Source organism: Lathyrus oleraceus, chromosome 7 (genome assembly GCF_024323335.1).
Source record: "Lathyrus oleraceus cultivar Zhongwan6 chromosome 7, CAAS_Psat_ZW6_1.0, whole genome shotgun sequence".
In the NCBI taxonomy this organism is placed as follows: domain Eukaryota; kingdom Viridiplantae; phylum Streptophyta; class Magnoliopsida; order Fabales; family Fabaceae; genus Lathyrus; species Lathyrus oleraceus.
This window is the reverse complement of record NC_066585.1, coordinates 472,148,675-472,220,763: the sequence shown is the minus strand read 5'-3', so window position 1 is coordinate 472,220,763 and position 72,089 is coordinate 472,148,675. Positions and strand designations below refer to the sequence as shown.

At 35.3% G+C, this 72,089-nt stretch overlaps 2 protein-coding genes across 3 annotated transcripts; one reads left to right on the top strand and one right to left on the bottom strand.

Moving 5' to 3' along the window:
- Nucleotides 1-28,924: 28,924 nt before the first annotated feature.
- LOC127106858 (uncharacterized) lies at nucleotides 28,925-39,593 on the top strand. 2 transcript variants are annotated; one of them, XM_051044155.1, is made up of 11 exons: nucleotides 28,925-29,055; nucleotides 29,195-29,306; nucleotides 29,695-29,750; nucleotides 31,656-31,718; nucleotides 36,287-36,817; nucleotides 36,912-37,156; nucleotides 37,258-37,452; nucleotides 37,540-37,632; nucleotides 38,295-38,396; nucleotides 38,501-38,845; nucleotides 39,453-39,593. In XM_051044155.1, exons 6-11 carry the CDS (start codon nucleotides 36,968-36,970, stop codon nucleotides 39,558-39,560), a joined length of 1,032 nt encoding a protein of 343 aa, XP_050900112.1. In that variant the 5' UTR covers nucleotides 28,925-29,055; nucleotides 29,195-29,306; nucleotides 29,695-29,750; nucleotides 31,656-31,718; nucleotides 36,287-36,817; nucleotides 36,912-36,967; the 3' UTR covers nucleotides 39,561-39,593. The 2 variants fall into 2 exon arrangements, 1 of the variants encoding a protein (XP_050900112.1); XR_007795517.1 differs by lacking the exons at nucleotides 28,925-29,055; nucleotides 29,195-29,306; nucleotides 29,695-29,750; ... (5 more) ...; nucleotides 38,501-38,845; nucleotides 39,453-39,593 and adding an exon at nucleotides 32,058-35,753 and having other exon boundaries at nucleotides 36,287-36,814.
- Nucleotides 39,594-44,385: 4,792 nt separating this feature from the next.
- LOC127104401 (ATP-dependent DNA helicase PIF1) lies at nucleotides 44,386-45,192 on the bottom strand. The gene has a single exon (XM_051041585.1). It carries the CDS (start codon nucleotides 45,190-45,192, stop codon nucleotides 44,386-44,388), a length of 807 nt encoding a protein of 268 aa, XP_050897542.1.
- Between the last annotated feature and the right edge of the window lie 26,897 nt (nucleotides 45,193-72,089).

The window sequence follows — 72,089 nt, the reverse complement described above, 5'->3', positions numbered from 1 at the left end:
TTTTCCGATGTTCAGATCGAAGAAGTTTCCGACGTTCAGGTCGATGCAACTTGTGGCATTCAGGCCAGTTTTCCGGTATCCAGACCGAAGTGGCATTCAGGCCAGTTTTCCGGTATCCAGACCGAAGTGGCATTCATGCCAGTTTTCCGGTATCCAGACCGAAGTGGCATTCAGGCCAGTTTTCCGGTATCCAGACCGAAGTGGCATTCAGGCCAGTTTTCCGGTATCCAGACCGAAGTGGCATTCGGGCCAATTTTCCGATATTCAGATCGAAGTGGCATTCAGGCCAATTTTCCGATATTCAGATCGAAGTGACATTCAGGCCAAGTCTTTCCGATGTTCAGATCGAAGAAGTTTCCGACGTTCAGGTCGATGCGACTTGTGGCATTCAGGCCAAGTCTTTCCGATGTTCAGATCGAAGAAGTTTCCGACGTTCAGGTCGATGCGACTTGTGGTATTCAGGCCAATTTTCCGATGTTCAGATCGAAGAAGTTTCCGACGTTCAGGTCGATGCGACTTGTGGCATTCAGGCCAATTTTCCGATGTTCAGATCGAAGAAGTTTCCGACGTTCAGGTCGATGCGACTTGTGGCATTCAGGCCATTTTCCGATGTTCAGATCGAAATCCTTTCCAGTATTCAGACTGATGAGCGGCATTCAGGCCATGGTTATTTCTGTGTTACCATTTATTTTGGTATCCAGTTTAACATTCTTTTTCGATATTCAGACTGACTTTCACGGTACCAGACGTATTCTTCTTTCAAGACCACCTCTTTGCCGATTCTGACAGACATTGTTACTTCACTTCACTTCAGTGCAAATTTTTGGGCTTTTATTGTATTCAATCCCTTGATACCTCGAAAGCACGAAAGCAGCTGCCATCTTCTTTCCGGGTCTCCAGTTGATTGAATAGGGGCAGCTGTAATACCCCAAAATTTACCCTTCATTTTTCCTGAAAAAAAAAACAAAACAAAAAAAAAAAAAAAAAAAAAAAAAACGAAAAAAAAAATAAAATTTAATTAATTAAATAAATAAATAAAATAAATAAATAAAATATAACAAATTATTTTGGACTTGGGTCTCCCTCATTTGAGCCCATTACCCACGAAATTCAGTCTATAAATACCAAGGCTTCACTTAAGAGAACACAGAACAAAAGGGGGATTTTGAGGAGAAGCAAAATACTCTGAGGTTTCCTTGGAACAAAACCCTGAGGAAAAAGATAGTGAGAGAAGACCTGACAGAGAATTCAGAGCAGCCTCCAAACCCTGAAGGGAACTCAACTTGTAAACCTCACGGGTGCAACTCAATTTCAATCAAGCTCTCCAATCAGGTTTGCCCTATATCCATCATCTTTATGCCTTTTATTTGAATGCCCTAAATGTATGAGGTATTATGGGTGAATTTGATACCTTTTTTGTGAGACTTTTGTGAATTTTGATGGAATTATTCATGTGGTTACATTTTGATTTAGGGGCAACTCTGGGTTACCCTATTTTGTTTCTCTAACCTGTCTTTGCGTTGCCATGGCATTGTTTTCTCTTGATTTCATCCTGTTGCTCTAACCCTTTGTCGAGTTTTGTGAGGGCTCACATGGCTTTTGCAGAGACACTCGCGTGGTTTCCCACTTATTTGTGGGATACCCCCCTGGAGTTTTATTTTGATCACTCGTATTGACTGATTTTCTTTGATGGTCTAGCTGGAGAGATCTCAAGGTTGCTAATCCTTTAATTGCTGTAACTTCGGATCTTTATCCATGTGGTAATTTTTTCCTTTTCTCGTACTTTATCGCTTTCTTAGCTGGAATACCTCGATAGGAGGCAATGTTTGAGCCCCTTGGTGGCATTTTACTTTGAGATACATGTTTTGTGTTTTGTATTCATATCCCCGCATGTAGCGCGGTTCCTTCGTCAAGGACTGCCTGTTTGCCCTCGAGCATCCCAAACCCTAAAACCCAAAGCAACACGTTTACTCCTTCTACTACAGGCGAGTAAGTCTCCAAAGGTCGAGCATCCGGTAGATTGCGTAGTGACGTCGTTCGTCCAAAACCCAATCCATAACCCCGTAGTTAGCCGAACTACGGCTTGCTCTGATTCTCATTCCAGATGAGATACGTAGACATAAGACGCGATGTCTTAGCGAGCACACATCCCCCCAACCCATAGGTCAGCCGAGCTACGAAGACTTTGATTCTCATATTCAGATGAGATACGTATGCAGTGGATGCGACATCCGCGCGAGTCATTTTCATTTAACCCTTTTTTTGGTAAACAGCACAAGATAAACTCACACCCTTTAGACAAAAACTACAAAAGTGGATCCCGTAGAGTACTACGGATGCGTAGGGGTGCTAATACCTTTCCTTCGCATAACCGACTCCCGAACCCAAGATTTGGTTGCGAGACCCCCGTCTTGTCCTTTCCTTTTTTCAGGTTTACTTCGAGCGTTTCCTTTCCCTCCTTTGGGATGAATAACGCATGGTGGCGACTCTTCTGTCTTTTTCTTTCGCCGGTTGTTTTTTTCGCGCACTGTATTTTTCAGGTTGCGACAATGGGCATCGCTTCATCCTTGTTGCCATCGACTATTTCACCAAGTGGGTCGAAGCAGCGTCATTTGCGAAGGTCACCAGACATGTGGTTGCCCGATTCATCAAGAAAGAAATCATTTGTCGCTATGGGATTCCCGAAAGAATCATTACTGATAATGGTTCTAATCTCAACAACAAAATGATGAAGGAGTTGTGCCAGAACTTCAACATTCAGCATCACAATTCTTCCCCTTACCGCCCTAAGATGAACGGCGCTGTTGAGGCGGCAAATAAGAACATAAAGAAGATTGTGCAGAAGATGGTCGTCACGTACAGAGATTAGCATGAGATGCTACCCTTCGCCTTGCATGGGTACCGTACTTCAGTACGTACATCGACCGGGGCAACCCCTTACTCCCTGGTGTATGGTATGGAAGCAGTCCTACCTGTTGAAGTGGAGATTCCTTCTCTAAGAGTCCTGTTGGATGTCAAGTTAGATGAAGCTGAATGGATTCGGACAAGGTTCAATGAGTTGAGTCTTATCGAAGAGAAGCGAATGGCAGCCATTTGTCATGGGCAGTTGTATCAGAGTCGGATGAAGAGAGCCTTTGATCAGAAAGTGCGTCCTCGTTGTTTCCAAGTCGGAGATTTAGTGTTGAAAAGGATCCTTCCTCCTCAGACAGATCACAGGGGCAAGTGGACTCCTAACTATGATGGACCGTATATTGTCACCAAGGTTTTTGATGGTGGGGCCTTAATGCTTGCAACTATGGATGGTGAAAACTTCACTTCCCCTGTGAACTCAGACGCAGTTAAAAAATACTTCGCATAAAATAGACCCGCTGGACAGTAAAAAAGAGTAGTCCAGGCAAAAATGGGCGTCCCGACGAACCAAGAAAATGAAAGGGTTCGGGCAAAAATTAGGGACAAAAATAAAAAAAGATTGTACACCCGGTAAGTTGAAAACCTGAAAAGGCAACTTAGGCAAAAATGGGTATCCCGGTGGATCGAAAACCCGAAAAGGGCGATCCAGGCAAAAGTTAGGGATTAAGCGAATGACTGCGTTCTGAGTAGTTCTGAATCTCATCTCGTGCCAATGACTGGAAATTTTTGAAGGATAGGAAACAGTCCAATCACTCTTTCAGAAAGCTGATCATCTGGAGGATCTTGAAGACGGGCAAGTCATAGCAGAATTGGAACCCAATAGAAATCCATTTCACATTGCCATTAGATTAATTTATGTTTTTATCTATTGTGCGATTACCTCTTTCCAGGGATTGCTTCTTAATGTAAATGCCTATTCAGAGGCCATTCAATCAATAAAATCATGTTATTCAGTATATCTCTGTTTTCATTTTCATTTTACTGTTTTGTTTGCAAAAATGACGTCCGAATTTTTGATAAACATTGCATCATGACACATAAGGGCTTTACAGGTACATGCTTAATAAACATTTAAAATTACTGTAAATTTTAAGTGCTTTGGATCGTCTATTCAGAACAGATACCCTCGGGGCATTTCCTTAAAATCCCCTGCAGACGATCGTGATTACCTTCCCCAGTGAAGTCGCCAACAGATGAATCCGATGTCTTATCCCTGCAGAGCTGATCAGAGTGTTGGATTCTTCAACCCCAACAGTTTCTCACCACCGCACTTCCCCAAGCGGTTGTTTCAGGACATACACTCCCCAACGGAGTTGACAGTGCCAGACTGTATCTTCCCAGCAGAAGTGGCTGCTCCTTAGAGTTCGATGCCAGATCGATAATCCCAATGCCATATCCATGGTTTCTTTTCTTGAAGCAGAACCTCGGTACCGTATCAGTGTTTGCTCCCCCTGCTGAGTCATCTCTCGCAAATCGTGGTTGCCAGAACCATTGTAGCTTTCCTCAGCAGCAGGCTTCCAATGCTATTCTTTCCCCGATCAGAGTCTCGGTATGGCCAGAACACCGTGTGACGGGTCATTTCCCCACATAATTCTTTGCGCTGTGCATCTCCAGCAGCCTTGCCAGGGTCCAGAAGATGGTGATCATTTCCCCAGCAGATCCCCTTGCCTCAGCTTGGCATTCTACCCAGCATTTCGCATCCCTGCATGTAGAATCATATTGCATTGCATCCTTCCAAATCGCGTAGCATTTCCATTTTCATGGAGCATTACGCCATTGAAAAATTCAAACATACGCATATAAGCATAAAACATTCTCGGTATCCCAAGTGATAAGCTAGAAGTTGTTTCCAGTACTCAGACTGAAGATTGTTCATGACTTACCTTTGTTATCCCCAGCAAGTGTCATTGGCCCATGCGCCGCCTCTATTATCATTCCCTATTTCTGCCAATGCTGACAGGCATGAAGTTTTCCGATGTTCAGATCGAAGAAGTTTCCGACGTTCAGGTCGATGCAACTTGTGGCATTCAGGCCAGTTTTCCGGTATCCAGACCGAAGTGGCATTCAGGCCAGTTTTCCGGTATCCAGACCGAAGTGGCATTCATGCCAGTTTTCCGGTATCCAGACCGAAGTGGCATTCAGGCCAGTTTTCCGGTATCCAGACCGAAGTGGCATTCAGGCCAGTTTTCCGGTATCCAGACCGAAGTGGCATTCGGGCCAATTTTCCGATATTCAGATCGAAGTGGCATTCAGGCCAATTTTCCGATATTCAGATCGAAGTGACATTCAGGCCAAGTCTTTCCGATGTTCAGATCGAAGAAGTTTCCGACGTTCAGGTCGATGCGACTTGTGGCATTCAGGCCAAGTCTTTCCGATGTTCAGATCGAAGAAGTTTCCGACGTTCAGGTCGATGCGACTTGTGGTATTCAGGCCAATTTTCCGATGTTCAGATCGAAGAAGTTTCCGACGTTCAGGTCGATGCGACTTGTGGCATTCAGGCCAATTTTCCGATGTTCAGATCGAAGAAGTTTCCGACGTTCAGGTCGATGCGACTTGTGGCATTCAGGCCAATTTTCCGATGTTCAGATCGAAATCCTTTCCAGTATTCAGACTGATGAGCGGCATTCAGGCCATGGTTATTTCTGTGTTACCATTTATTTTGGTATCCAGTTTAACATTCTTTTTCGATATTCAGACTGACTTTCACGGTACCAGACGTATTCTTCTTTCAAGACCACCTCTTTGCCGATTCTGACAGACATTGTTACTTCACTTCACTTCAGTGCAAATTTTTGGGCTTTTATTGTATTCAATCCCTTGATACCTCGAAAGCACGAAAGCAGCTGCCATCTTCTTTCCGGGTCTCCAGTTGATTGAATAGGGGCAGCTGTAATACCCCAAAATTTACCCTTCATTTTTCCTGAAAAAAAAAACAAACAAACAAAAAACGAAAAAAAAAAAAAAAAAAAAACGAAAAAAAAACGAAAAAAAAAAAAATTTAATTAATTAAATAAATAAATAAAATAAATAAATAAATTATAACAAATTATTTTGGACTTGGGTCTCCCTCATTTGAGCCCATTACCCACGAAATTCAGTCTATAAATACCAAGGCTTCACTTAAGAGAACACAGAACAAAAGGGGGATTTTGAGGAGAAGCAAAATACTCTGAGGTTTCCTTGGAACAAAACCCTGAGGAAAAAGATAGTGAGAGAAGACCTGACAGAGAATTCAGAGCAGCCTCCAAACCCTGAAGGGAACTCAACTTGTAAACCTCACGGGTGCAACTCAATTTCAATCAAGCTCTCCAATCAGGTTTGCCCTATATCCATCATCTTTATGCCTTTTATTTGAATGCCCTAAATGTATGAGGTATTATGGGTGAATTTGATACCTTTTTTGTGAGACTTTTGTGAATTTTGATGGAATTATTCATGTGGTTACATTTTGATTTAGGGGCAACTCTGGGTTACCCTATTTTGTTTCTCTAACCTGTCTTTGCGTTGCCATGGCATTGTTTTCTCTTGATTTCATCCTGTTGCTCTAACCCTTTGTCGAGTTTTGTGAGGGCTCACATGGCTTTTGCAGAGACACTCGCGTGGTTTCCCACTTTATTTGTGGGATACCCCCCTGGAGTTTTATTTTGATCACTCGTATTGACTGATTTTCTTTGATGGTCTAGCTGGAGAGATCTCAAGGTTGCTAATCCTTTAATTGCTGTAACTTCGGATCTTTATCCATGTGGTAATTTTTTCCTTTTCTCGTACTTTATCGCTTTCTTAGCTGGAATACCTCGATAGGAGGCAATGTTTGAGCCCCTTGGTGGCATTTTACTTTGAGATACATGTTTTGTGTTTTGTATTCATATCCCCGCATGTAGCGCGGTTCCTTCGTCAAGGACTGCCTGTTTGCCCTCGAGCATCCCAAACCCTAAAACCCAAAGCAACACGTTTACTCCTTCTACTACAGGCGAGTAAGTCTCCAAAGGTCGAGCATCCGGTAGATTGCGTAGTGACGTCGTTCGTCCAAAACCCAATCCATAACCCCGTAGTTAGCCGAACTACGGCTTGCTCTGATTCTCATTCCAGATGAGATACGTAGACATAAGACGCGATGTATTAGCGAGCACACATCCCCCCAACCCATAGGTCAGCCGAGCTACGAAGACTTTGATTCTCATATTCAGATGAGATACGTATGCAGTGGATGCGACATCCGCGCGAGTCATTTTCATTTAACCCTTTTTTTTGGTAAACAGCACAAGATAAACTCACACCCTTTAGACAAAAACTACAAAAGTGGATCCCGTAGAGTACTACGGATGCGTAGGGGTGCTAATACCTTCCCTTCGCATAACCGACTCCCGAACCCAAGATTTGGTTGCGAGACCCCCGTCTTGTCCTTTCCTTTTTTCAGGTTTACTTCGAGCGTTTCCTTTCCCTCCTTTGGGATGAATAACGCATGGTGGCGACTCTTCTGTCTTTTTCTTTCGCCGGTTGTTTTTTTCGCGCACTGTATTTTTCAGGTTGCGACAATGGGCATCGCTTCATCCTTGTTGCCATCGACTATTTCACCAAGTGGGTCGAAGCAGCGTCATTTGCGAAGGTCACCAGACATGTGGTTGCCCGATTCATCAAGAAAGAAATCATTTGTCGCTATGGGATTCCCGAAAGAATCATTACTGATAATGGTTCTAATCTCAACAACAAAATGATGAAGGAGTTGTGCCAGAACTTCAACATTCAGCATCACAATTCTTCCCCTTACCGCCCTAAGATGAACGGTGCTGTTGAAGCGGCAAATAAGAACATAAAGAAGATTGTGCAGAAGATGGTCGTTACGTACAGAGATTGGCATGAGATGCTACCCTTCGCCTTGCATGGGTACCGTACTTCAGTACGTACATCGACCGGGGCAACCCCTTACTCCCTTGTGTATGGTATAGAAGCAGTCCTACCTGTTGAAGTGGAGATTCCTTCTCTAAGAGTCCTGTTGGATGTCAAGTTAGACGAAGCTGAATGGATTCGGACAAGGTTCAATAGTTGAATGAAGAGAGCCTTTGATCAGAAAGTGCGTCCTCGATGCTTCCAGGTCGGAGATTTGGTATTGAAAAGGATCCTTCCTCCTCAGATAGATCACAGAGGCAGGTGGACTCCTAACTATGATGGACCGTATATTGTCACCAAGGTTTTTGATGGTGGGGCCTTAATGCTAGCAACTATGGATGGTAAAAACTTCACTTCCCCTGTGAACTCAGACGCAGTTAAAAAATACTTCGCATAAAATAGACCCATTGGACAGTAAAAAGAATAGTCCAGGCAAAAAATGGGCATCCCGGCGAACCAAGAAAATGAAAAAGGTTCGGGCAAAAATTAGGGATTAAAAGTGAAAAGATTGTACACCCGGTAAGTTGAAAACCTGAAAAGGCAACTTAGGCAAAAATGGGTGTCCCGGTGGATTGAAAACCCGAAAAGGGTGATCCAGGCAAAAGTTAGGGATTAAGCGAAGGACTGCGTTCTGAGTAGTTCTGAATCTCATCTCGTGTCAATGACTGGAAACTTTTGAAGGATAGGAAACAGTACAATCACTCTTTCAGAAAGTCGATCATCTGGAGGATCTTGAAGACGAGCAAGTCATAGCAGAATTGGAACCCAATAGAAATCCATTTCACATTGCCATTAGGTTAATGTCTGTTTTTATCTATTGCGCGATTACCTCTTTCCAGGGATTGCTTCCTGATGTAAATGCCTATTCAGAGGTCGTTCAATCAATAAAATCATGTTATTCAGTATATCTCTGTTTTCATTTTCATTTTTCTGTTTTGTTTGCAAAAATGACGTCCGAATTTTTTGATAAACATTGCATCATGACACATAAGAGCTTTACAGGTACATGCTTAATAAACATTTAAAATTGCTGTAAATTTTAAGTGTTTTGGATCGTCTATTCAGAACAGGTACCCTCGGGGCATTTCCTTAAAATCCCCTGCAGATGATCGTGAATGTTTTCCCCAGTGAAGTTGTCAACAGACGAATTCGATATCTTATCCCTGCAGAGCTGATCAGAGCGTTGGATTCTTCAATCCCCAGCAGGTTCTCACCACTGTACCTCCCCCCAAGCGGTGGTTTCAGATTATACACTCCCCAGCGGAGTTGACAGTGCCAGACTGTATCTTCCCAGCAGAAGCGGCTGCTCCTCAGAGTTCGAGGCCAGATCGATAATCCCAATGCCAGATCCATGGTTTCTTTCCTTGAAGCAGAACCTCGGTACCGTATTGGTGTTTGCTTCCCCTGCTAAGTCGTCTCTCTCGCAGATCGTGGTTTCCAGAACCACTATCGCTTTCCCCAACAGCAGGTTTTCAGTTCCGTTCTCTCCCCAGTCAGAATCTCGCTATTTCGTCATTGCTAGAACACCGTGTGGCGGGTCATTTCCCCACAGAATTCTTTGCGCTGTGCATCTCCAGCAGCCTTGCCAGGGTCCAGAAGATGGTGATCATTTCCCCAGCAGATCCCTTTGCCTCAGCTTGGCATTCTACCCATCATTTCGCATCCCTGCATGTAGAATCATATTGCATTACAAATCTCGTAGCATTTCCATTTTCATGGAGCATTACGCCATTGAAAAATTCAAACATACGCATGTAAGCATAAAACATTCTCGGTATCCCACGTGATAAGCCAGAAGTTGTTTCCAGTACTCAGACTGAAGATTGTTCATGACTTACCTTTATTATCCCCATCAAGTGTCATTGGCCCATGCGCCGCCTCTATTATCTTTCCCTATTTCTGCCGATGCTGACAGGCATGAAGTTTTTCCGATATTCAGACCAAAGTGGTGTTCAGGCCAGTTTTCCGATGTTCAGATCGAAGAAGTTTCCGACATTCAGGTCGATGCAACTTGTGGCATTCAGGCCAATTTTCCGATGTTCAGATCGAAGAAGTTTCCGACATTCAGGTCGATGCAACTTGTGGCATTCAGGCCAATTTTCCGATGTTCAGATCGAAGAAGTTTCCGACATTCAGGTCGATGCAACTTGTGGCGTTCATGCCAGTTTTCTGATGTTCAAATCGAAGAAGTTTCCGACGTTCAGGTCGAGGCAACTTGTGGCATTCAGGCCAATTTTCCGATGTTCAGATCGAAGAAGTTTTCGATGTTCAGGTCAATGCAACTTGTGGCATTCAGGCCAGCCTCTCGGTGTTTAGACCGATATTAATAATCTCATATCTCTTGATGTTCAGATCGAAGTCATTTCCAGTATTCAGACTGATGAGCGGCATTCAGGCCATGGTTATTTCTGTGTTACCATTTATTTTGGTATCCAGGTTAACATTCTTTTTCGGTATTCAGACTGACTCTCACCGTACCAGACGGATTCTTCTTTCAAGACCACCTCTTTGCCGATTCTGACAGACATTGTTACTTCACTTCACTTCAGTGCAAATTTTCGGGCTTTTATTGTATTCAATCCCTTGATACCTCGAAAGCACGAAAGCCGTTGCTATCTTCTTTCCAGGTCTCCAGTTGATTGAATAGGGGCAGCTGTAATACCCCAAAATTTACCCTTCAGTTTTCCTGGAAGCATACGCTTTACACCTCATGCATGCATTCATTTTTACGTCATTTAGCATTTGCATTTCATCATGGCAATCGGAATATTTTTTCAACAAAAAAAATAAAAAATAATAACAAATAAATAAATAAAAGAAAAAATCTTGGACTTGGACCTCTCTCATTTGAGCCCACAGGTACACAAAAATCAAGTTATAAATTCAGAGTTTCAGTGAAACAAAAGGCCATTCTATTCCTATTACCCTGGCTGGAGGAAAAAGATAGTGAGAGAAGAGCTAACAGAGTTCAGAGCAACCTCCAGAGACTGAAGGGAACTCAACTGCACATAATCACCTCTGCCTCACATAAACCCTAAAGATTGTTTTGTAAACCTCACGGGTGCAACTCAATTTCAATCAAGCTCTCCAATCATGTTTGCCCTATATCCATCATCTTTATGCCTTTAATTTGAATGCTCTAAATGTATGAGGTATTATGGGTGAATTTGATACCCTTTTGATGCATGTGTTTGACAAGAGGTTTAGGCCTCCTACCCTTGGTTGCTTTTTGTGAGCTTTTTGTGAATTTTAATGGCATGATTCATGTGGTTACATTTTGATTTGGGGGCAACTCTTGGTTACCCTATTTTGTTTCTCTAACATGTTTGTTGAGTTTTGTTTTGTGAGGGCTCATATGACTCTTGCAAAGATGGTTTGCCTGGTGTTCCACTTTATTTGTGGGATACCACCTGGAGGTTTCATTCCGATTACCTGTACTGACTCACTTTCTTTGATGGTGTTAGCTTGGCAGGATCTCAGGGTTTCCTTGTTCCGTTAATTACTGTTACTTCGGATCTTTACCCGTGTGGTACTTTTACATTTTCCCGTATTTTTACCGCTTTCTTAGCTGGAAGACCTCGATAGAAGGTAATGTTTTGTGTGTTTACTTTATGCAGGTTCCTTCGTCAAGGACTGCCTTTTTGCATGAGCATCCCAAACCCTAACCCTTCATTGATTTTTCTTCTCCTAAACACACGTTTACTCCTTCTACTACAGGCGAGTAAGTCTCCAAAGGTCGAGCATCCGGTAGATTGCGTAGTAACGTCGTTCGTCCAAAACCCAATCCATAACCCCGTAGTTAGCCGAACTATGGCTTGCTCTGATTCTCATTCCAGATGAGATACCTAGGCATAAGACGCGATGTCTTAGCGAGCACACATCCCTCAAACCCATAGGTCAGTCGAGCTACGAAGACTCTGATTCTCATATTCAGATGAGATACGTATGCAGTGGATGCGACATCCGCATGAGTCATTTTCATTTAACCCCTTTTTTAGTAAACAGCACAAGATAAACTCACACCCTTTAGACAAGAACTACAAAAGTGGATCCCGTAGAGTACTACGGATGCGTAGGGGTGCTAATACCTTTCCTTCGCATAATCGACTCCCGAACCCAAGATTTGGTTGCGAGACCTTGTCTTTTCCTCTCCTCTTTTCAGGTTTACTTCGAGCGTTTCCTTTCCCTCCTTTGGGATAAATAACGCACGGTGGCGACTCTTCTGTCATCTTCTTTTGCCGGTTGTTTTTTCGCACACTGTATTTTTCAGGTTGCGACACTGGGGAATAGGCTTCCAGGCGAGGTTCCCTAAGGAGCGTGAGTGTCGAGGAAAGTCCTAAGAAATACTTGCAAGGATATGGTGAAGGAATTGTATACCATTAGGGCATACCGAGGACAATACTGCTAAGTATTTTATGCTTGGAGAATGAGTTCCAAGGATACTTGCAGCGGAATTATCCTTAAGACCGACTCACTAGGGGGTACAACGAAAAAAGAGCTAGGGATAAGCTTGGACTGAGATCTATTGTAGACTTAGTTGGAGATGGATCCAAACTCTCATGATGAGTCATGAGTCTCAGCCTGTGTTATGTATTTGTGTTATGTATGCATGTTATGCTATGTCATGTATGCATGTTATGCTATGTTATGTATGCATGTTTAGAGTTTGTATGACATAATACTCCATACTCATGGATATACTATGCTATGATGCATGAATGTGATGTTCTAGATCATTTGACCATGGATGATATAATCATTTGGAGAATAAGGCTTATTTACTTTTAGTGAAGAGTTAAGAGGAACCTTCGAAAAGTGGATGAAGGATGGATTATGTAATTATTAATGAGGATGGTTTTTTTGTAGGGTTCCAGGTAGGATTGAGCTTTTGTGAGGTATTGAATGTCGAGAGTGGTCGAGCTTTTGGACGTAGGTACCAAGTAGGATTGGGCTTTTGAAGATGTTAGATTCATGTTATGGGAATGTGCTAGATGAATGAGATGATATGCATGGTTTGACACTAGAGCGTACAGACGTGTTTAATGCATGAGAATGATTTTAAGGGGAAGAAGCTTTATGCTAAGTTGTCGAAGTGTGAATTTTAGTTGAAAGAGCTTAGCTTTCTTGGTCATGTTATTTCAGGTGGTGGTATTGATGTGGATCCATCCAAGATAGATGCAATTCTACAAGGGGAGGCTCCGAAGTCGGTGACAGAGATTTAAGCTTTTTGGGATTGGCTGGCTATTACCGCAGGTTTATTAAAGGATTTTCCAAGTTGGCACTTCCGTTAACTCAGTTGACCTGCAAAGGTAAATCGTTTGTGTGGAACGTTCATTGTGAGAACAGTTTCTAAGAGTTGAAGAAAAGGTTGACTACAACTCCGATTTTGATTTTACCTGAACTGAATGAACCGTTTGTGGTGTATTATGATGCGTCGTTGATGGGTTTAGGTGGTGTCTTAATGCAAGACGGCATGGTTGTGGGTTATACTTCACGACAATTGAGGATTCATGAGAGAAAATATCCTACTCATTATCGCGGCTGGAAAAATGACAGAGTCGCCACCATCCTTTATTCGTTCCCAAGGAACAGGGAAATAATGAGAAAACCTAATTATTAAGAGTGAGGTTCTAGGTTCGGGAGTCAGTTAAGTAAGGGGAAGATACTAGGCACCCCTTACCTTCATTGTACTCAATGGGATCCTCCTCTAATTCTAGGGCTAGTGTGTATTCCTAAGGTATTTGCTTGATTGTTGATTAACTATTAATTATTTATTTATTTATATAAGGTATTCTATTTAAATAGATGAGAGATCCAAAAATATTTTTTATAATCGTACTCGCTAGAGTTTACAACTCGATGCCTACATACCTTCGCATTAGGCGAGGGATCAAAGTATCGTAGTTCTTCTTAAAAATGGTGATTGATTGATTGTTTTTATCCTTTGAAAATTCTCACGCATCAGGGGCGGAGAAGTGATTTTAGAAAATGCCTCAATACACTAAGGTGGAGGTCTTATGGTTTGAAGTAATTTGAATTGATTTTATCCCTTGCAAAAATATTATTTTAATTTATTTAAGAAAATAGATTAGGAATCATAATCATGTGTTAGACATAACCCCTTTATCTCGATTTTAATCTCGATTTAACCTTTGATAATCCCTTAGTTTATTCCCAATTGTATCCCATGTCTTTATCCCCTTTTTATCATTTAATTTAATTAATATAATATATATTAATTATGATATAATAATATAATACATAAATAAATTGAACTAAATAAATTATATTAGATGTCACCAGGTATATTGCTTATCCCTATTTTATCTCATTTTAACATCCCTTAAAACCTTAATAATTATCCTCGATTCTATTCCCTAATTCCTGATTTAATTAAGCCTAATATACATAATATAAATCCCTAAGTAATTAATATATTACTATCATAATTAATTAATTAGATAAACATGTCATAAATAAATAAAATAACAAAAAATTATTTTTTTATTTTAATTGAATTAATCCTAAATATTGAATGGACCTAATTAATAGTTAATTAAGTAATTAATTAACTAAATATTAATAAAAATGAGGGGGAGATAAAATGTTTGATTTGAAAAAGAGTCCCAATGCACAAGGGCAGAGAAAATTGTATTTGATGTGTGAGAATTGATTTTAAGTTCTTTGAATTAATCTATTGATTGACAAGGCGTGACGCCGGCAACCAGTTTAATTTGCAAAAAATATAGTTTTAAATTTAATTAAGAAAATCATATATACCTAATTATTATTATTATTATTTTAATATTGAATTTATAGAGATATAAAATTTGTTATCATTTTATGATTTTAGAAATAAAATTACATTTTAGAGAAGGAAATATTTTTTATTCTTATGACATTTATATAAAAAAGAAATATTCCAGTGTAAAGTAAAATAAAATAAGAGTTTAATATTTTGAATTTAAAAGAGATAAGATATATATATTTTTGATTCTTGTATTTTTGAAAGAATAAAGAGATAACTTTGATATTTCTATCAATCCTTTATAAATACATTAACTATTTAAAATTAAATAGAGCCTAAGAATAATTAAATTTGTTGAATTAAATTACCTAGCTAAAATGAATAATAAAAAATATAAAATTAGTTAACACTAACTAAATTGATTAAAAGGCAAAATGAGATGTATTGATTTGATTATCGGTCCTAACGAAACCTAAGGGGTTTTAAGGCCCTTGAATAACCTTAATCTAAAAATAAATAAGGAGCACAAAATATGTAAAAAAAAAAAGAAAAAAGAAAAAAATAAATAAACCATGCTGAAAAGAAAAGGTAGGAAGGCGCCATCCGTTACCGTACGTAATTAATGGATCTAGTGCTTTTAGGATTTGATAAGTCAATAAATTGAAATTTTTGTCTATTACATTTATAATTTTCTTTCTTATAATGGATTAGACTATTTCAAGAATTATTTGTTAATAAATTTTGTTTATAAGAAAATATTACAAATTATCTATTTTTATACTTTTTCTGCATTTAATTGTAAAATTGTTATTTTTTATTATTCCTAATATGGTATTTTTGTCGATCTTTAAATGCATAAATGATTTATCTAAAATAATTTCTTATTACATTTATTAATACTAACATTGATAATTTTTAAAATAAAAAAAAAAACATACAAATATAGAGCAGGGGCGGCGCTCCTCTCTCCTTATTCAGGAATCTTTTTTTGCATTTTAATAGACCATTCATTTAGCGATAAGTGGCGAGGAAGAAAAAATAAAGATAAAAGGTCACAATAGCAGGAACTAAAACCTAGTGAGTCATTCTTCCTCTATCCGTACTCACCATTTCCCCATTTTCCTCACAGAACAACAAAACACATAGCATACTAAAAAATGAAATCAAATATACACAATTCATGAAAAAATAAAGCACAAAAATAAAACCTGAAAACATGGCCAATGGTGATGATGATCGCATCGTAGAGGTGGTGTCGATGCGGCTGTGTGGACGGTCGGTTCGCGACGGGTGTACGATGTTATCTTGTCACTACTAACATAACAATTGCGAAGAATACATATTTTAAACTTATATGATATATTCAATTAGCTATCAAAAGAAATGTGAAATAAATAAAGGAATCTTGTGAATAAATACAACACTATAAACCAACTTTCATGTTGTTTGATCCCACAATGTTTTTTACCATGGATTCATTCTTAAGAAACCAAACCTAAATAATTAGCTGCCAGATTCTGTTGCACAAAATTTCTCAAAATCTCATACGTATCTCATCCTACATGTAGAAGAATGTCACTTCTTGTTAGGTATTTTTGTTTTAAAAAAAAGAATTAAGATTATAGAGAGAGTTTGAATTGAAATAATGGGTAACATTAACAACAAAATCACTTTTGTAAACATAAATCAGAGAAGTGCTTAAATCACCATACACAACATGTTTTGAAGATTCCTTCTTAATTGCAATCTCGTGGATCACATAATTAGAGTGTTTTAGAACTAAAAAGAAATTATTTTTATATGACCCTTATGAAACAACAAACTCAATTGATAACATAATTCCAAGAAAAAGCGAAATTTAAGAAGAAAGAAGAGAATAAAAACTTTTGTAAGTTTCCATGTATGCATACTTTGTATAGAGAAGTAGCTATTACTTTCTCTACTACTTTTCTTAAAATAATGTTAATTTTTATAATATATAAAAATGATGTATATTAGAGAAAAGGTGGATAAATAAAGGAGTAAAAATGCAGTTAAAATATAACAATAGAGTTTAGAGAATCATGGTGGATGGATTTAGGTGGTTGTATTATGTACATAATGTGTTAGAAATATTAAAAGTTAGAACAAAATATGATAATAAATTTTGAAGAGAAAAAAAAAATATAAGGTACCATTATATGGTTTGGGTAAAATAAAAGAATAAATGAGATAAAAAAATTTACTTAAAAGAAAAAGACTCTAAAAAAGGTTTAGGACTCTGATTAGTGTCTAATGGTCGTCCCCCAAGTAATGAGAAAATGAGTCATATTTATGGGACACATTAGGTCACTATAAATAGAAAAGAATTAATTGTGACAAAGTACAATCAATCAAAAATTAGATCTGAAAAAATTGACAAAATACATTGAATCTTAACACTTTTGATATTTTTTTATTTTTAATAATTTTTAAATATTTTAATGAATAAAATGCAAAAAAGTGAAAAAATCAATTTTTAAAAAATATATAAATTAAAAATACGAAAATTAATTCATAAAAGATAAAAAATGCAAATTTTAAATTTGTTGTGATTTTTATAATTAAAACACATAAAAAAGGAAAGATGAGAGTTAAACACATGACATCTCCATTCTTACTTCTTAGACATCCTCTTTTACCAATTGGACCAATGTATTTAGTTAAAATAAAATGGAACCATAGAACTAATATCTTAATGAGAGTTAATTATCTATACCTATATATAAAGGGGATACAATGTTTTGGAGTGATTTTTATTTTTTCCAAAATTACCCTTATTTAATTTTTTAATTTTTTAATAAATAGTAAAATAAAATTGTGTGATAATAACTTCTTGGTAGTTACCACTTGAATTTACAACAATATAACCTCCATGTTCTTCCATTTAGAAGTTACAAATAATGCATCAATATAACTTCTTGATAGTTACCACTTGAATCTACAAAATTACTATTTATTTGTAAAATTTGTTCAGTTTATTTTTTTGTATTGTATTCAGATTTTAACTGATTATGTAAAATCTAAAATGGTTTGCCTATATTCCAATTCACTCTCCTTTTGATTTTTATCTCCCTTTGAGTTCTTCAGATTACTTAAACCATCATACTTGCTTTAAAGTTGATTTTAAGGAGGAAAACTGAGAAATTTGGGAAATGATTTATCTATAATTGATATGTGATTTAGCACTGAACTTTTATTTTCACCATTTAAGTTTTTTTTTCTGTCTTTCTAAATATTATATTTCATTTTACTTGACCGTAATTGTTATTAAAATATATGAAATTATTAGTTAATTTTTATGTTTTATACTAAAGTTGTGTTTTTATATGAGAAACTAATTTTTCCCTTTATGTGTTGTTTTATTGCACATGAACATATAAATAACTTTTTGAGATAAAAAGAGAAGGAGATGTAAAAAAGGGAAGGAAAAGAGGGAAAATTTTGGATTTTGAGTGACATCAACATGGAAGCTATTATCAAAAGAAATGTAGAATATGGCTGCCAACCCCCAACACATTGATATTAACCGGAGAGATCTTTCATGTTGGTGGCATTAATAACCATACGACATATATTTTTCTCAATTTCTCACAATGTTAACACAAACATGTCAATGTTTTCACATTGATCAAATTTAACATTAGTATGATGATCAAGAAGAAACAAACTCATTATAATGATAGCGACAGATATGCCCATGTTTTCTTTTTTGTTTTCATTTGAGATTCAGTGTAATGATCAACTATTGCATATTCTCATTGATGATTTATTTGTTTGTATTATATGATATTTTTAAATCTATGTCCACAATTTTCTTATTTAAGTTTTACCATTAATTGTTTTAAAGAACAAATATAACATGCCTATAACTACCAAATTTGCTAAAACATATTGTCTGTTATTTCATTAAGTTTGTTGATTCAATTTATTTTACATTATTATATTTCTGATTTTTACGGCATATAGTATTACATAATAGATGATTAATGATTACTATTTGTCATTTTAATGACATTTATCTTGAGATAGTTTTTCCACTACAAATCCTTCTATCTATATTTGACTCTGATTCATATAATTTCCCGTCTTTCTTTTCTATTTAGTTAAAAATCGAAATAGATTTATAGACAGAAAATTGTTTTACGTGTGTGGATACTAAAAAGGCGGAGAGAGATTATAAATTAAGATAAATAATAGGAGAGATATGATGCTAAGAAAAAGAATAGGAAACAATTGAAAACAATTTAGAATTTAACAACTTAGAAGTATAATATGATTTTTAATTATTATAATATGCCATTTGCATTATTAAATTGGTTCCTAGAATTTAACACTGAAGTATTTCAGAAAACCTATGACATCTTACTTTAAATTCTAATTAGTGTATCTATAACTATCTATAATGGGGATATGATATTTTGAAGTGACCTATTTTCATTCCAATTATATTTTATTCCAACCAACCCATTATTCATGGATTACTGTTACTAATCAAAATATTCAACTTCCTCATTTAATTTAATTAAAACAAATGGTATTATCATGAGTAACATACACAACACACTCATCAAAAATAAAATAAAAATTAAAAATTTAGAGATAGAATGAAAGGGAAAAAGAAGAAAAAAATGCATGTTCTTAGTATTGAATTTAGTGATTCAGAAGTTTATTACCGTCTTTCAAAAATTTAATGCAGGCTTCCCAATTGAGACAAGTAGGATCGAGCAAGACGTGGGGCGTAGAAGTTTATTTGATCATTTCTTATTTTGACATGCTTTTCGAGATATGGTGGTGCATAAGATGAGATTTTCAAGATATGGTGGTGCAGAAGATGATAGATTATGGATTTGTTGACTATCAAATGCTTTTCTTATAGCTCGATTATGTACTACTTATTATTTTCATGATTATCAAAATATTATATGCAAATACTTTCTTTTTTTATCATGTTTCATAGATTTATTGGCCACCGTAGCATCCGACACTCTATTGCAAGTGAATTAAATACCGATTATATTTGCAACATTTTTGCTGATGTTCTTTATAATGTTGGTCAATAGTGTGAAATGAAAGGAAAATAATAGATTTAGAAAAAAAAATTAGAAAATAAAAATAGATATTCAAATGAAAATAGGGAGAAATTTAATAATACAAAAGATAAAATTGGTTGGAAAAGATAGGAATATTTATTTGTTTATTTATATATAATTAAGATGATAAATATTTACTTTCAATATGTTACAGTAAAATTATTACTTAAATATGAGAGAGAGAGAGAGAGAGAGAGAGAGAGAGAGAGAGAGAGAGAGAGAGAGAGAGAGAGAGAGAGAGAGAGAGAGAGGTGTTCCACCTTTTTTTAAGTTGATTTCTCAAATTTAAGTCATAATTTACTAAAACATGTTGAAAGTGAATATATATCATCTTAATTTTATTTTTATGAAATGTGTCAAAGTAATATTCTTTTTATCATGATATATGTGAACAATATCATAAAAGATAAACAAACGTAAGCGCACTAAAAAAAACGGACAAACGGACACGGGAGTAAAAACAAAAACTCGGTGTAGCGCAATAAGGAGACTTGAAAATGGCCACGAGCTCAAATTAGATTTTCTTGATCCCACATGCTTAGCTGAGATATATTTTGAATGTATTGTTTGATGATATGACATTTCTTCATGTATTGGTAGTTTTTTAAATCTCAAGAGCGTATTTATAAAATGGTGTATGAAGAATTGATTTGAATCTTTATAAGGTAAAAAAAGCTATATTACACTATTTACTATTAATTTTACTATCTTTTTCTCTCTAAATTTTTTTAATTTGAGAGTCTTACATTTTTGGTTTACTATGGAAAATAATTGCCGTGAAAAAGAAAATACTTCGAATAAAAATTTCATGTTCGGCATTCCTTTTAAAGAAGGTCATTGATTACACAATATCAATAGTATTTTGCATGATTCAATATAATTTTGAATATCTTTGTTTACCATTTTCAAAGTGTAATAATATTATTTTTAATATGACGTACAATACAAACCTTATAAAAAGAAAAACAAATATTTATTTTTCTCTGCTGTGCGCATTAAAAAAACGGACAAAATTAGGCCATTGCAAGTAAATAAAATACCGATTAAAGAAAGGGAATACATTTATTTTGGATCATGTGATTTATTGTTAACCAAATTAAGGGAATACATGTATGTTATTATAAACCTATGTTATTTTGGAGCTTTTAGCGTTTATAACATATAGGTAACTGCACATATAGGTAATAAAAGTATGTCTTGATTAATAAAAGTATGTCTATGCAGTTGGTAATAAATATTTGTTCAACTGCATATATAGATTTATATAAATATATGTTACCAATTGGAGTTACTAAAATCCAATGTATGTCTAATGAGCATATAAATCCAATGTATGTTTATTAGGACATACTTTTATTAATCAAGACATACTTTTATATATTACCAAAACGGGCACGGAAGTATATTTATTACCAACTCCATAGACATACACTTACCAACTGCACATATAGGTAACATACATTTATTGAACAAATATTATTGGAATACATGTAGGTTACTATCCAATAATAACATACATTTACAAAATACATTTTGGAGTGACTTAATTTGGTTAAAAAAAATCTATATATAAAGGGAAGGGAATAAATCTATAAATCTGAATAAATACCAATATAATTTATCATATAAATAGTTTATATTAAAATCAAACATATAAAAAAAAGACGCTATTAATATTTTCACGCATTAGCGCAGTAAAAAAAGCGGACACCGTTTGGACGCTAGTATTAATAATATTAAAACCTCTATAACAATTTATACTTTTATTAAGTAAATACTACCCCTAATTAATTGATTTTTTTAACAAATAAGACATGTTATCCTGATTACTAACCCTACTAACTTTCCCAAAAATTAATAGTAATACCCTTTTTAGCATGCTCCTACAAATTATGCTTTTTTAAATAATAAAAAAATCTAAATAATACCCCTAAACTAAAATCAACTCCTAAGAGGGACTAAAAAATCAAAATGGTCTCCCTTTGACTTAGATGACTTGTATACTCTGGATGTGTTAGTGTCAACTGGAAATGAAAATTAAAAGGTGGTCAAATTTTGGGGTACGACTGCTGCCTCTATTTAATCAGCTTCAAGTTGAGAGGATGATGACGGTGAGCCTTCATCTTCTCATGGTGAAAGATGATTAAATATAGAGAGGGACCCTAGTTTTGACCACATAGTCAGTGGATTCTGGGAATACGCAAGGATTGAATAATTCTTGATGCTTTATTGGCATCCATACCAACCTTTGATGGAACTCCAATAATACCCTGGCGATTAATTTCAGCCCATCTGGGTGAAATTTGTATATAATTCGTATGATCATCCGATCATGTTACCAAAATTGGGTAGGACTCTGACGACCCTCCGGTCGTTGTTTGATAAACCTTGGTAGAACCCCTGATAAAACTCCTAATAAAATCCTTGGCAAAATTCTTGATGAAACCCCTGATACAACTTCTGATGGAATCCCTGATGATAAAACCCTGATGAAACCCTTTGACAAATTCCTGATGGAACCCCTTGATTAATCCCTGATGATCAGTTTCATCCTATCTGGGTGACACTTTCCTATGATTCCTATGATCATTTGATCATGTCCCTGAAGTCGGGTAGGACTTTTAGTGATACCACAATCACTCTGGTGGAGACCCCTCTGTTGATACTCTGGTGAAGCCCCTTGATAAAGTTCTGGTAGAACCCCTTGATGGAACCATTTGATAAAACTTTGGATATAATCCCTAGATGAAACCCTTGATAAAATCCTTTTGATGATATCCCTTTATGAAACCCCTTGATAGAAATCTGGTGAAACCCATCGATGGAACCCTTTGATGAAACTTCTGATATAACCCATTTTGATAGAATCCTTTGATGAAACCCTTGATAAAATCCTTGGTGAAACCCTGGTGGAACCCTTTGATAAAACTTTGATGAAACCCTTCTGATAAAAATATGATGAAATCCCTAATGAAACCCTTAATGGAACATTTGATGAAAACTCTTAATGAAACCCTTTTTGATAAATTTGAACCCTTCTGAGTGAAACTTGCATACGATTTCCATGAGCATCCGATAATTTTACGAGAATCAGATAGTACCCTACTAATACCCTGATCACTCTATATGAAACCTCTTGGTAAAATTCTGGTAGAATCCCTGATGGAATCTTTTGATGACATTTCTGATAAACCCTTTTGATAAAACCCCTTGACAAAACCCTTTTGATAAAATCCCTTGATAAAATTCTGGTGGAACCCTTTGATAGAAAATTCGGGTGAAACCCTTTGATAAATCCATGATGAAACCCCTTGATAATAACACTTTGTTGAAACTTCTTGGTAAAACCATGGTTAACCCTTGGTGGATAATGCTCTGATGAAAACCCCTTGATTGAACCCCTTTGACAAAACTCCTTTGATAATATCCCTTGGTAAAATCCCTTGATATAACCCCTTGATGAAAATCATTTATACTTCTGATGAAACCCCTAATAGAACTCCTGGTAAAAGCTCTTTAATGAAACCCTTGGTGGAACCCCTTGAAAACCCCCGGTGTAACCCTTTGATAAAACCCTGATGTATTTGATGGAACGCATCCCTTGTATGGGATAGGTTAATAAGCTGGAGATGTGAGAGGTGAAGACCCGCTCAATAGTTGATAATGATCATTCAGGATGACAGACTAATTGATATATTCCTTTGAAGACTCATGGTGAGTGAGTTTACGGGGAAAGTCATTTATTGAAAAGGTTCTATGGAGATGGTTACTGATTGGGGAGGCCGAATAAGCATTCCTGATAGGGGTACTGGGATAGTTAGGGATTGTGAATTCAATCGTCCTCGGTATAAGAACCAATGCTAAATAAATTATCATTGATGTAAAACCCCGAGAGTAGTGATAGTGGTATAAGAACTGAAAGAAATAACAGCGGTAGAAGAACCTAAACTGAAATAACAAATGGTATAAGAGACCGTACAAATGAGTTGATAAACGGTGTAAGAACCGAAGTGACTAGATGACAACGGTGTAAGAACCACAGTGACTGAATAACAATGGTGTAAGAACAAAAGTGAACAATGGTGTAAGAACCATAAATAGGGTATTATCATGGATAATAATATTGAAAGAACTTTTGTTGGGGAGTTCTCTGAGAACAACAGAGTAAAAAGGAGATTGATAGAAGAACTCGATGTCTTTATTAGGGAAGACTGGTGTCACATAAGATGATTGTCTACTAGGGAATAGGCTTCCAGGCGAGGTTCCCTAAGGAGCGTGAGTGTCGAGGAAAGTCCTAAGAAATACTTGCAAGGATATGGTGAAGGAATTGTATACCATTAGGGCATACCGAGGACAATACTGCTAAGTATTTTATGCTTGGAGAATGAGTCCCAAGGATACTTGCAGAGGAATTATCCTTAAGACCGACTCACTGGGAGGTACAGCGAAAAAAGAGCTAGGGATAAGCTTGGACTGAGATCTATTGTAGACTTAGTTGGGGATGGATCCAAACTCTCATGATGAGTCATGAGTCTCAGCCTGTGTTATGTATTTGTGTTATGTATGCATGTTATGCTATGTCATGTACGCATGTTATGCTATGTTATGTATGCATGTTTAGAGTTTGTATGACATAATACTCCATACTCATGGATATGCTATGCTGTGATGCATGAATGTGATGTTCTAGATCATTTGTCCATGGATGATATAATCATTTGGAGAATAAGGCTTATTTACTTTTAGTGAAGAGTTAAGAGGAACCTTCGAAAAGTGGATGAAGGATGGATTATGTAATTATTAATGAGGATGGTTTTTTTGTAGGGTTCCAGGTAGGATTGAGCTTTTGTGAGGTATTGAATGTCGAGAGTGGTCGAGCTTTTGGATGTAGGTGCCAAGTAGGATTGGGCTTTTGAAGATGTTAGATTCATGTTATGGGAATGTGCTAGATGAATGAGATGATATGCATGGTTTGACACTAGTGCGTAGAGACGTGTTTAATGCATGAGAATGATTTGAATGTTTCCACGAGTGCCCATGTGGTGGGTCATGGACTATTAGGGCTTAGAGAGGTTGTACGCGTAACCACGATATTTTTTCAAAAGGTGGTAGGATGTTGAGCTAGCATGACTTCCCGATATTCGTTGCAAACCAGATGACTGTTGATGTATGGCGGAGCTTGTATGTGCATCTTGAAAGTATTGAGAGGGAATGTCCCTGAAGTATCCCATAGTTGCCCCAGTCTATTGGGGTATTTGAAGAGATTCTCCTCAATATGGGTTTTGAAGAAGCTTGTATTTACTACGTGCTTAAGAAGGCTTTCCATTGTATTAGCCTTGGAGAGATTCATCCTTAAATAATCGACCCTTAGAAAGATACTCCCCCGATGAATTTTTTTTTGGAGTGGTTCCTTTTGATCAAGCCTTACGACGGTCTTCCCCATAATTATTGAGCCTTGAAGGGTATTTCCCTTATTTGTAGGCCTTTTTGGAAGAGTTTCCTGAAAAGAAACTTGGATCCCCACCATGCTATGGTAGGACTTTGATATTAATTGCTCAATATTTAAATCTTGAAAAGTTTGCCCCTGATTATTAGGGTCTGGAGGAGTGTCCTGAGAAGGAACTTGGATCCCACAATGATGAGATATGACCTTTATATGAATTGCCCCGGTATTTGAATCTTTGAAAAGTATGCCCCAGATTAGATGACTTTTTGGAGTGATTGGACTCACTATGCCCTTGAGTTGGTATGCCCTAGTATGAGAGTCCTGAAAGATATGCCTCTGATCATGAGGGTCATTGATGTTATTTGACATAAGTGTGCCAAATATTGAAATGTTTCTCCTCTAACCAGTAGGATCTTCAGATGATATGTCCATGATTATAAGGATTTTCCCCTAACTGGAAGGATCCTTAGGTGACTTTCCCTTAGTCAGCAATGTCTCAAAGTGGTACGTCCTTAGGATCCTTAGGTGATTATAAGGTTTTTCCCCTAACTGGAAGGATCCTTAGGTGACTTTCCCTTAGTCAGCAATGTATCAAACCATTGTTGATATTTCCTTGGTGCTAAGTATTGATTTGTGATAAAAATGTTCTTTTTGAAAAGTAATTCTAACATCATGCTCATGTAAGTTTTTGAAATCTAAAATTGTTATGGAAAACGGATATGGTGTATACATATGATATATAGCCATGAGGTTGACACAAATGAAGATATGATAGAACAAGATGGTTAGTAACAAACATCCAGAGTCAACTTAACAACGATTTTGCCAAGTATGCTTTCCTAGTGAACCTAGCTTCAATTAGGACTTTTAAATGTTATAACTGTTGGTGTAAGCCCTAGAGGCCAATACTTTTGGTACTTGTACCGAATTATTTATTAATAATAAAAAGGCTTTTTCTTTATTACGTTTATTTAATTAAGTCCCTAGAATAGCTAGTCCGTTTAATGTATCAAGTGTGACTTGATCATGAGATCACATTAAACATAAGGACACTATTCTTAAAGTATTCGTAGTCGAGCTTTATTGTGAAGTGGGATAACATTAAAGCATTAAGACTATTATGTATATAGACTGATGATCACATCTCATGGATCATGGATAAGGAGTTATCAAGTCTTAAACATAGGTATGAATATTAAGAGTAATATTTATACTGGATTGATCCGTTATGAGAATACTATATAGAATGTTATGCAAAGTGTCATAAGTTATTCTCATGGTGATAATGGTGTATACCACCCTTCGGCCTGAAACCACTATGGACCCTAGATGTAGAGTCGAGCGCTTTATTGCTGATCAAACATTGTCCGTAACTGGATAACCATAAAGACAGTTGATGGGTACTCCACGAAGCATGCTGAGGGACATGAGTGACCTAGATGGAATTTGCCCATCCTGCATAACAGGATAAATGTCTAAGGGCCCAATATTGAACTGGACAAGGATGACACAGTCTATGCCTTGTGTTCAATATAGACATAAGGGCAAAAGGGTAATTATGCACATAAGTATTATCACAAAAGGTTTTGTCAGATCACATGACATTTTCGTGTCTTGGGTAGCAGTGATGTGTTGCTAGATTTCGCTCACTGTTTATTATGTTAAATACGTGATTTAATGTAATTGCCATTGTCGCGAAAACCTACAGGGTCACACACAAAGGACAGATTGATGAAAGATAGAGTAACTAAGGAACACCGTAAGGTACGGTGCACTTAAGTGAATTATAGAACATCGTAAGGTACGGGGTACTTAAGTAGAATACAAAATATGGTAAGGTACCACACGCTTAAGTGATTTTGGGCATATTATAAGATATGGGCCAAAATCCACTTAAGTGGGCTTTTTTAGCTTGAAGCCCACACAAGTGGTTCTATAAATAGAACCCTTGTGCAGAAGCATTCATTGCGGTTGCATTTTTTGTTTTCTCTCTCTCTCTCTCTCTCTCTCACTCAAAGCCTTCATTCATAACAGCTAGCACTGAGATGGAAGGAATCCGTTCGTGTGGACTGAGTAGAGGCGTTGTCATCGTTCAACGTTCGTGGTCGCTCCGTAGATCTGCATCAAAGGTGTCAATTGTCACAAGAGATTTGCACCAAAGGTTTCAATCGTCATAAGAGGTAACTATTCTATCACTGATCATGACCATTTGTAAGGATCTCTAAAGGAGAAATTTTAATTTCCGTTGCGTTTTGGATCGTAATTCTCCTTTAATAACGTGGCCTGGTTCACGATTTATGAAACAAAAGATATAAGGCTCAAATTTTGATTAAGACCCATCCCTTCTCCTTGATAATCTTCATTCCTAAATCCAATTAATTCAAAGAATGCATTTAGTCTGCAAGAGAATTTTGATAATGATGATGGATGTAATGATTCAAGCACTGATGAGATTTTTGAGGTGGCAGACACTTACTTTCACTCACAAGCTTGTTTCCGTTTTTGCTTTCTTTGCTTTTTAATCCTTATTTTTGCATGGACCAATTCTTTTGAATTGTGGTCCATTGGGATGCCCTAACTTTTGCCTAAGTCAACTACTTTTTAATTTTTGACTTATCATGCTTTTTTTTTGAAATATGATGCCGTAACTTTTTCCTAAGTCAAATTTTTAGGTTTTCCTTTCGACTTAGCGGGCTTCTTTTTTTAAACAACTCTTATGATATTTGATTTTGATTTCGAAGGTTGTGACTGCCATGTTAGCTATTGTGAGCTTTATTCTTTCATTGCTTCCTTGATATTGGATGATGTGTGCAAAGGAAGAAGTTGTGCTTGAACCTCTTACTCATGTGATAATTCTCTTGAGATTAGAATGCACCATTGACTTAATTGAAGAACTACCCTGCCCTTGGTTAAGATTAAGGGTTTTTATGAATAGAAAAAGAAACACCAACTTCTAGCTCGAGGGGGTTGACTACGAATTATCTCCTTATTTCTCAGTGTTTAGGAAAATGAAACAATGCCTTATATCGTCAGCCTGGTCTTACTATTAAAGCATACATCAACAAATTCAGTTGTTTATTACATCATTCTCCTCATATGTTTGTTAATAGGTGAGAAGTGAGAATAAAAGGTTTGATTGATTTTTATTTTAATTTTCATGATGGCGTAAGAAAGAGAGTGTAAACGAGTGGATTGATTTCAAAAACATGCATGCTCATTTAATTAAAATTATTTCCCAAAGAGTACAACTTTTAATACAAAACACACTTGGCAAAAAAGAAATTACAACTGGAACTGATAAACCCTATTGATCCCAGGGATGAGCTTCATTGTTGATCCACTGTCTTTATGGGATGCTTTTTGATATTATTCCACTTATAAAGATAAGCGGTGATCGTTCACCATGGGACTCCTTTTTCAAGAGTCAATGGTTTTTCGTCGATCCGATCTTGGACTTTGTACTCACACCAGGCATTCTCACTACAAAAATCTGTGTAAATTATGTCGGTTTAATTATGGCGTTTAGTTCAAAACGCAGTAATCTGCGGTTGATTACGACGGTTTTTCTAAACGACGTAATATTAGAAACGAAATGACGGTTTTAACGACCACTATTTACTTAATTGTTTCTAAATTCTCGCACTACTGTGAAACGCGTTTTTCTCACGCTTCATTCCCTTTTTAAAATTAATAAATAATAATAATAATAATAATAATAATAATAATAATAAATAATAATAATAATAATAATAATAATAATAATAATGTTATTTGATAAATAAAAAAGAAAACAATTATTCAGATGCCCTTCTTCTTCAAACGCACAAAATAACCCTAATCATCTCAACTCTCTCCGATATTTTCATCTTTCTTCTCCGATTTTCAATTTTCGTCTTTGAATTTCCACTCCGGTTTCAAATTTCTCACATTCCTTTCCTTTCGTCCAGTTTCCGGTAAACCCTTTTGATCTCGATTTATTCCTTTCATTCAAATTCAAACCCTAACAATTATTTGAAATTAGAATCTTACATATTCAATATCATTATCAATATGGAACCCTAACAATCAGGTTTTCTACTGTTCCACAATCAGGTTTTTACTGCTCTGTTATGCTGCTCCGCAATCTACAGTTCTGCAATTGGTCGTTCTATTTCTCAGGTTTTCTACTCAACGATCCACAATTCCACAAACCGCCAATTTTAAGGTAATAATATGCTTTCGTTTTTCAGAACATGATTTATGATTTTGACATTGTTATGGTTTATGGGACTCATGTGATAATTTTCTTTCCCTTTTCACAAGATTAGCATTATTTGATAAGTTCTTGATATATTCTTGTGTAAGAGTGCCTTTAGGGGATTTTGAATGATAATATTTTCTTAGTCCTTTGGTTTATCTTATAACTTCGGCCACCGAATTCGATTATATTCAATGGCTTTTAACAGCTATATCTAAATTCTGAACAATATTGTGGATGAATCTTACTTTGTTAGTTTTTTTTGCTTGCTGTTGTATTTCACTGTGTCATTTCCTTTTGACTTACTTGTATGAATCTTATCCTAATATTTGATGTTGTGGTTATTTATTGACAGATACACAATGGTTTCTCCAACTAAACTGTTGGATTCATAACTCTATTTGTTAGCTGGTGAGTTTTTCCTTATCCTTGTAGTTGTTTGATACATAAATATATAACGTGGTTTACTTACAACAATTAGAAAACGAGGCTTCTTTGTTGTTAGGATGGGGATGTTTCAAGTATTTTCGTTTTTCTTTCTCTTAGTGTTTGGATTGCATTAGATACTTACAATGTCTAATGTATGTATTCTTAAGTTTCTGGATGTTTACTAGTTGGTATTAGTACAGGTTTGTTTCCTGTGTGTGGACTGAGGTATTCCAATTTGGGAAAAATGCTTAATTTTCATTTTGATTGCTACTGGACGGAATAATTTAAGATAATATAATAATAATTTATTTCGGTTGCTACTGCATAATTATACTGCATAATTATACTATAATAATAATTTAGTAATAATTATAATAACAATTTATTTTGGTTGCTACTGCATAATTATACTGCATAATTATTTTGGTTGCTACTGCATAATTATACTACATAATTATACTATAATAATAATTTAGTAATAATTATAATAATAATTTATTTTGGTTTCTACTGCATAATTATTTTGCTTGATGTTGTATTTCACTATGTCATTTCCTTTTGACTTGTATGAATCTTATCCTAATATTTGATGTTGTGGTTATTTATTGACAGATACACAATGGTTTCTCCAACTAAATTGTTGGATTCATAACTCTATTTGTTAGCTGTTGAGTTTTTCCTTATCCTTGTAGTTGTTTGATACATAAATATATATCGTGGTTTACTTATAACAATTAGAAAACAAGGCTTCTTTGTTGTTAGGATGGGGATGTTTCAAGTATTTTCATTTTTCTTTCTCTTAGTGTTTGGATTGCATTAGATACTTACAATGTCTAATGTATGTATTCTTAAGTTTCTGGATGTTTACTAGTTGGTGTTAGTACAGGTCTGTTTCCTGTGTGTGGACTGAGGTATTCCAATTTGGGAAAGATGCTTAATTTTCATTTTGATTGCTACTGGACGGAATAATTTAAGATAATATAATAATAATTTATTTCAGTTGCTACTGCATAATTATACTACATGATTATACTGCATAATTATACTATAATAATAATTTAGTAATAATTATAATAATAATTTATTTTGGTTGCTACTGCATAATTATTTTGGTTGCTACTGCATGAGCTTGATCCTAATAAGATAATATAATTAGTTATTTTGGTTGCTACTGCATGAGCTTGGTCCTAATAAGATAATATAATAATAATAATTTATTTTGGTTGCTACTGCATAATTATACTGCATTATTATACTATATGTTGCATGACAAAACAAGGAAAAAGCTTGATAAATTTGACGAAAATTCAAAAATGGAATACAAAAGCTCTTGAATTTTTGTTTGATATCATAACCAGGTCATGCAATAATATAGTTTGAAATATTCAGCTCATTTATAAATGTAGCTAGATGAGATGAGACAATGTCATTGTTTGTAATAGCTATGTGTGTCTAAATTTCAAAAGGCCAATTAAGTGCAATGTGTTTTGTTATAGAAATATTTTGTCATTATCTCATTGTTTGTATTACCTATTGCAATAACAGGCTTTGTTTTTTTTACATAGTATGGATATTCCATTGATCCTTTAGGTGCTCATTCCTAGCATAGCATTTATATTCATAATGTGTAAGGAAAATATCAGTGAGTTACTTGAATAGTGAAACATTCACACAAAAACTGGTGGTTCAAGTGTAATTGTTGTTCTAAGATATAATTTATGCCTTTTCACATGATGTGTATTCCATTTAAGTGTGCTATAAGATATATTGCTTTTGGAATGGTTGAAATTTCACCACCGCATTAACTCCACCATTTTTATTTAAATTCTTTATACTTCTTTCGTAAATTTTCTAATCATACTTACAAAAGTTATTCACTTTTTGCAGAAATTGAAAGAAGGGTCATATAAATTTTATTGGACTTCTTTTTGTAGTCGAAGAAATATTGAAGTAAGTACTTGTTATATAGTCATCTTGTCGTATTTGAACATTTAAATTATGTTACACACACGCGCACACACACACACACACACACACACACACACACACACACACACACACACACACACACACACACACACACACACACACATATATATATATATATATATATATATATATATATATCTATATATATAGTTCTTATTTTATATTTTCATAAATGGATATTTAAAATTTAGTACTCATTATTATTGTTATTGACTATTATACTACATTTAGAATTGCTCATGATTTGATAGTCATTAATTTTAAGATGCAATGGTTTGGTTTCTTTTGTAGTCATGCAAATTGATAAATCATGGATTGACAAACCACAAGACACACTTGAATATGAAAATGGATTGATTAATTTTTTGAATTTTTCATTTCACCATAAATCTATTGACGGTCTTAAGATAAAGTGCCCATGTTCAAAATGTGGTTTCAAGAAGTGGGGAACATGGGATGAGGTTTATGTACACCTCAAAAATAGACCTTTTCCAAAAAATTACAAAGTTTGGAACTGGCATGGTGAAGGGTCAAGTATAAATGAGCCTCAAGTATTTGAAAGAACACATGTCGCAGAAGATACCTTCCAACCACAGAATACAATGGAAAACATGGTCCATGATGCATTTGGATTTACCCAAAGTAGTCCGAATAATCTTGGTCCATCTTCTGAGAACAACAACGAAGGGTGTAATTCAATGTGGGGGAAGACAAAGCCGAGTTTTTTGATTTGTTAAAAGATGTTAATCAACCATTATATGAAGGGTGCAAAAACTTCTCAAAGTTGTCATTTCTAATCAAATTGTATCATATAAAATGCTTGTGTGGAATAAGTGACAAAGCAATGACTATGATTATAAAGTTATTAAAAGATGTGTTTGTTGATGCCAAGATTCCTGTTTCATTCTATGAGGCTAAGAAAATCATCAACAAACTTCGTCTTGATTATACCAAGATAGATGCTTTCCCAAATGATTGTATGTTATACTGGGGTGAAGAAAATAAAGACTTAGAAGAATGTAAGCGATGCAAGACATCTAGGTGGAAGGATGACAAGAAGAAGCAATCTGCAGAGATACTACGCTACTTTCCACTAAAGCCAAGATTGCAAAGACTTTTTATGTGTTCTAAAACCGCAAAGTCAATGAAATGGCATGCATTGGAGGCTAATAAAGATGGTATGATGAGACATCCTAGAGATTCTGAGGCATGGAAAACATTTGACTTACGTCATCCAGAATTTGCTACGGATTCTCGAAATATACGACTTGGCCTAGCCACCGATGGCTTTAACCCTTTTGGTGTGATGAGTACAAACTACAGCATTTGGCTAGTGGTCCTTATCCCATATAATCTCCCTCCTTGGGAATGCATGAAGCAAACATCAACAATCCTTTCCATGATCATTCCTGGAAAACAAGCGTCGGGAAATAATATAGATGTGTATCTACAACCTCTCATCAAAGAGTTAAAAGAAATGTGGTATGATGGAGTGAAAACATTAGATTCATCAAAAAATGAAATGTTTATGATGAAGGCAGTTTTGATGTGGACTATTAGTGACTTTCCAGGACTTGGCACTTTATCAGGATGGAATACACACACTAAGCTTGCTTGCCCCACTTGTAACAATGACACTGATAGTTTTAGATTAAAGAATGGTGGAAAATGGTGTTTTATGGGTCACCGCCGGTTTTTAGAAAAAGGTCATAAACTTAGATTGAGTCGGTCTCGTTTTAATGGAAAAGTTGAGCAAAGAGATGCCCCTGCTACTTTGTTAGGACAAGACATCTTGAACCAACTAAAGGGAGCAAATGTTACTTTTGGGAAAGTGTTAGAATCTAAAGAAAAAGATGGAGGAAAAAGAAAACGCAAGAAAAAAATTGTTGAAGGACCGAGACAATGGAGGAAGAAAAGTATATTTTTTGATCTTCCTTATTGGGAGTCCAATTTGTTGCGCCATAATTTAGATGTTATGCACATTGAAAAAAATGTATGTGATAATGTTGTATACACTTTGCTCAATGAAACTGGGAAATCAAAAGATAATCTTAAAGCTCGTGAGGATCTTAAATTAATGGGTATAAGGAAGGATCTTTGGCCAGATAGTAATAAAAGATTTTGCCCATCTTTGTTTACAATGTCAAATTCAAAGAAAGATGTATTCCTACAAACTTTGAGGAATACTAGTTTTCCTGATGGATACTCAAGTAACATTTCTAGGTGCGTTGACATAAACAATCGAAAACTTTTTAGGATGAAAAGCCACGATTGTCATATTCTTATGGAGCAAATACTACCTATTGCTATACGAAATGTCCTACCAGACAATGTGACTGCAGTGTTAGTAGAGTTTTGTTCATTCTTTCGCCAATTATGTGCCAAGAGTTTAAGTCACTTGGATCTCGATAGACTCCAGTCTCGAATCATTCTCACTCTTTGTCACTTAGAAATGTTATTTCCTCCTTCATTTTTTACAATCATGGTGCATTTGACTTGTCACCTTATTGGTGAAGCAAAACTTGGAGGTCCAGTACACTATCGTTGGATGTATCCTATTGAAAGGTGATTAACTTACTTCATTTTGAGGTTATTCTTGTATCTCCCCTTTAAGTTGTTCACATTTTCTAATTTTCAACCCCTTTTCTAGGTACTTAGGACACTTGAAATCCTATGTTAGGAATAAGGCACAACCCGAAGGTTCTATTGCTGAAGGATACCTTGCAGAAGAGGTTCTCACATTTTGCTCTCAATATATAGATGGGATTGAGACTCGAATCAATAGACCTGCACGTATTGATGATTATCCTAATGAAAGAGATTCATCCCACAGATCTACAATTTTTCCACCTATAGGTAGGGCAGTAGGAGCATTCTCAACCTTTGATCTATCAACCATGGAGAAAACTCAAGCACATCGATATGTGTTGTTAAATTGTCCCCAAGTCAAACCTTATATTGAGTGAGTACCTCAAAGATTTTCAAATTATGTCTAGTCAAGTAAGATATATGATATTAATCATCCTAGATTAATATCAATTGTTTATGTAGTGAATTTAAGGAGTACTTACGGATACGGTCTAAAAGGCGAAGGCAGTCAACAACAGAGATAGAGAAAATGATTAGTAAAGATTTCATTGTTTGGTTTCCTCAAAGGGTTGGTTAAGTTTTCCATAACCTTTGTTTATTTTTATGGATGTTTATATACTTATGTAAATTACTAAATCATATTTTCGATTTCAATTTAGATTATGAACCCCGACATATCAAAGATAGTGTCAGATGATCTCATGTATCTTGCGAAAGGTCCAACAACACAAGCTAGAAGATATTCTGCATTTAACATTAATGGATTCAAATTTTGAACCATAGCACGAGAGCATGGTTTGAAAACCCAAAATAGTGGTGTTTATTTAACATCTTCAACATCATGTGTTGCTAGTAGTGTCGATACAAACTTTAGAGAAGCAAACTTGTTATATTATGGGAAATTAGAAGATATCATTGAGCTTAACTACTATGGTCGATTTAAAGTTACTTTATTCAGATGTAAATGGGCTGACACCACTAAAGATAGAGGGTACAAAAAAGATTCGTGGGGTTTTACTTCCGTTAATTTTTCAAGAAGTATTCACATGGGTGATCGTGAAGAACATGATCCGTACATTGAGGCCTCACAAGCCCAAATGGTCTATTATGTGAATGATGAGATAGATAAAGACTGGAGTGTTATTGTCCATTTGAAGCCAAGAGACTTATATGATATGGGAGATCAAATAGATATTGAAGTTTGTCCTGAGCAAAACCTAGATCAGTTTTTTGGAGACTCTGATCATTTGTCTTTAATAAGGGAGGATGTAGATGATGAACTAATAAGTGAGGGGCATGTTAATGATGACATTGATGGAGATGAACTTATGGCAGAATAAGAGCAATGAGTATATGTAGGTGATGAACTAATTGTCATGGACATCAAATATAACTCACAAGAATAAGGTAAAGACCAAGTTAATTTTTCTAAAAGTATTAGTTTTGTTTACATGCCTTAACCAAGAATGTTAAGTTTTAGTTTTAGTTATGTTTTTTTCATTTTATTCTAGATAAAATTTAATGGTTGCTAATTTTTTTTGTAGTCTATTATTTTATGATAGTATGCTATCTCTAATTTTTAATATGTGTGCGTGAATCCATTATGTTGTACAACTCCTTACTTCTATTTATTTTTTAAGGCATTGTCTTTAGAACTCAACCTTTTTACATTATGATGAACAACATATATAATGTGTCAAATATATATACGGTGGGTTAGATTTCTGAATATGTAATGTATATTACAATATATTAATTGACATATCATTTTTTTCATACTGTAATGACCATACACAAAAAATTTCAAATCTCAAAGACATATTTTAGGCTTGAAGTAAAATGGCTTCGGATGTTTTTGTAATATGCTTATTTATAATATGTTGTTTTTGTAATATGCTTATTTATGTTCTTTTTAATTGACTATTTTATTTTATATGCAGTAATGCCAAAGCCAAGGAGAATTACAAATTTTCTTAAATTAGCTAATCAAGCATCCTCACAACCTTCACAACAAAGTGTTGAAAGTTCTCATCTTAGAGCTAATGTATCATCTCAATTACCTAACCAAACATCCTCACAACCTTCACAACAAAGTGATAAAAGTTCCCATCTTAGATATAATGTATCATCTCAATTCCCTAACCAAACATCCTCACAACCTTCAGAAGAAAGTCCTGAAAGTTCTCATCTTAGAGATAATGTATCATCTAAATTACCTAACCAAACATCCTCACAACCTTCACAAGAAAGTGCTGAAAGTTCTCATCTTAGAGATAATGTATCATCTCAATTACCTAACCAAACATCCTCACAACCTTCACAACAAAGTTGTGAACATTCTCATCTTAGAGTTATTGTATCATCTCAATTACCTAACCAAATATCCTCACAACCTTCACAACAAAGAGCTAAAAGTTCTCAACATAGAGGCGGTCGAGCATCTACCCATTATTGGCTTGTAGATGCACAAGGTATAATATGTTGAAATTTTATAATCTAGTCGTGTGTTGTATTTTTTGTTATATTTTTGTTTGGCTTTACTCATATAACCTTTATATCTTTCAGATAAAGAGCATGGTACAATTTAAAAATTGCGTTTGAATTGTAAGGATGTCAATGACATGCCAAATAATTTACGTATTATTGTGGAGTTTGATGAATTTCATTCACCTATTGAAGAGGTTGCCGGTTTGCTTGCTGGAGTATGTGGATTAGTAGCAACGAATAGTCTCTTTTTTCCTATAGGTTTTGATAAGTGGTCAGACATGCCTGAGGATTATTTTGATGAACAATGGAAAACCCTTTTTGAGGTAAATTAATTTTAATGTTACATATTTATTGAGAGTTTGCATGTGTAATATTGTATGTGACTAGCATTATTTTTATTCGGAAGCCTCGATATTATTTTAAGGTACATGAAGATTTAGCTAAAAGGTATATTGAGGCTTCGATTGGCAAAAAGTGGAAGGAATATAGGGGTAATATTTGGAAAGATAAATATAACCCACTTTTGAGCAAAAGTGAGATCATCAAAAATAGACCTGTTGACGTTCCTCTGGACCATTGGGCATTATTTGTTGAGTATCGATCAAAACCAGAAACGATGGTACACTATTTTCATTTGGATATGTATATTGAATAGTTTTTTATATATAATATTTTTGTTATATAAAGTAATAAGTTTCACTTTTAGGATCTTTGTAAGAGAAACCAACAAATAAGGAAGAAACAATTGTTTTCTCATACGTGTGGTGCTAAGTCTTTGGCAAGGAGAAGACATGAGCTAGTAAGTTTAACACTATCTTTATATAAATATTTTTTTATGTTAAGGAATATTTTTTTGTAAATTATCTTTATATGTTAAGTATTATAAATGAATCTCCTAACTTCTCTTGTTATCTTTTATCTTATTGAGAACAAAACACATTAAATAGAAACATTTAATATCTTATACAATGAACATTGAGTGACTTCAATTATAGAAGTCAGTGAGGTTTAACAATTGGTGGACTTATAGGTACTAGTGTTCATGGCAGTACACCGTGGGATAAATGAAGTGTTGTTCATGAACATGTTATACATATTGGAATTGGTTAAGCATTTCCATTTTTTATTATAATTTATTTACATCTTTAATATCCATTGCATATGATTTATGTTGTTTCTATATGTTGTGGTTTGTTTTCAAGATGAGATGGATGTTAATGGACAAAAATATATGTTATTAGATTAAGTTACAGTAGGACAAATGTTGTGTGTGAGGTTGTGCAAATTTATTACTTTTAACTATAATAGTTTTGAACCCTTGATCTAATCTCATGGAATATTCTTTGAGTTTCACCAGTGGGGTACTTAATTAAACTCTCACCTTATATGCCACCATCTTTATATAATCAATTTTTAAAGCATTAGTTTGATTCATAATAACATTGCATTTTAATTTTTTAGACTATTGAGACTGGTAAGACTATTGGTCGAGGTCTAATGTGGAATATGACTCACAAAAAGAAAGATGGAAGCTATGTGAATGAAAAAGCTAAGGAGATAGGGGTAAATTAATAATATATATTTCCAAATATATTTTAAGTTTATGTTCATTATTTTATAATATATGTAAATGAGTTATACTCGTTGGTTATTTGTATTTTATGTAGGAAAAGATTGACACTCATTTAAATAAAAACCCTGAGGCTTCTTATGAAATTTCTTCAAATGATGTTGTTGGAAAGGTATTAGGAAGAGAGCATCCTGGCCGTGTTCGAGCAATGGGCATGGGAGTGGTTCCTACCACTGCTTTTAAACATACCACTACAAGACTTAGTGGTATGGATTTTGGTTCTTCAAGTGGTATTAATTCAAGTGGTAGTTCTTCATTAGTGGAACAAAGACTTGCATCTGTGACTGCTCTATTGGAAGCAGTTGTTGGCTACATTAGTGCGAAAGAAGGTGGTACACTCCCTGCAGAGTTAGCTGCCGTACTTGCAAATCAAACACAACAGGTATATTAATTAGTTAATTGTTTTTTTTACTGAATGTTATGTTTTATATTTCTAGTTTAAAATCATTATAGTTAATTTTGTAGATTTTTCCTCCTTATGTGTTGTTATTTTTGTGATTTCGTGTAGTTTTAATTTAGTCACATGAGCAAATAACATTTAAGCTATCAAAGGAATAATTTCAACTCACCAACTTATCGTAAACTTCATATAGAATCATGTTTAGTGTCTTTTATTTTCTCAGATGCAATGCAAATGAGAGTTTCATTGAGTATATATAATACGGAAATTCACATAGATATATGTCAGACTATTCAATTGTTCTATTTGTTTAACGTTATTGTGATACGGTCAATGGTCCCATTAGTTGAAAAAGTGAAGGAAGAATCCACAATTGTCTTCTTCATTCATAATGAAAGTGATTTTTGTCACTTGGCTAGTTGTTGCTGCTTATCCTCTTTATTTTTGAAACAACAAAGGAAATATATTAAACTAGGCATAAGACATGCCCATGACCCAAACAAATACACTACCAAGAAAATAGTGATGATACGTCCCATTTAATAATTCTAGTGATGTTCTAATATAATAATTATTTTGTTTTTCATAGGCTTCTGAAGCAGGAAGTGAACCTTCATCACCTTGTGACATAAGAAGATCATTAGATGCAAGCAATATACATGAAGAAAATCATCAAAGTCCTTCAAAGGACATATGATTATTATGGTACTTTTATGAGAATAGCTTAATATACTGGATACAAAAATTGTTGATCATTTTTATGTTTTAATATTTTAGGAATAAAGTGAAAAATATATCAAACATTTAAAATTTCTATGTAATTTTGATAAAGTTAAACAATTGCATCGACTATATATATATATATATATATATATATATATATATATATATATATATATATATATATATATATATGTATATATATATATATATATATATATATATATATATATATATATATGTGTGTGTGTGTGTGTGTGTGTGTGTGTGTTTCTTTTACAAAAATGCATAAATATAAATTTATTATAGATATTTTAATTTACTTTTAGTGTTTGTGTTAAATTGTGGGAAAAAAATTAAATATGTTTTAGCATATTTCAAAGAGATTTTTTTTCAAATTAATTTGAAAATAGTGGTGGTTTATACAATGTTGTTAAACTAGGACGGTTTAAAATGGTGTACCTTTAAGTATATTAAGACGGTTTAAAATGCCGTACCTTTTAGTATACTAGGACGGTTTTAACAGACTTAGAATACGAAGATATTTGTTTAGTTAGAAAACTAAGGCATTTGAAACCGCCACTAATTTCAAACAAAAACCGACACTTTCCACTGCGTAAAATACGGCGGTTTGCACGGCATTTAATTTTAAACCGTCGCTATTTTCTTTGCGGCAGCCAAATTGACGGCGTTTCTAAGAACGTCGTAATTGTAAATTCTGGCGGTTCAAATCGCCACAATGGTCTTGAATTAACCGCCGTAATTTACACGTTTTTTTGTAGTGTCTCTTCATAATTGGGAGGATATGGGCGAGGAGAAGGACCAAAGGATTATAGCTTTACTATGGCACTTATGAGTAAGTCATGAGATATTGGTGTAGGGTACAGTTTCCTTCCAAGCGTCATTTGTTGTGGTTGACGAAGCACATGAGGTTGCTGCTGAAGTAGATACTGTTGCAGACCTTGTTACGAAGGTCATCATCCAGGGTCGTTGTATTTAAATCATTGGATAGGTCATGGTTGGCATGACAAAGGGTTACCTTATCTCTTCAAGGGTTATTGCCCTTCTTTAGTCCCTTTGTAGCTTCTTGAGATGTCCTTCGAGTTTGTTCGTGAGTATCGGGAAGTCTACTAGCTGGATGATAGTTGGAAAAGGGCAAAAGTGGAAAGGATATGCAAATGTATGTGTATGTATGCAAAAAATATTTTTTAAATTTTTAATTTTGAAGATATGCTGAAAGTTTTCTTTTAGATGCAATGCAAGTGTCACATTAGGATAATGACTGATAGGAGAACCCACACGGGTTTAGGGATTGTGACCGATGAAAGGAAACCCCTACGAGTTTAGGATAGTAATGGAGGTATCCACATATGGTTTTAAGGATAATGTCAACTATAAGGACACCTTGTTTAAGAAGGTTCCTAATAGATAGGGATAATAATTGGCATGGGAAACCCAAACGGGTTTTGGGATATGTAAGGTAATATGCAAGCATGACCCAGTTAAGGGTAGGTTCCTTATGATATGTCAGATCTAGGTTTAGACTACCCAATCTCTCACTTGTAGGATATAATGTTTTTGTAGGATGATAGCCCTAGAGTCATGGATTATACCCTTGTTTTACCATGAGAAGGAGCAAGCATTCCTACGGTAATCCTTTGGGATAAGTCTCATCTATGAGGGACCTTAGTAACGACCTTTGCAGGTTGATAACATAAGGTCACCCTAAGTTAAGAGGGTTCTATAAGAGGTCCCCAGAGTCATGGACCGAAATCAAAGTTCTATCATGAAGAAGTACTGACCTTCTCATGACAAACCTTTTGAATTGATCTATTCTGGGCGGAATCGTCATCAAAGACCCTACGGGATGAAAACCCCGGTGGCCGAGATAGGACGACCCCTTACTTAATCTTATATTTTTTTCTCAAACCTGGGTTTTGGCTTCACACCTTTGAAAATCTCAACCACTAAGATATGAAATGCATAATAATATAATAAAGAATAAAGTAAATAAATAAATAAATAAACAAAAATAAAGGAAACCAAATAAATAGAGAAACAAGAACAACCCTAAAACCCAAGGTTATGATGGACTCTCTTTAGGGAAAGTATAAGAATTCCCCAGCAGAGTTGCCAGTTGTCGTGGCCGGAAAAATGACAGAGTCGCCACCATCATTTATTCGTTCTTAAGGAATATGGAAATAATGAGAAAACCTAATTATTAAGAGTGAGGTTCTAGGTTCGGGAGTCAGTTAAGTAAGGGGAAGGTACTAGGCACCCCTTACCTCCATTGTACTCAATGAGATCCTCCTCTAATTCTAGGGCTAGTGTGTATTCCTAAGGTATTTGCTTGATTATTGATTAACTATTAATTATTTATTTATTTACAGAAGGTATTCTATTTAAATAGATGAGAGATCCAAAAAGATTTTTTATAATCGTACTCGCTAGAGTTTACAACTCTATGTCTACGTACCTTTGCATTAGGCGAGGGATCAGAGTACCGTAGTTCTTCTTAAAAATGATGATTGATTGATTATTTTTATCCCTTGAGGTCTTACGTTTTGAAGTGAATTTGAATTGATTTTATCCCTTGCAAAAATATTGTTTTAATTTATTTAAGAAAATAGATTAGGAATCATAATCATGTGTTAGACATAACCCCTTTATCCCGATTTTAATCCAGATGTAACCTTTGATAATCCCTTAGTTTATTCCCAATTGTATCCCATGTCTTTATCCCCTTTTTATCATTTTATTTAATTAATATAATATATATTAATTATGATATAGTAATATAGTACAAAAATAAATTGAGTTAAATAAGTTATATTAGGTGTCACCAGGTATATTTCTTATCCCTATTTTATCCCATTTTTACATCCTTAAAACCTTAATAATTATCCTCGATTATATTCCTTAAATTCTGATTTAATTAAGCCTAATATACATAATATAAATCCGTAATTAATTAAAATATTACTATCAAAATTAATTAATTAGATAAACATGTCATAAATAAGTAAAATAACAAAAAAATATTTTTTTTTATTTTAATTGAATTAATCCTAAATATTAGATGGACTAGTGTCCAAACGGGCACTTCGTGCTCGTTTGTCCGTTTTTTTTACTGCGCTAATGCGTGAAAATATTAATAGCGTCTTTTTTTTTATATGTTTGATTTTAATATAAACTATTTATATGATGAATTATATTGGTATTTATTCAGATTTATAGATTTATTCCCTTCCCTTTATATATAGGTATTTTGTAACCAAATTAAGGTTTGTATTGTATGTCATATTAAAAATAATATTATTACACTTTGAAAATGGTAAACAAAGATATTCAAAATTATATTGAATCATGCAAAATACTATTGGTATTGTGTAATCAATAACCTTCTTTAAAAGGAATGCCGAACATGAAATTTTTATTCGAAGTATTTTCTTTTTCATTGCAATTATTTTCCATTGTAAACAAAAAATGTAAGACTCTAAAATTAAAAAAATTTAGAGAGAAAAAGATAGTAAAATTAATAGTAAGTAGTGTAATGTAGTTTTTTTTACCTTATAAAGATTCAAATCAATTCTTCATACACCCTTTTATTAATGCGCTCTTGAGATTTAAAAAACTACAAATACATGAAGAAATGTCATATCATCAAAGAATACATTCAAAATATATCTCAGCTAAGCATGTGGGATCAAGAAAATCTAATTTGAGCCCGTGACCATTTTCAAGTCTCCTTATTGCGCTACATCGAGTTTTTGTTTTTACTCCCGTGTCCGTCTGTCCGTTTTTTTTTGTGCGCTTACGTGTGTATATCTTTTATGATATTGTTCACATATGTCATGATAAAAAGAATATTACTTTGGCAAATTTCATAAAAATAAAATTAAGATGATATATACTCACTTTCAACATGTTTTAGTAAATTATGACTTAAATTTGAGAAATCAACTTTAAAAAAGGTGGAACACCTCTCTCTCTCTCTCTCTATCTCATATTTAAGTAATAATTTTACTGTAACATATTGAAAGTAAATATTTATCATCTTAATTATATATAAATAAATAAATAAATATTCCTATCTTTTCCATAAATAAATATTCCTATCATTATGAGTCAAGTGTTCTGAATGTATTTCTTTTATAATATGACATTATCATCGTGTATTTGTAGTTTTTTAAATCTCAAGAGCGCATTGATAAAAGGATGTACGAAGAATTGATTCAAATCTTTATAAGGTAAGCAAAAGCTATATTACACTACTTACTATTAATTGTACTATCTTTTTCTCTAAAATAATTCTAATTTAAGAGTCTTACATTTTTTCTTTACTACGAAAAACAATTGCAGGGAAAAAGAAAATACTTCGAATAGAGATTTCATGTTCGGCATTCCTCTTAAAGAACGTCATTGATTACACAGTATCAATATTACTTTGCATGCTTCAATATAATTTTGAATATCTTTATTTACCATTTTCAAAATGTAATAATATTATTTTTAATGCAACCTACAGTAGAAACCTCATAAAAAGAAAAACAAATATTTATTTTTCTCTGCTGTGCACATTAAAAAAAGCGGGCAGATGGGCACGGGAGTGCCCGTCTGAACGCTAGTGAATAGAATATGGGAACCAATATTCATTTTTATTTGTGTGGCATGTTTTATTTTTTTATATAAATATTTATTTTAACTGCTTTACGATCTTGTGGTGTTTGAAAAGGCAAAAGTTCTGATGTTTAAGTTATAAACAAGGTCTTTCAAGGCACATCATTATGATTCAATATAATTTAACTTTCAATATTTAAGTTAAATTCATGCAAAATCTTGGTATGATTCCATAAATGAGACTGAACAATACATGCTGAAATCATTTGTGCCTTAGTACCTTTTCTTACAACAGGAAGAACTTGACGAAAATCCCCCCCCCCCCCCCCCCCCCCCGCCATGATCAGAACTTTTCCACCAAATGGAGCATTGTTGCTACAAATGTCTTGTAATGATCGAGTTAAGGCTTTCAAACAATTTTTGTTTGTCATTGGTGCTTCATCCCAAATTATTGTGGCAGCAACTCTAATGAGATTTTTAAGATCCTTTTGCTTTTGAATACCACAAATGGAACTCGGTTGAATATCAATAGGTATCTTAAATCGAGAGTGTGCAATCCTACCATCGGGTAACAATGTTGCAGCTATACCAGATGATGCAGTTGCTAAGACAATTTCTCCTCTACTTCTTAATCTTGCCATTAATGTTCTATAAAGGAATGTTTTACCTGTTCCTCCTGGACCATCAACAAAAAATACCCCACTGTGTTTTTGAACAATTACATTCATAATGTTGTTGAATGCAATCATTTGATCATTATTTAACTTAGCAATAGATTCAATATCTTCATTGGGGATATCGATCGCTAACTCCTCTTGTATGATACTTGGAACTGCACCTCTGTCTATTGTATTAGGGGGTAAAGATGGGAGATCATAATCTTCAATCTTTTTACCGTGCAAATTTAAGAGTTCATTCAAGTCCTTCAACAACATATTAGTTAAGTCTGATTCCACATCATTGTTAGTTGTTTGATAATCCTCTACCATATGTGTAAAAAAACTCATTCCAAATGCCTCTAACATCAGTAGGTGCGCAAAATATTAAAATCGTCACGAATAACCTTCGTAAAGCATATGGCATTCGGAGACTCGTAGCCTGAACCAAACAATCACGAATACTATGATCAGTCTCTAGAAATCCCCTATCCTCGGCTGATTTTTTGAATGTACTAAAAGTCATTCCATTATTTGTAAGAAGATATTCCCAACTAGTTGGACCTGTGACATGAGATAACAACAGTCGCAAGTAAAAATTATCTCCCTCCGAAGGTGATACCATATACATTCTCCCGGTAACTTTTCTTGTTGATCGCCTATGATGCCATTCCATATCCCGCTTGTTCCAACAATAATGCTCTGGAATCTCTCTATACATATAATTTCTTGCTTGTGGATCTCGTAGATTCAATGCAAAGAATTGTGTAAGCATTGTTTTGGAGTTGCGTTCATTATTTAACACGTCTTTGCTGATGATCATAAAAGCGCACTTGATGGCGGTTCAACAAGTGGATATGCAATCTTTCAACCGAAGGATATAATCGGTAAAGAGTGAATCGAAATATTTTCCATAATGCCTCGGGAGCACAAATCCAGCTTGCATTAACATATTGTTGAACTTCATCCATGTATGATCCTTTATGAACCTCCATAGCCACACGATCAGGGCCATTGTACACATATTTGTATAGATACTTGATACTTTTAATGCTACTACAAATCTCTACATTGATGTGACAGTCATACTTTAACAGTAACCAAGGGTTATAAGGAACCACCCACCTATTATCGACAGACCTATCTTTACCTAACGATATAGACTCATCAAACCTTCTCCTATACTCGGGATATGAGTCAGTGCCTTGACGTGTTTCATCCAAGAATTGTTTGGGATACCTTTTTTTTACAATGTCCGTCTTTCATACATGGAGACTTTCGGTTGATTATGCCGCAAGGTCCGTGGATCATATGTCTTACAATAGCTTCATGCAACTGTGGTTCACATTCTAATTTAGGTATTTCTGCTCTTACCATACTATCATAATCTTTTGGATCACACAACTTATCGTTACTTTCTAAGACCAACAACATATGCACATGCGGCAATCCTCGCTTTTGAAATTCAGTGACATACATGTAGCTTTTAACTTTACCCAAGACTCCTTTATTAATAACATCGTCCTTCAATTTCTCAAATTTCGAATGAAATATTCTTGTTAGCAAATTTGGACGATCTTGTGGTGTTTGAAAAGGCAAAAGTTCTGATGTTATCTCAGTCCAAGAAGGATTGCATGTCATTGTTAGAAAAATATTTGGTTTACCGCCATTAAGAACAATAGCCATGCCATCTTCATAACGTTGTGTCATGTCTCGACGACCGCCAATAAATGATGATGGCAATATTGTTCTTTTTCCAATGTTCTCTACGATGATTCATGAAATGCATTAGTATTAGAATATATGAATTATTAGCATTAGAAGTACAACTAATTATTAATCTAAAACTGTATATTTGTGCTATATGAATTTGTACCTACATTAGTTTCACCAACATGCAAAGCATCATGTAAACCTTGGTACAATTCAGAACGTATATCACTTTGGTGCTCTTTAATCCACCTTAATCTCCCTTATTCAATTTTGACATAATTGTCTACAACATATTGTTGCAACAGTCGACCCGCATTTAACAACATTGATTGATCATTTGGGCGAATCTACAGTTGATTGAAAAAAATGTCGGTGTTAAATGTAAAGTTTTTTAAACAACACTTAGCTAAGTAGATTATCTACTAAAATTAATCCAAATTTACCTGAAGCATGTAACTGTAATATGCTCGACATGACACTCTTCATCCATTGCAATTTGTTGTGTTGATGTCCCAACCATGCGTCCCAAATGGAAACAATACAGGGTATTGCGAAGGATCATAATATCCCTTTGTCTCTTGAACTTTCTTGAGATTTCCATCACAACGAATGACATTAATATCCCTTCCATAATCCATAGAATCTGCATCACATCCAACAATAATTGCCGCAACTTGTTCAGCAGTTGGAAGATTATATTGATGGTGTCACGCATTAGGTTATTTTCTTGTGACCACTCTTCTTGTATTCCCTTTATTTAATGTTTTTTAATCTTTTGACCGGGTAAAAGGAAGGGAAAAAATGACACAATTTTATGGTGGTGATGGTAACTAAGATGTAACAATAAAAAATTGATTTTTTTGAATACACATAAATATTTAATTTTAAATATTTATATTCAAATTATAAATTACAAAAGTTATTTTCTAGAGTTGTTACACTGTTTTTTTCTTCATTCATGTTTCTATTCAAATTTATAAAAAAAACTGCATTTGCATTTCACTTTTCTATTCATAATTCATAATTTTTTCTTTTTCTATTCAGTTTCTCTCTTTATCATTTTCAATGATAATCTTTTATCATTTTCAATGATAATCTTTTATTATTTTTTATATAAGCTAATATATTTTTATAAATACATTAATATGATAGTAGAACTCATGATTTTACTAAATATATGATAGTAGCCAAAATATAAAAAATTCATATTTACTCGCTAAATTTATTATAGATTTTACTCAAAACAAGCACTCAAATTCATTATATGATAGTAGCCATCTTGAATATTAAAATTAAAACTCCACAATATTATCGAACCTGAGTTCTTCAAAAACAATGTAACAACTCTAGAAAGGGAATACATGATTTTGGTATGCGGTTTTCCATATGGTTATTGCAATTATGACTTTTTCTCTCAAAAAATTAAAGGGAATATGCGGTTTTCTCAAAAAATTTATTATAAATTTATAAATACATGATGATTTTACTCGCTAAATTCATTATAGATTTTACTAAATATATGATAGTAGCCATATATTTTCGTGTTGTTTAATTATTTTTATTCAATCTCTTTTCATTATCAAAATATCTCACAAAACCAAATATATTTTCATTGTTTTTGAAGAACTCATGTTCGATAATATTGTGGAGTTTTAATTTTAATATTCAAGATGGCTACTATCATATAATGAATTTGAGTGCTTCTTTTGAGTAAAATCTATAATAAATTTAGCGAGTAAATATATGGCCTATTTTTATAAAAGTATGATAAAATCTATAATATATTTTTAAAATCTTACCATATATTACATATTGCAAACAAAACATGATATCTATCTGAATAAATACCAATATAATTCATCATATAAATAGTTTATATTAAAATCAAACATATAAAAAAAGACGCTATTAATATTTTCACGCATTAGTGCAGTAAAAAAAAGCAGACAAATGGGCACGGAGTGCCCGTTTGGACGCTAGTATCATTAAAAATAGTGATTTTTAGTTCCGATTCATCGAGAAAAAGACTAGCAGTCTCAAGAATATCAGTTTCATCAAATAGATCACATTCATCTCCATCAATATCCTACATTTTTATTGCTCTTTCTTTATAAACCTTACTCTTTCTCGAGGGAAGACAAAAATTTGTATGAATATAAACTAAATTTTCAACCCTCTTTTGATTGATATTATTCATTTTCAATGAGTGAATAAATTCATATTTGCTCCAATTTGTCTCGCCAAAATATTAAGAACTTGGTTGTAAAAGAAGTTTCAATGCAATGGATTGGAGTTTGGAATTCAAGATCCATAAGTTATCCATCATTCTTTTGGTTTCAAGTTCCACCTTTCTTGCAATGAATCAAATTGGTCAAACTCTCCGACACTTGAGAATTTAACAAATCCATTTGCATTCATAAAGTAACTTTGTATGTATTTGTTTCTTTCAATACAAATATCATTGTCCCTATATGGGACAACGGGTTTCATTGATATATCAAGACATTGTTTACAATAATATCTACCAAAACGGGCACGAAAGTATATTTATTACCAACTGCATAGAGATACACTTACCAACTGCACATATAAGTAACATACATTTATTGAACAAATATTATTGGAATACATGTATCTTACATCCAATAATAACATACATTTACAAAATACATTTTGGAGTGACTTAATTTGGTTACAAAATCCCTATATATAAAGGGAAGGGAATAAATCTATAAATCTGAATAAATACCAATATAATTGATCATATAAATAGTTTATATTAAAATCAAACATATAAAAAAAAGACGTTATTAATATTTTCATGCATTAGCGCAGTAAAAAAAGCGGACAAACGGGCACGGAGTGCCCGTTTGGACGCTAGTGTATAATTAAGTTCCTACATGAAATTTTATTTTATTTTTATTTATTGAAAATATGGATAATAATTTAACTTTATCATAATATTTGTAGGTATAAATGAGTATGACGATCCAACGTTATCACTTGAGGAATCTCTTCTCGATATTTATAGAATTGATTATCATTATCGTCATCTTTTTTATCTTAAAGAATCGATTAAGTAAGTAATTTTTTATTTATAAATTTAAGTCAATAATTTCAATTCTTATATGAAATAACTATACTATTTTCTTATATGAATGGCATAAGGGTTATACCATGAGATTTGGAATGATATTTGTGGATTATAAAAATGATTTAAAAAGATATCAAAAGCTTTCAGCATCGTGGTTCAAGAATTTTCTCACAACAAATACCAAACTTTACGTAGATTCCATTTAATAGTGCTACAAATTTCTTTATAAACATTATAGATTGATTTCATTGTTTGAATAAGACAAGTATACATTTGTAATTATATGTAATATATGAAACATATATCATTAATCATTGATTCTATGTTAATACTGTAATTACATTTTTTATTTTCCAAACAATAGATGGAAATAGTTAACTATATTTTATTGTCACGGTTGGATATAAAATCAACTCATTTTCTTGGCAAAAAAGTGTATGTTAAGTTATTTCACACAAATTAAAAAGAATTTATTAGTAAATAAAATTGGATAATAATTTTATGGATGAATATTATTTTTGTCTACTGACATAGAATCTTTTTTTTAAATGAGAGAAACCATCACAAAATCAAAGTTTGATTGAACGATCACAAAAGTAAAAGAAACCACCAAACTCAAGTTAGAAAGGACGACACAACCCTCCATGCTTTAACCGCGAATGAAGATTCTGTTTGATAAAAATTATGGTCGATTAATAAACTACCTTATAGTTTATGATTGATGACTGATAACTGATGGTTTGTAGCTTATTGTGGATGATTGATGACTGATAATTGATAAGATAATTGAAGAATTGGGTAAAATTAATGATTCAACTAACTTATAAATGTAAAATGACATAAAACATATTTATTACATATTTATTTTATTTTAAATTAAAATAAGTTATAAAGGATAAAAGATGACTTTTGTGAAATGATAATGATAAAAATGGAAGAAAAAATGATAAGCTATAAGTTAATAAAACAGACTATAAGCTCATGATGAAAAGATCATTATCAAATCGATCTAAATTGTCATATTAACTTATAAACTATAAACTATAAATAAACTAGAAGCTCGCCAATATGACTTACCAAACAGAGCCAAAGAGCATCCCTCATTTCAAAATCCTCAATCTAACATGTCTCAGATTCGTAATTATCGAAACCTCAGAACCAAAAAAGGAAAAGGTATTAGAAGAAGTTCATTTGAACACGATCAGAGAGAGACTCATTAAGCTTTGAACTCACCTGAGAAGGCTATCAAAAATCACATTCTAAACCTTCAGGGCAAGCTCCCCAGCTACATCAAAACAACTTTGACTAAGCCATTGATGTAGCTTTTGATATGTGTTTTCTGAAATTTGTTTTTGAGACAGAGAGTAAAACGATGGAAATGATGATGAACGAAGAAAACTCTCAGAGAACCATTCTTGGAATGATAAACAACATATATATAAAATTTATGTTATAAACGACCGAGTTATTTTTATGCATAAATTTTTTATCATAGATCTAAACCTAAGAGAATTTATCGACATCAGATAGACTCACAAACATGATAAAAATATAACAAACAATAAATAAAAGCGTAACGATAAAATATGTTCGATTAACTAAATCACAAATAATATCATGGCCACATCATATACATATTATAAGTTACGATAATGTATAATGCACACAGCAGAGAAAAATAAATATTTGTTTTTCTTTTTATGAGGTTTCTATTGTAGGTCGCATTAAAAATAATGTTATTACATTTTGAAAATGGTAAATAAAGATATTCAAAATTATATCGAAGCATGCAAAGTAATATTGATATTGTGTAATCTATGACGTTCTTTAAGAGGAATGCCGAACATGAAATCTCTATTCGAAGTATTTTCTTTTTCCCTGCAATTGTTTTCCGTAGTAAAGAAAAAATGTAAGACTCTTAAATTAGAAATTTTTTATCGAAAAAGATAATAAAATTAATAGTAAGTAGTGTAATCAAGTTTTTGCTTACCTTATAAAGATTTTAATCAATTATTCGTACATCCCTTTATCAATGCGCTCTTGAGATTTAAAAAACTACAAATACACGACGAAATGTCATATTATCAAAGAAATACATTCAAAACACTTGACGCGTTTGAATATAATATGGTTTATTGCAACACAAATAATACCTGGAGAATGAAGATACTTTGTTTTAGTCTAGATTTTTTAGAACAACAATTATGACTTGTTTCTGAATTACCTGGATTTCTGGTAGATAAGGAAAACAATGGACTTAGTAAATGTATATGGTTTTATTTACATAAACTACAAATAGCAGTTAAATTCATGCATTCAAAAATAATCTAGAGTAAAAATATTCTTAAATGAATTAAATAAAAACCCCTCTATCCTTTGAGATATTATTTCTCTTTTCACCATTTTCCAAAGTTGTGTTTTATCTGTTATCACTGTGGAGCTCCAACCGATAGAGTAAATTTTCAAACGTTTGACCTGTTTCAATGAGGATGATAAAAGTGTTACTGAAAGAGTGATGAAAATGCAAGAAACAATTTTTTATACGTATTACGGAAAAGATAAATACACCTTATTGTCGAGTTTGCCGATGGATGAAATACTTTGTTCATCCTTCCATGTGTTCCATTTATCTTCAAAGTTTGTTATCTAGAATTTATTGCATAAGAATAGTGAGAATAACTATCACCCCATTTATATCTAACGTAAAAGCATAAATTAAATGATTAAGTATAACTTACTTTTATGTCGAAGCAAGTTTCAACATTCTTTCATCTCAACTCCTTACATAATTGAAAGATTTCACCGTGTTCTAGTTTGGTTGTATATTAAATCAAAAGAAAATTATATTTAGTTATTATCTATCTATGATATAAAGAATACAATATAAGCTTGGTATGTCGTGTAACCAAAATGGGAATCAACGTGTGAGTAATTTTTTCAATGTACTTAATAAATACCTGCGAGTGCGATAAAAGAATTTGTTTGTAGACTAGATTTTTTGTGCTTTCACCATCTTCTCCTTTCAATTTTCTTTCCCTGGTTAAAACTCTTGTTGTAGTCTGTGAAACACTCCTGGATAAAGCCACATATAATTGTCCATGACTAAAAACATGTCGTGGAAGATATATTCCAACATTTGGAATGGTTTGTCCTTGTGATTTATTTATTGTAATTTCAAAACTTAGTCGCACAGGAAACTGCTTTCTACTAAGGACAAAAGGCAGTCCATCACTTGCAGATGTTTTTATTTTAATTCTAGGAAAAAAAGCATGTTTTCCTGCGTTGCTTCCTGTCAAGATTTCCACATCCAACATATTCATAAATAAACCACGACATAATAACCGGGTCCCATTACACAATCCATATCTAGGTACTGCTACATCCAATTCATTGAGATTAATTTTCATATATCATAAATGTAAAGTTCTGTATAATGTAATCCATTATAATTCATTATTTGTATAAATATTTTAGGCTAAATAAATCAAATGACTTTAGTAATAAAAATGTTTAATTTATTTAAATATAAAAAATCTTTATACCGTTAATGCATATCAATTAACTCTATATATTTGACCTTATGAAGCTCTAATATCATGTTTGCAATTTTGCTTCTAGTATATGTCCTTACCATTTTTACATGTTAATAGGATGATGTTGCAATCATGAAGTATGACATTGTTTGATCCATAAGGCTTGATTGTTCATGTTTTTGTTGTTGAATCTCTTTATGCAAAAATGATTTTCAGGACTATGCGGAGCTATGCTTCAAGGAATTTGGAGACAGAGTGAACCATTGGATTACTCTTAATGAGCCGCACTCTTACAGTATGGGTACAGAGCCCTACATGGCCTCACACAACCAACTCCACGCTCATGCAGCCGCTGTCAAAATTTATAGAACCAATTATCAGGTACAGAGCCTTAAATGGAAAATTTGTTATGATTGTCCATAAAATCATCTAACTCGAAATAACGGAAGCAGGCTTCTCAAAACGGTTCAATAGGCATCACCTTAAACTGTCACTGGTTTTTGCCTTTCTCAAATGACACATTAGATCATCAAGCCGCTCAACGTGCTCTTGATTTCATGTTTAGATGCTAATGGCTATTCCCTATCAAGTTTTCTCTTGACCCTGCAACTGTAATACTGCATTTGTTCATATTGTCCGCAAAATCACGAATCACGACATAATAAAGCTGAATGTTTATGTTATGCTTCAAGATTCTTAAGGAATTTGTTTGTAGGTTTATGCAGCCAATGAAAACAGGAGAGTATCCACTAAGCATGGTGTCTTTTGTGGGAAATCGGTTACCAAAGTTCACTCGAGAGTAATCCAAGATACTTACCGGCTCATTTGATTTTATCAGAGTCAATTACTACACCTCAAATTATGCGGCCAATATACCACATTCAAATAACGACACAAGCAAATCTACCTATTTCAAGGATACTCATGTCAACTTAACAAGTAGGAATTTGCACCTTGTTTAAAACTCATGAAGAATTATACGTTATATATACATTTTGTGATACTTTGCTTTGATTTTTTCAATGAAAAGAAGATAATTCCTTTCTTTGATGTAAAACGTTTCCTGCTATGACTTATTACAGCTGAGCGAAATGGGATACCAATTGGACCACGGGTGGTAAGTTAAAAAAAGAACGCTTCGAATTTCTATTGATACTTTTTAGATTCATTTCATATATTTGTATACAACATAGACATTTCATAAAGATTTCATCTAGAATATCTTTCAATTGCAATTTGTAGAGTAACCTTTGCCTGCCATAATGCATTAGTGCTTAGGGGGTTATGATGCCTTTTCCTCTTGGTTTTTACACTATATTTAGCTTTTTTCCAGTTTAAACACCGATTTTTGGTTTTAACACCACTTTTATCCTTTCTTTTTTTTTGTTTAAACACCACCCCTAATTATTATCTTTTTCTCAATCTCTGTCCTCCGAATTATGGAGTTCTGACTTCCTTATTGCACTATAAAGATACGTAGCCATGAGAATGTGAATCCTTGGCGAGCACCTTTTTTTATTTTATTTGTCATCTCCGGTTCCACAAACTACGAGACTCTGACTTTCTCATTGCACCATGAGAATACGTAGGCATGAGGGTCACAATCCTCCTCGAGCACTCTCTTTCTAACCCATTTTCTGTTTTGCATGTACTTAAAGATAACAACACTCATTCAAGCAAGAGCATTCAAAATGGTTCCCATGAAGTACTGTGGATATGAGGGGTGCTAATACCTTCCTCTTGCATAACCGACTCCCGTATCCATTTTTCTGTTTCCCTTGTGTTTTATCGATACTTTCCCTTTCCTCTTTGGGGATAAATAAAGTTCGATGACGACTCTGTTGTACCTTCGAGTGTACGATGTGTTTGGTGCGTACACCATTTTGTCAGTTATCTTCATCGCCACCATAAATTAGCCCTCCCATATTCGTGTAATATACCTACTAGAGCATGTGAGTCTCGCTCCTCTTGTAGGGAGAACACACCTTATACTTTTTTGGACAACACATTTAGTTTTAAAGATACTAGACACACTTACTTAACATCTTAAGACACTAATGATTTGTAGATTAACACATAACACATCATACCTCATGTATTTGTTAATCAAAACTCAACGGTAGCAAACTCATAATATGGATCGAAGATTTCCTTATTCCAAAGGCTCAACAACCCAAATATGTAAGAAAACTGTAAATGTAAGAAACAAAATCAAATTACTTAAATTCAACCAAAACTCATTTCAACATTAGGAAGGAAGCTCACCATATGATAAACTCCGAAGAAAACCTTATCCTTAAAAGAAGAACTTTTGAAGTACACAAATTCAGGATGTGATTGTTAAACTAAATGACATTGTGCGTGTGAATTAAATCCTAACAAGCAATGTAGAACTCATTAGACCATAACCGAGAATAATAGTTTATTAAGGTAGTTGCTTTGATTTCTGTGATTGTTTTGAAGATGAAGGTTGTTGTAGGAGGTAGAATCTTATGAGAACAATGTTTCGAGGAAATGAAGAAAGGCTATTGTTTGGTTGATATGGGGAAACAAAACAAGGTTAGGTCATCTATTCATATAAAACTGTTAATTGAGAGAGAGAGAGAGAGAGAGAGGGAGAGAGAGAGATTTGAACTTAAAAATGAAGGAAACACAAAATAAAATCCTTTGAATTGACAAAACAGAATTAGAATATGTTTAATTAAAGACATATACCTATGGTTCTTTTTCTAACGTCCAAGGATATATAACTAAGAATGTTGTATCTGTAATGTAATTTTCTTGTAGTTCAAGTTAGTTAATTGAGTTACTTGAATGACAAGTAACTAAACGTCTGTTGTTTATTTTGAGAAGTTAGTTGTTAATTTCTCTTATATAAATACATAGTACTTATATAGATTAAACGAATAAAATTGGCTTCTTTTTTTAATCATTGTTGTAACACCTCAAAATTTGCCCTCATCTTCTTGAGACTAGCTTGGGGCATTGCATTTCATGTTTTAGGGCATTAGGCATTGCATTTTGCATCTCATAAGAAATGAGGAGGTCATCCTCCAAGGTCTTTTCAAAGATGGAGAAGTTAGGTGATTCAAGCCTGAGGGTCTCTATGAATTGGTCATCAACCATCTGAGGGTATGGGCTCCAATTAGGGTTTCTTGATTCTTCAAAGGTCTTTATCATCATCTTATCTACAAGGATATATCACCATCATCATGGTTCTATCATCATCAAGACATTTCAAGGTCATCTGAGGACCAAAAGTCAACTATGCAGTCAACTGAGGGCTATGAGGTGGGGAAATGAGTTGAGACACCTTAATCATGATCAAATGAGGTCTATTCATCATTCTAAACATCCATCTTGAAGATTCAAAGGTCAAGGCAAAATATACTAAAAATGGAAAATGACCTATAATTCAAGGTTTCCAAATTTGGCAAGTTTTTGGTCCACTTTCAACTTGACCTGTCAATATCAAAGAAGTTTCAAATGGATTTTTGGTGAACATGAAAGTTGTAGATCTTTGTCTTCCCTTTCCAAAAAGTCCTAATTCATGTCCATATGATGAATGGTTGAGGAGTTATGGTCATTTGATCACAAAGTGTGCATGGAAATTCAAAATGGCATAACTTTTGATATAATGCTTCAAATTGGTTCATTCTTTTTGCAAAGTGCTTCTCATGTTCAAGGCCTCTCAAAGTGACATCATTTGACTCAATTGTGCAAGCTAAGACTCAAGGAATTATGGTCAAAATTCACATTATTTCACATTTGTTCTAAGGATGATATCATGCTATAAATCAAAATTTACAAAGAACCAAGGCAAGGCTTCACTTCAGCACTCTTCATAGACCACATTTGAGTGAAAATGAGCCCTTGCCATGCATGAAAGAGGCTTGTATATTCATTGTTTCACACATGTTTAAAATGAAGCAAATCTTCACCATTCATTCTTGGCTTGAGATGTAAGCAAAATAATCTTCAAATCATGACCATTGGTTGCTCTTGAGTGGATTAAGACCCTAGCATGAGGATGAACACGTGCATTATGGCCATGGGAGCTTAATTTGCATTTTTGCAATTGGCATGATATCTCACTAATCATGATTAGTAAATGGCTAATATGATTATCAGTGTTATTAGCAAGGAATATAAATAGTGAAACCCTAATCATAACTGTCATAACAACCACGCGTGCATGGACTGCTGACTGGGGAGGCTGACTGGTTTAATGAAACGTTGCGTTTCATTAGTTCAAATGAGGAGCGTTGATCTTAGGAGTGAGCCAGATCGTGTGGCTCGTGATTTTTCCTGGTTTATTCAAATATTGCATTTCCCTCCATTTTCATTTCATAATTCAATTACTTTGGTCATTTTGTTTAATTCATAAGAAATACAAAAATTGTCCAACTGAGTCCCAATTTTTTTTCATAGTTTTGTATTTGTGTCTACTTTTTTATGGTGTTAAATTCAAGAATTTTTTATGTTTAGATTTTTATGTGGAAATTTTTGAATCAACATTGTCCCAATTGACCTAGTGCATTCAATGTATTGTGAAATCCTCAATTTTGAGCTTTTTGATCCAATCTTTTGCATACATGACATTCATACATGACATGAATTTTTGGTCACTGGTTTGGAATTTTTCTCACATGTTATCATCATTTTTGACACATAGAGAAAAATGTGACAATTTGTGTCACATTTTTGACATTGAATTGGTGTATTTTTGTTTACATAGCATTTGCATCATTCGGGATTTGATCTTTTGCATATTGAACATTCATGGCATAAGGAACTTATACAAAAAATCCCAAGGTCATTGCATGCATTTCTGATTTGATATGAATTTTCTAAATTGGAAGTTCATTTTGTGCATATTTTTGGTCATTACATTACATAAGCATGTTGAGATGCTTGATCATTGATTTGATACTGGTCCTTTTGAGGACATTGGAGGGAGTGTTTGAATGTGTGATGTGCAAAAGGATGGGTCCTGGTTTGGTCATTTGGTTAGGTTTTGAGTCTTGTACATAAACTAACTTTGTCTTGTGTTTCAGGTGGATACTCATCATTGATGATTGGGTTTGTTCTCATCTTGTGAGATACAGATGCATTGAGTTCTGACCTATTTCTGTTTTGTAGGGTTTTAATTGATGTGGTGAGCTCATGAGCTTGTTTGAGTGCCAGGGCACTTATGCACTGAATTGTGTAACTGTTAGAGGGTTTCACTGCTTGTCTTCTGGTTTTATGACTGAAGTACTAACTGTTTAGTCTTTGTACAGGTACCTTAGTTGCTTGCTTGCTTTAGCTCTTGCTTGAGCATTGGATTGTGGTTGACACACCACTCAGGTAGTTAGCTTCTTACTCCATGTAGTCTGAAGTCCTGTCACCTTTTTGGAAGGCATTTTGCTGGCAAGTCCTCCTTCAGAGGCTCTGTGTGTGTTTGTTTAAAATTATGCCCAAAGACCTCCAAGGAGAGGCATGTGTTATTTGATAAGACCTCCAAGAATCGAGGCAATTGACGGATAAAAGGGATTAGTAGCCAATCCCCCGTTATTCAGTATGTCGTTCTTTATGCTCGCACTACGTGCTGATGCTTTTGAACATGTACCCCAGATCTTTTGTCCAGAGTCTGTCAAGTGGAAAAGGATCCCACTTTCTGGATCCCGACGCTTTCTGTGTCATGAGCTCACCCTGGCCAGGGTTAAGAGCATGAGGTCTCATCCTTATTACCATTTTGATCTGCTCACCCTGACGGTTAATGTCAGTGGTTAAGAGCCCATTTGATCACCCTTACAGTTTGGCTTGTTTGTCGAGGTTGATATGACCCCTCTTGACTAAAGCCCATCCATTGTTTGAGCCTCTTGTATGGATATAGTGTGTGATGTTTGTTTAATTCTTATTAGAGACCTCAACTTAGGGATATTGATTGCATGACAACTATTAGGCCCGAGCCCTAGTCTCCCTATTAGTTTGTTGTTTCCCTGGTCTCTGGTTAGGAGAGTGTTTTACCCCTAGTAAGGGGAACTACGTCGCCCTGATTCTCATACCAGATGAGATACGTAGGCAGGAGGTTGAGAACAATCTCTCCGGGCACCCTTTTATTTGTTTTGTGTATGTTCACCCATTTTCTTTGTTTTTGTGTGTTCACCATTTTCTCTGAGTCTCTGTTTCCTCTCACCCTTTTCTTTGTTTTGTGTGTGTTCACCATTTTCTCTGAGTCTCTGTTTGTTCACCCTTTTTTGTGTTTTCGCGTGTGTTCACCCTTATTCTCAACTTGTGTTTACCGCATCGTGCCTTTGTTTCTGGCATTTGATTTCTCGGGTGTGAGTACCCATTTGTTCAGCGTGTATGTGTGGTATGTTCATACCTTTGGGGATTTCTTCTGTTATTATTCGGGGTTCATATTGGGGTTCACCTGTATTGACTTGGGGTTCATATTGGGGTTCATTTGTGTTGATTGTTATTCATATTGGGGTTCATCTCGGGGTTCATTTGCGATGACTGTTATTCATATTGGGGTTCATCTTCGGGGTTCATTTGTGATGATTGTTACTACTTGGGGTTCACTTGGGGTTCATTTCGGGGTTCATTTGTGATGAGTGTTATTCACTTGGGGTTCATTTCGGGGTTCATTTGTGATGATTGTTATTCATTTGGGGTTCATCTTCGGGGTTCATTTATGACGATTGTTGTTCACTTGGGGTTCCTCTTCGAGGTTCATTTGTGATGATTGTTATTCACTTGGGGTTCATCTCGGGGTTCATTTATGGCGATTGTTATCGTTTGGGGTTCATCTTCGGGGTTCATTTGTGTTGATTGTTATTCATATTGGGGTTCATCTTCGGAGTTCATTTGCAATGACTGTTATTATTTGGGGTTCATACTGGGGTTCATCTCGGGGTTCACTTGTGACGATTGTTATTCACTTGGGGTTCATCCTTGGGGTTCATTTGTGGTGACTGGTTATACATATCAGGAGTTTATTCTGGATATTTGGTTACTTTGTTGGGTTTTGTTCTGATAACCTTTTTCTTTGGTGTTCGCTGGTTAGCGTTTGCTATTGTTGGGAGTCAGATGTAAGTCCATGTATTGGCATTCTGTTTCCTTTTTTATTGTTAGGAGTCAGGTGTAAGTCCATGTATTGGTATTCTGTTTCCTTTTTGTTTGTTAGGAGTCGGGTGTAAGTCCATGTATTGGCATTCTGTTTCCTGTTTGTTATTTGTTGGGAGTCAGGTGTTAGTCCATGTATTGGCATTCAATTTCCTTTTTGTTATTGTTAGGAGTCAGGTGTAAGTCCATGCATTGGCATTCTGTTTCCTGTTTGTTATTTGTTGGGAGTCAGGTGTAAGTCCATGTATTGGTATTCTATTTCCTTTTTGTTATTGTTAGGAGTCGGGTGTAAGTCCATGTATTGGCATTCTGTTTCCTATTTGTTATTTGTTAGGAGTCGGGTGTAAGTCCATGTATTGGCATTCTGTTTCCTTTTGGGTGTTTCTTTTGACGTCTCAGCGTCCCTTTTTGGTGTCTTGTTTCGGCGTGCGTTAGCCGAGCTACAAGTGCTCTGATTCTCCTCTGGATAGAGAAGATACGTAGGCATAGGATGCGATGTCCTAGCGAGCATGTCTCCTTATCCCGAACTACGTTGACTTTGATGTTTGTTTCTGACAAACTACGTAGGCCCAGGATGCGACATCCTGTCGAGTCCACTTCCTCCGTCTTCTTTCTCTCCACCTGTTTATTGTTCCAGTTTGTGCAGTTTCTTTGAGCAGTTTATTAGCAACCCTTTCCTTTCCTTTGAGCTATCTTTTGAGCGTGGATCCCGTCGAGTACGACGAACGTGAGGGGTGCTAACACCTTCCCCTTGCGTAACCGACTCCCGTGCCTTGTAATCTCTGGTCGTAAGACCGTTCCTTTCCCTTTCTTAGGTTAGTCCTGCGCTCCCTTTCTGTCATAGGATGAATAGCGTCGGTGGCGGCTCTGTATTTTCCTCCGCCGGTTGTTTTTCGCGTCGCGATAGCTGGCGACTCTGCTGGGGACTGAAGTTGACCTCTTGCTGGTCCATCTTCCCTAAGCGAGTCAATCCTAGCGCTCTCTAGCGTAGTTTTTAGGGTAGTTTGGGTTGCTTTTACTGCTTTATTTATTGCATTTGTGATTATTATACTGTGATTATGTGTATATTTGCATATATGTTTGCATGCATCATGTTATCACTGTGCTGGATTCTTGAAAGGTGTGGTTCCTCTGATTTGGGGGTGGGTGTTCTGAGTGGGGCTAAAACCCAAAGCCCGAGTATACACCTAGGATTAGCGTGGTCTCACGTTTCCTCACATGTTGGATCAACATGTTGTTGCGACATGAGATACCACAGCCAGACGAGGTTCTTTTGAGAAAGCTCTTCCTGGTGGAGTTTCCACTATGGTTGGGCTATCTCTTTTGAGCTGTTGACTTCGGTGACCGTTCTTTCCCGGATCTTTGGTTTAGATGATCTTATGAGAGCTGCACGGCACACCCGAAAGGGCAAACCCGTTGAGTATCTCGTCCGATTGTCGAGACTGATTATCCACCTTAGGATGACCTTATTAGAATTCATCTGTGAGGGGAGGGGTTTGGTTCCTACAGGTACAGGTTCTGTTGGTGACTCTTTGGTGGTGACTTTGGTTCAGTTCGTGATCTGGGTTCTATTTATAAGTTGGATTTATGGATATTTATTTCTGACACGCCGGAGTTTTGTCCGTGGTTTTTATTGGCGGGTTCCGTTTATTTCGGATCCCCCGAGTTAGAGGTGGGTGTAGCGGTGTATTCGTCACCATTGGAAATATTGATTAGATCCAAGGTAAATCATACAAAGTTGAGTCGCCACCGCACTTCTATTTATCCAAAGGAATGGTTAGAAAGCGAACAAAAACCTATAAAGTTTTACAAACAAAACTAGCAAAAGGGGGTTAGAGATCTGGGTAAGGGGGTTGGTTATGTCATGGGAAGGTGTTAGGCACCCACAACATCCTAGGTACTCCTAGGGAGCCCTTTTCACAACTTGTTGCATGTTATTTGTTTATGAAATATTTATTTGTGCAAACATTGATTGAAGAGATGTGAAAAGAATGTACAAGTTAGTTATTTTTGTGTTTGGATGGATGAACCCATTGCCTACGTACCTTTTCATGAAAGATAAGGATCAAAACCCTGTAGTTCGGGTAAAAGATTTCAAAACAATGTATGGATTGATTTTAAACAAAAGCCTTAAGGTCTCTCATTATCCACGGGAGAAAACTCAACCTGAACAACCACAAGTCCACCATGTGAGAACAACTTCAACATACTAGTGAGGGATTATGCCCTATAATAAGCATGGAAGTCTTACAATTCAATCACTAAGGACAAAGGTGAGATTCACATCAACCACTAAGATAATTCAGATCTATGGCTAATGCATGAAAATTCGATTAGGAAGTGGACAAAGGCCACAAAAGCAATTAAGTGGGTTGAATTAACCAATTAGAAGTATTCACAAAGATGAGTCAAAGTATGAATTAGAGTTCATTTACAATGAGTATTATGAAAGAGAGTTTAAAAATCAAAGGCATAAGGCCTAGGTTTCTAGTTTTGAAAACAAGTCAAATGTTTGCACAAAAGTTTTCTGGTTTAAGGTTAGGGATGAGAAAATGTGGATCAAGGTTAAGCATGCAAGAGGTGGGTTAAGGGATAAAGCCACAATAGGAGTTGCTTTCTCGAGATCATAGAGATGATCCAAGTAAGTTCCTTTGGAATTAGGAAACACAAGGCAAAAGCAATAAGCCAAAATCTCATGAGAGAAAAACAAGAACTGGAAACAGAATGCCAATCAATGGTCTTACATCCAACTCCAAGAGCTAATGGGAAACAGAAAGCCAATAAATGGACTTACATCTAAATCCACAAAACAAATAGGAAACAGATAGCCAATCAATGGTCTTACATCTAACTCCACAAAACAAATAGGAGACAGATAGCCAATCAATGGTCTTACATATAACTCTTCAAAAGGAACAGGAAATAGACAACCAATCAATGGTCTTACATCTGACTCCTCAAAAGAAACAGGAAACAGATAGCCAATCAATGGTCTTATGTCTGACTCCTCAAAAGAAACAGGAAACAGATAGCCAATCAATGGTCTTACATCTGACTCCTCAAACAAACAAATCATGCATGAAAGCAACATATGAAAGATGCACAAGTAAGCAAACAAACAATCAAACATCACACTCTATATACAAACAAGAGGCTCATACAAATGATTAGGCTTTAGTCAAGAGGGGTCATATCAACCTCGACAAACAAGCCAAAACTGTAAGGGGTATCTTTGAGCTCTTAACCACTAACATTGAGAGTTAGGGTGAAGCAGATGAATAGGAAATGAGTATGTGACCTCATGCTCTTAACCCTGGCCTGGGTGAGCTTAAGACTAAGAAAGTGTGGGGATCCAGAATGAGGGATCCTATTCCACATGACTGACTCTATACAAGATCTTGGGTTAGGTTCAAGAGCATCAGCACGTAGTGCGAGCATAATGAACGACTCAACGATTAACAGGGGATTGATTGTAGATCCCTTCTATCTGTCAATTGCCTCTTCACTTAGGAGGACTTAACAAGGTAACATGCCTCATTTAGAGGTCTTTGGCACAAATGTAAACAATCACAAACATGGCCTCATAAGGAGGACTTCAGCCAAATGCCTGCCAAAAAGGCGACAGGACTTCCAGACTACATGAAGTTAGAGAGGTTACCTAAGTGGTAAACCAACCACAAACGAAAGCAAAGCTCAAGTAAGAGCTAAAAGCGACTATTGTACCTGTACAAAAGCCAAACAGTCAATATTCACATTCAGAAAACCAAAACAAACAACAGAGGAATATCCAACAGTTATACACAAGGTAAGTCTCAAATGCAATCACTCAAGTGAGTTCATCACATCAAGGGACCTACAACACAACAAAGGTTAGTAGACAAAGCAAATGGCATCTCAAATGATGAGGCCACACCAATCATTAGTGCTAATACCTGAAACACAAACCCAATTGGTGAGTACAAACCACTAGTGCAAAAGACTAGGGTCAAAGGCAAAGCAAAAATCCAAAACAGAAGTTGATATTCCACATGAAGCACATTTAATCAAGCATGAACATGTCCTAAAAAGGATCAAAGCCAAATCATAAGGTAAATCCATCAACCAATCAAGATAAGGCAAAGGCAAGCAAAGGTGATCACAATTTGACATCAAGAGTAGAAAATACATATTAAAACATAAATGAATCCAATGATCATGAAAATTTTATGTGCAATCAACATGTCAAATACAAGCATCATACAAAAAATTGGAATCAGAAAAGCTCAATTGACATGTATATGAAAATGAACAAGAGTAACATCAAAATGTGTGACACACATTGTCACACCAAATATCCATGTGTCTAAAACAGAGATGAAATATGCTAAAAATTCCAAACAAAAACTCAAAAATCATGTAACATGTTAGGAATGAGCATGTCAAATTTCAAAGCAATTGGATCAAGTATGAGCATTTCACAAAAGAATTGGCACAACATGTCATATTTTGCATCATGTTCAAATAATCAATCACATTCAAAATTCCAGCAAGGCACACATCCAGAAATTCACATCACAAAATAAAAGACATTCAAATGAACATGTAGAAAAAAGTTTGGATTTATTTGGAATCATTTTCTATTTTTAATGATTTTTTGAATTAACATGAAAATAATGAAATAATATTGAAAACATGTGGAAAAAACTATTTGAAAAAGAAATTGGAAAGATCATCCAGCCAGAATCGAACCAAGGATCAACATGTCAAATATGCGCTCAGAAAAACCAATGGAATTGTGAAAATATGCCAAGCCAGGTTCGAACCGGCGTTTGGAACATTACATGTGCGTTATGAGCTAAACGCTGCGTTTGGTTATGGAAATAAATGGAGAAAATAAGCGCTCAGCAAGAATCGAACGGGAAACATTGAGGTTAACAGCGCGCGTACAGTGAAACTCAAACGCAATGAACCAGGATACCCTAGTACTGTTCATACACGGTGGAGGACGGTGGTTTCCACCGTCTTCTTCGTTGAACCGGCGGAGCTACAGTAACTTCAACAAATTTTTTTCCAAAATTCAAAAACGCGCATATCGAAGCGTAGTTCATCATGTATCGAGCAGATCGAAGCAAAACAGTTTGATCTACAAAACTTCAAGTCATCGTATCTCATGCAATATTCATCCGTTTCAAATTCTAAAAGCATCAACATTATCAGCATTGAAAGCTCTACACAATCATGGCAATAGAATGAAGAATCATGATGATCGAAATCAAACCTTCTTGGAGAGCAGTGAACTGAAACAGCCTGTTTGAGGCCTCAAAAGTGTGTAGATCTTCTCCTTTACTCTTGTTATGAAGCTTGATGTAGAAATGGATGCTTGCCACGGCCTAAATCTTGCTGCATTTTAGAAAACCATGTTCATCTTCATGAGCTTGATGTGCTTGAATCTTGGCCAAAATCTTCAGATCAAACCTTGATTCTTCATCAACAATGCTCAATAAACCAGAATATGCAAGAAAATTGCTATGCTATGTGAAGAATTTTGAAGTTTCAATTGAGAGAAAAATTGGAGGGAAATCTCAAATCTAGATCTAGAATGTGCTGTTTTTTTCAAAATTATGTTATGCTTAAGCTTATATACATTCCACTAATCATGTTGAAATAGTAATTAGGCATTGGCTAATTGTAATTAGGAAGATATGAGGTGCATGACCAATTTAGCAAAAACACCTATGCATGGCAAGGCACACGTGAACAGTGCATATGCATGGCTCAAATGCTCTTAGAATCAACCAAGGAACACAACGGCAATGGTATTTTTCATGTATGATCAATAGAATTTAAATTCTCCATTTTCCCTCCAAAATACACACGCATGGGAAAATGATCATATGAATAAATTTCATGCAATTCAATGTTGGATTTGGAAAATATTGGTCATAAGAAGCATAATGCAAAAAGAGGGACTCAATTTGGAGTTTTGGATCAAAAGTTATGGCACTTTGAAGTTTCAAGCACACTTTGCAATCATTTGTTCATAACTTCTCAACCATTCATCAGATGCTCATGATCTTGGACTTTTTGGAAATGGGAGAGAGAGATCTTCAACTTTCATGTTTACCAAAAAATTCATTTGAAGCTTATTTGATGTTGGAAAGTGAAGTTGAATATGGACCAAAAACTTGTCATTTTTGGAAACTTGAAATTACAAGTCACTTTCCATTTTGGGAAACTTTTGATTTGACTTCAAAATCTTCAAGATTGATGTTTGACATGATGAGTAAGCCTTGTTTGAACATGAATGGGATGTCTCAGATCATTTCCCACACCTCAAAGCCTTCAAATGACTACTCAGTTGACTGTATGGTCCTCAGATGACCTTGGCAATGCCTGATGAATTTGAGCCTCAACCACTTGGGAAATTTGCTCCAAAATGAACCTCTAACTCATATAAGCTCAATATACTGATGTGTGATCCTCAAACCAAGAAAATACCCCTTGCTCTTGCTCAGAGGAAAACCTTGAATTGCCTTGACCTGATGCTTGCTTAGACTGCAAAACAAATGTTAGATGACATATTTTTGATGCTTTTGGTTAATGATTAAACAAGAAAAGCAATGATATACAATGCAAGCAATGTCTGGTGACCTCAAACCACTCGCAAGAGATCCCCACCCAAAGGAGAGGAAGGCAAGATGCTCAAAGATCCTTGAGGCTATGAAATGCTATGATATGATGCCATGAGGGATCTTAGGGACAAAATTGGGATCTTACAGATGCCCCTATTTAAGATCATTCTAGCCGGAGAAATGAAGGTTAAAATCTCCGTCTCGACGAGGTAGAATGGGCTTAAATAACAACAATGAGACAAATTTTGGTCCCTGGGAGACCTCATGATGCAAATGTATGTATGCAAAAACAAAATATCTATGTGCGAATATGGGTCCACAAATAAGAAAAGAAAAAATCAGGAGAAATTGAAAACCATAGGAATAATGCAATTTCGGATGGGACAGAGACTCTGACGGGACTCTTACGGGGATAAGAAAGAAAATGCGTGAGCAAGACACGACTCTGAATTAGGGGAAAAGAGAACTTGACACTGCGTGAGCAGGACACGACTCGACTGGAGACCTTACTGGGGAGTAAAGGACTCAAACTGGGGAAAAGAGTTCCAAAGGAAGACAAATCCGATGGAAAGACTCAAGCTGACTCAAAGATGCGTGTGCTGGGGAAAATGTCAACACAGCAAAACTATCCGCAAAGGGTACTTCGGGCAAAAATCCGAACTCGGGCTGGGGAAAGAGCTGACAAGACAACTCTGCCGGGAAAATGCATGTATTGGGGAGTAAACCAACACAGCAAAAGGCGAATCACAATAACAACTCCGCTGGGGAAATCTGAAAAGACTTTCCAGGGAAAGCAAAGGGATGAGATGTTACCGGTTAGTGGGTAACAAGCTCAGGAAGAATGAATATCTAAGACCTGTATAAGGGTGAGAGATATCAATCGACCAAAACATCTGAGGAAGACCTGAAAAAGGGAGCAGAAAGGAAGGAACACCAGGGATACCGGTTACTGGGCATATAATAGGTGACCTACCAGAACGTGAATTGGTTTTTACTTCCAAAACACTCATCATCCGAAAGGAGGGCTTGAAAAAGCAAATCGACTTACAGGATGGACATTCGATTCTACGAAGAATACGAATCTTGCTCGACTGAGGAAAGACAACACTTCAACTGAAGAGCGCATGAGATATATTATCCATTACCATCAGAACATGGATAGTATACTCGCATGGAAGGAACACCAGGGATACCGGTTACTAGGTATATAATAGGTGACCAACCAAAGGGAGAAACAATCATTATCAACGAAGGATAAATGAGAGCTAACTGGCTAGGGATAAATTACGAGCATACGACAATTATCCAAACAAATGGGGGAGAATGAATATTCGATTCCTCAAAGGGAAAACGAATCTTACTCAACTGGGAAACACGAAAGGCTTCGACCGAAGAGTGCATGAGATATATTATCTATTACCGTCAGAACGTAGATAATATACTCGCATGGAAGATTATCCTCAACCGGCTACTGGGTTAACAAAGGATAAATCATCCGAAAAGGAGAGGCATCGGGATACCAAACTAGGTATATAATGATGACCAATCAAAAGGGAGCAACAAACATTACCGGCGAACGGTAAATGAAAGAAGACGCGTTGGGGATAAAATTGCTTAGTCAGAGCAATTATCCGCAAGAAGGAGGGAAAATCAACACCGAAGACTGGAGTGATAACCACAAAGAGGGGATTATATCTACCGAATACTGGGTAGAAAACCACGGAAGAGTAATTGTCATCGGTTGAGATGAACAACAAAGGTTAACTCTGCAAAGGGGAGAAAAACATACTCAACTGGAGGAGAACCAAAGGACTCGACCAGAGAGTGCATGACATATACTATCTATTACCGTCAAAACATAGATAGTAAACTCGCATGGAAGATTATCCACAACCGACTACTGGGTTACCAAAGGATAAATCATCCGAAAAGGAGAAACAATCGTTACCAACAACAACAGGGTAAACGAAAGATGACTCACTAGGGATAAATTGCAAGCATACGGCAATTATCCGGGCAAAAGAAGGAAACATCAACATCGAATACGGGATGAAGATGACCATCAAGTAGGGAGATTACATCTACCGAATACTGGATAGAAGACCACAAAATCCACCATCAACCAGAATGAACCACAAAGGTTACCTCTGTTAGGGGATGAAAGTAGGATTTACAACTACCGAATACTGGGTAGAAGACCACAGAAATAGGACTTACAACTACCGGTTACTGGGTAGAAGCCACTGGTGACCTTGTTGAGGAACACCAAAACAGTCACGAAACGCCAATTTAGGATGAAACCAAAAAGGCAAATTGAATCAAGACTCATCCTACTGAGGATATAACTCAATAAGGAAATTCATCCCAATGTGTGTTGGGAGGAAACGGAAGCAACCGTCATCCACGAGGACAAAACTCAATGGGGAAATGGCAGGAAAGATAGACACTTTCTGCTTAAGGGGCTGACTCTATGTTGAAGGATCAGACACACCCATCTGCTTGGGGAAATGTATCTCCGCCAATTAGCAGGAGACAACAACAATAGATATATGGCAAAGAATGCAACATGAATATCTGCATGTTAATGATTACGCATGTATATGCTTGGTTTATATATGATGAATGCTGACAAACAGACATATCTAACACAAACAGGACAAGGAATCAAACGTCCGGTACTACATCTCGAGAGAGAAATCCAGAAACTCTGATGGAGAACATCCAATCTGCTGGAGATCTGAGATGCTAAGAAGCAAACTCTGCAGGAGAATCAGAGATATCACAGGAAATCACATAAATCTCTGAGTGATGGATCATCAAACAATCCGGTTAAGGATAAGAGTCTACTGCACAGGCAGACACTGCTGAGGAAGACAGAACATACAAGTAGAACTTGCCACACAAGCAACTCTACTAGGGATACTGTAGCAACTTCCACTGGAGAATCCAACAGCAACTCCACTGAGGAATTCCACTGAGGGAAAAGAGGAAACTGGTGAAATAAACACCAAGTACCAAACTCGCCAAGGAGATCACACCTGCTGAGGAGGAAAGATCGTCACTCTGCTGCAGGGAAAAAAGACGTACACACCAACAAGCAAACCACTACGGGCTGAACCAACAATTTCTCTCGGAGAAAAAGATTCAATGCACGGGCAAAAACTGTCGCAACTGCAACTCGTGCTGAGGAGATACAGATACCAAAAATAACAATAATATCTCTGTTGGGGATAGATCAACATAGATAAAACTTATCACGCCAACAACTCTGCTAGGCATTCATCCAAGGGAACGAATGAGATCTTACTGGAGAAAGCCAAAATCAGCAATTCCATCGGGGACGTCTACTGACAACTCTACTGGGGAAAACCACTGAGAGTACATCCACTGGGGGATCAATCAGCAACTCTACTGAGGAATGTCTACTGAGAGATCACGCTCTGCTGAGAGAAAAGATCGTTCTTCCGCTGAGGGGGGAGAAGATTCATTGCACAAGCCTAAATCTGCTACAACCGTAACTCTGATGAGGAGCAATGAAAACATAAAATCATCGCAGGGATGAATCAACATTCTCAGCTGGGAGAAGGGCTTAATTGTGCAAGTAGAATTTGTCACAAAAGCAACTCTGGTTGGGGAAACTGGCAACACAGGTAACCACCAACATCTCTATTTGGATGAATTAACACAGATAAAATCCATCACCAAACTCTGCTGCGAATTAGAGAAAACAACAATATCTCTGAAAAGTGATAACATCATCGAGATAAGATCCAACAGACCAACCACTCTAGCTGGGATCTGGATATGCCAGGAAACAGCAATATCTCGGCAGAAGATCTACCACATGAACAACTTTACTGAGGAGCCTATCTGATAGATGAAGGGAAGACTACCGCTTCAACAACTTCGCTGAGGAAGAAAACACCAAACTCAAACTTCTAGGGAGAACACCCCCGAGGAGAGAAAATTACTGCTCTGCTAGGAAATCTGGAGTGAAATAAATCGTCCCAAACTCTGTTAAGGGAACGAAGCCAAGAAAGGAAACCTTCTCGAGGGAACAACCAGAGAAGGTTCCCGAGGAAAGGATACAATCAAATGCTAGGGATATGAACAAATGTCTTACCCTGTCGGGTATCGTACCACCCTTGGGAGAGCACTGAGAGTCTCCTAAGTATCCTTTGATCATTGTGAATGTATCACTTTGTTTAAAACATTTGTGAAAAGTTTGTTTATTTTGAAAACAATGATATTTTATCAATTAAAACATGCAAAACATTTGTTGAATTGAAACAAATAAGAGTGCAAATAATTGGATAAAGGCTCAAATTTATTTGATGGAATGGTAGCCTGCAAATGGCAAGACTCCATAGATTTTTACAAGTTTGAAATTGGTGATATATATTGGAAAGGGCTATATTGAACATAATGACCATTTCTCCACCAATTCCGTATTCGATGTATTCGAAGTTTCAGTTGACGACGAATGAACAGGAATCTCTGATAGATGACAGATGTAGAACACAGTCTTGTCAAGATGCAGTTACTTGCCAAATCCCTAATTTTTGCCTAGATTGCCCCAGGGTGAGGTACTCAATCTAGCGGGATGCAAATATTCTCTTTTTTTTTCATGTCTCTAACTTTTGCCTGGATCGCCCTTTCGGGTCTAATCCACCGAGACGCTCATTTTTGCCTAAGCCGCCCTTTCGGGTTTTCAACTTAGCGAGTTATTCTATTTTTTCTTTTTAGGCGAAGTATTTCTTGACTGCATCTGAATTCACAGGACGAGTGAAATCCTCCCCATCCATAGTTGTAAGCATCAAAGCACCTCCTGAAAAGGCTCGCTTGACAACATATGGACCCTTGTAGTTTGAAGTCCACTTGCCCCTGGAATCGGGCGCGAAAGACAAGACTTTCTTGAGCACAAGGTCACCTTCTCGGAACACACGAGGCTTGACCTTCTTATCGAATGCTTTCTTCATTCTCTGCTGATATAACTGACCATGGCACATGGCAGTCAATCTCTTCTCTTCAATCAAATTCAGTTGGTCGTAACGACTTTGAATCCATTTAGCATCAGTCAACTTGGCTTCCATCAAGACTCTCATTGATGGGATCTCCACCTCTACTGGGAGCACAACCTCCATGCCGTAAACAAGAGAGAAAGGG

Coding starts and splice junctions, on each gene's coding strand:
- LOC127104401 (XM_051041585.1), bottom strand. CDS start 45,192: ATGGTAGAGGATTATCAAACAACTAACAATGATGTGGAATCAGACTTA.
- LOC127106858 (XM_051044155.1), top strand. CDS start 36,968: ATGCCAAATAATTTACGTATTATTGTGGAGTTTGATGAATTTCATTCA. Junction 37,157..37,257: donor AATGGAAAACCCTTTTTGAG/GTAAATTAATTT, acceptor TATTATTTTAAG/GTACATGAAGATTTAGCTAA. Junction 38,397..38,500: donor AAAAAGCTAAGGAGATAGGG/GTAAATTAATAA, acceptor TATTTTATGTAG/GAAAAGATTGACACTCATTT.